General features: G+C 36.7%; 2 protein-coding genes and 1 pseudogene across 4 annotated transcripts; all 3 read left to right on the top strand.

Moving 5' to 3' along the window:
• Nucleotides 1-7,367: 7,367 nt before the first annotated feature.
• LOC149696457 (uncharacterized) lies at nucleotides 7,368-9,610 on the top strand. Its single transcript, XM_089867326.1, has 5 exons — nucleotides 7,368-7,761; nucleotides 8,070-8,338; nucleotides 8,404-8,490; nucleotides 8,569-9,043; nucleotides 9,573-9,610. The coding sequence occupies exons 1-5, from the start codon at nucleotides 7,368-7,370 to the stop codon at nucleotides 9,608-9,610; spliced, it is 1,263 nt and encodes a 420-aa protein (XP_089723452.1).
• A 36,289-nt stretch (nucleotides 9,611-45,899) lies between these two features.
• On the top strand, nucleotides 45,900-47,555 carry LOC149696456 (uncharacterized; annotated as a pseudogene).
• Nucleotides 47,556-48,657: 1,102 nt separating this feature from the next.
• Nucleotides 48,658-55,297, top strand: LOC149696455 (uncharacterized). 3 transcript variants are annotated; one of them, XM_089867364.1, is made up of 12 exons: nucleotides 52,610-52,750; nucleotides 52,836-53,024; nucleotides 53,094-53,243; nucleotides 53,302-53,388; nucleotides 53,447-53,533; nucleotides 53,594-53,770; nucleotides 53,908-54,000; nucleotides 54,055-54,153; nucleotides 54,228-54,326; nucleotides 54,396-54,604; nucleotides 54,722-54,881; nucleotides 55,002-55,297. In XM_089867364.1, the coding sequence occupies exons 2-12, from the start codon at nucleotides 52,892-52,894 to the stop codon at nucleotides 55,151-55,153; spliced, it is 1,446 nt and encodes a 481-aa protein (XP_089723490.1). In that variant the 5' UTR covers nucleotides 52,610-52,750; nucleotides 52,836-52,891; the 3' UTR covers nucleotides 55,154-55,297. The 3 variants fall into 3 exon arrangements, with proteins under 3 accessions (XP_089723488.1, XP_089723490.1, XP_089723489.1); XM_089867363.1 differs by having other exon boundaries at nucleotides 53,908-54,003; XM_089867362.1 differs by lacking the exons at nucleotides 53,094-53,243; nucleotides 53,302-53,388; nucleotides 53,447-53,533; ... (5 more) ...; nucleotides 54,722-54,881; nucleotides 55,002-55,297 and adding exons at nucleotides 48,658-49,517; nucleotides 49,583-49,708 and having other exon boundaries at nucleotides 50,623-52,750; nucleotides 52,836-52,976.
• The last annotated feature ends 16,792 nt before the right edge of the window (nucleotides 55,298-72,089 follow it).

Here is a 72,089-nt window from a genome sequence, read left to right as displayed (position 1 = left end):
ATATCGTCGCTCAGGGGTACTTTATACATCGATATTAGGAGGTACGCGAAATCAAAGAACCCTCGAAAACCGTTTCCCATCCCTACTAAGGACGGTATACAGGGTGTTTCTGAAAAGTCCATCACAAATTAAGGGGCGTGTTTATGGGACCAAACTGAGCGGAAAGTACCAAAGAACATGGGGTGTACAACATTTTGTTACGGAGATATGGCCTTCCAAACATTCGCCCCTAAAGCAAGGAAATATCCAAAAATGAGGAGTAACACTTAAGACCGACTAACCAGCTTGTTTAAAATTACTAGACAATTTCAATAGCCTTTAATCGAACAATTGATTTCTACCTTTACTAATCAGAAGCGTATAAATGAGTAGAAGTATGCCTACGGTGGTAATGTAAAATTAATCCCAAGTGACATGATGTTTCAAGATCTTCCCAGCACCAAGTAAAATGGTTCTGATTGAAGGGACTTTTATTAGCACAGCGTAAACAGCGTTATTTTCAGGAATTAGTCCAAATGTCCACGGGCGGCATTACAAAAACGAGGCAGTCTTTCGAATGATACTTGGACATGTTGGAAGATCCCTGGCTTGTTCCTGTTATCTCAAACCGTAAAAAGCTACGCAAATCTTCATCATCACGGACAACACTCTTGTACGTTAGGTATGACCTTGAGAAAACCTAAAAGGACATCTCGAATGTATTTGAAAAACCCATCTCCAATTAAGGGGCGTGTTGTTTGTTTCCAACAGAGTAAACTCGCCCAGAGAACCATTACAATGCAGAGCCACGTTTCGGCGTTAATGGCCCACAAAGGTGGTCTCAAAAACAAGAACAAACAACTAGTTACAAAAATTGTTCAAAGTGTTCACCACCCGCGTTAAGGCACACATTAGCACGTCTTACAAATGATTCCCTTACACGTTGAAAAATGCCTGGAGTTTCGCGAATTGTTTGACAGCCGTGAATTATTCGTCGACGTAGCTCTTCAACATCGGGCACTTCAGTCTGATAAACTAAGTCTTTCAGGTGGCCCCAAAGAAAGAAATCACAAGGGTTCAGATCGGGTGATCGAGCAGGCCACTCCACAGGTCCACCTCGACCTAACCACCGCAAAGGGAAGGTCGCGTTAAGATAATTTCGGACCGCGATGCTGAAATGTGGTGGTGCACCATCGTGCATGAACCACATTCTGTTTACCAAACCTAAGGGTACGTCTTCGAGTAGTTCCGGTAAATCGTCCCGTAAGAACTGCAAGTAAGCCACACCGTTTAACCTGGGCTCTAGGAAATATGGCCCAATTAAATTGTCACCCACAATACCACACCACACGTTTAAACTGAATTGTACTTGGTGACTTCTAACGCAAGTTGCGTGGGGGTTTAGCTGGGACCATTGATGTTTATTATGTAAGTTAATAATACCATCCCGTGAAAAGTTAGCTTCGTCAGTAACCAACAAATCCCGTGGGAAATCGATATCGTTTACTTTAGCCAGAAACCACTGACAAAACGCCGTGCGTCGTGGGTAGTCCGCTGGATTCAAACCTTGAACTTTTTGAACATGGAAAGGATGAAACCGGTGGCTTCTGAGGATTTTCCACACGAGCGTGTGGTTTACGCCTAATCGGCGACCAACTTGGCGGGTACTTGATTCAGGCTCGTCCTCGAAAATGGTGAGAACTTCGTCTTCTACGGCCTCTGGGATGGCTCTCGCTCTAGGTTGAGGTCCAGCCGGTTGGATTCGTCCATCTTGCCTCAAACGTCTGTCCACAGCCTCGAACGTCAGTCGATTTGGTAGTCGCCTCTGCGGAAATCTTTCCTGATACAAGCGTACAGCTGCAGCGGCATTCCCCTCGGCTAGTCCATACATTAGGTGCATATCCGCATATTCGGCATTTGTGAAGAAAGGCATTGTAACAGACTTCGTTGAATTATGAGTTTAATAAAACAAACACATGTACGTGAAACCTCTTTTATTCCTTTCTTAAAAAACATAGTGCTCTGTTTTAGTGCTCTGTTTTTTAAGAATAGGCGAAGTTCTCACTATTTTCGAGGACGATCCAAAAACAAGCAGCCGCCAATTGGTTTGCTGATTAAGAAAAAACCACACGCAACTTGCGTTAGAATTCACAAAGTACAATTCAGCTTAAACGTGTGGTGTAGTATTGTGGGTGACAATTTAATTGGGCCATATTTCCTAGAGCCCAGGTTAAACGGTGTGGCTTACTTGTAGTTCTTACGGGACGATTTACCAGAACTACTCGAAGACGTACCCTTAGGTTTAATAAACAGAATGTGGTTCATGCACGATGGTGCACCACCACATTTCAGCATCGCGGTCCGAAAACTTGTCAATAACATTTTCTTTGTGCATTAATCATGGCGTTTTATCTATGACACATGAAATACTTACTGAACGAAACAAATTAAAGTTTGTTCTTTTGTTTGGGACCACCTTTGTGGGCCATTAACGCCGAAACGTGGCTCTGCATTGTAATTGTTCTCTGGGCGAGTTTACTCTGTTGGAAACAAACAACACGCCCCTTAATTGGAGATGGGTTTTTCAAATACATTCGAGATGTCCTTTTAGGTTTTCTCAAGGTCATACCTAACGTACAAGAGTGTTGTCCGTGATGATGAAGATTTGCGTAGCTTTTTACGGTTTGAGATAACAGGAACAAGCCAGGGATCTTCCAACATGTCCAAGTATCATTCGAAAGACTGCCTCGTTTTTGTAATGCCGCCCGTGGACATTTGGACTAATTCCTGAAAATAACGTTGTTTACGCTGTGCTAATAAAAGTCCCTTCAATCAGAACCATTTTACTTGGTGCTGGGAAGATCTTGAAACATCATGTCACTTGGGATTAATTTTACATTACCACCGTAGGCATACTTCTACTCATTTATACGCTTCTGATTAGTAAAGGTAGAAATCAATTGTTCGATTAAAGGCTATTGAAATTGTCTAGTAATTTTAAACAAGCTGGTTAGTCGGTCTTAAGTGTTACTCCTCATTTTTGGATATTTCCTTGTTTTAGGGGCGAATGTTTGGAAGGCCATATCTCCGTAACAAAATGTTGTACACCCCATGTTCTTTGGTACTTTCCGCTCAGTTTGGTCCCATAAACACGCCCCTTAATTTGTGATGGACTTTTCAGAAACACCCTGTATGTATTAAATACGAGAGCGCATTTGAACTGAAATCAATTCTAAACAACGCTCAGGGAGATTGGGGCGCAACGGTATATATGTCAGAAGAACCCATTCAAATAGCCGCCACGCCTGACCGAGAAATAGCCATCTTTAAATACAGAGGACAACCCTATGAGAAGCAGTTCGTAATTAGAGATTCAGACGATCTCCATAACATAATAGTTGCCTTGGAGAAAACAATCAATAGATTTGAAGAACTTTCCCATTAAGAAAAAATGTCGGACACTTCGTCATCCTCAGATGATGAACTTTATCCCATCGATTTATCCACAAAATTTAGACCTGAACAATATTTCAAGATAGATAAAATATCTAATCGAAAATCTAGAAAATATAAGTGTATTACAACAGAATATAATGTTAAATTCCGTAACTTAGAAGAACTAAAATTAACCAAAATTCATGATCAACTTTCCCAAATATTAACATCTCTTATAAACCAAATCACGCAAAATAATGAAGAGTATAACTTAATTAGATTCGCCATAAGCTCCGACGCGTTAGAGAACCCTGTAAATTTAAGATTTATGGCGATAAATGAGTTAACTCCTGATCTCTCTAGTATCGAAAAGGTGGCTCAGTCCAAACGTAGTCTTTTATTAGAGGGTTCTCTAAAAATTGATGTTATTCTTTTAAAATGTAATGTTCCAATGACAGGTAGAAAAGCGGTGCATAATCGAACTATAGCTGAACTGGATAAATATATTGACCAAGGTTATGCTTACATACCTATTAGAAATAATGATACTCTATGCGTTTCTAGAGCCTTAGCCGTGGGTAAAAGTCTAGCTGATCGAACTTACTTAAAATCAATAGGAAAGCTAAACGAGTTTAATCAATGGAGGTTCCGATTATTAAGAAGTGTAGACCACCCTTCCCAAAAAACCGCGGCTTTAGAGTTACACGCGTTAGCCGAACTCCCGGAGGGTCCTGTAGATTTATTGGGTGTTCAAAAGTTTCAAAATGCCCTGTCAGATTACCAGATTGTAATTTTTTCCGCGGAAGAGAGGTTTGAGAAAATATTTATAGGTCCTCACAAGGAAAAAAAAAATTTACTCCTCAAAATTGGAAATCATATGCATGTTGTACGGTCTTATACCTCAATGTTCGCGGCTAGGGCTTATTGTCAATACTGTTTAACCCTATTTTACGGTCCGGAAGAAAAATCTAGTCATTCTTGTTCGGAAACGGCTATGTGTTACCGCTGTCAAACAACTGAGGCTTATCACGAAAAAGACGAGTATAAACTCATAAGATGCGAGGAGTGTAATAGATATTTAAAGGGAACCGAATGTTTTAATAACCATAAGGGAAACGGAACATGTGATTCTTTGAAACGATGCGGAAATTGCGCTCGCGAAATAAAACCAAATCATGAGTGTGATCTAACTTGTAAAAATTGTAAAATTACGCATGAAAAAAATCATTGTTGGGTGATGCCCCTAGATATTGATTATCCTCCTGTTCGTGTTCTATACTTCGATTGTGAAACTATCCCTTTAAATAATGAACACACTCCCGTACTCCTGGTTTCAGCTGCGCAAGAATCCGTTGATTCAAAAGAATTTACCATTCGTGTCTTTAGGGGCTTTGATTGTATAAAGGATTTTATAGACTATCTTTTCCAATGTGAGACAAGCTCTATTAAAAAGGGAAATAAGAAAGTAAAGGTTGCGCGAATGTTGTTTTCCGATGTAATCTGCTGCGCTCATAACGGGGTAGGGTTCGATTTTTTCTTTATATTGAAAGAAATACTTAGAAGGAATATAGTTCCTGAGCCTATCTTCAACGGTTCAAAAATCATGGCACTCTTCTTAAATAATCTAAAGATCAAGTTCATTGACAGCTACCGATTTATTAGCGTCCCCTTAAGGAAATTTCCCTCTACATTCGATCTCGGGGAAGAAAAAAAAGACTATTTCCCGCATCTGTTCCATAATGAAAAAACGTTAGACTATATAGGCCCTATACCCGAGATACATCAATTTGAGCCCGATAATTTTAAAGATAAGGAGCACGCGGATTTTATGAAATGGTATTCGGAAAGAAAGGATAAGCCCTATAATCTGAGACAGGAGCTTGAAACATACGCTATTCAAGATGTTAAGGTCCTACAATTAGGAATAGAAAAATTTAGAGAGTTATTTAGGAATGTCTCCGGGGTCGACGTGCTTAACGTAGGTGGTATTACCATAGCGGGAACAGTAACTAATATTTTCCTTCACAAACATCTTGAAAAATACACACTAGGTGTCGTACCTGCAAAGGGTTTTCGTGGAAATTTTAGTATCGGAGCCTTAAAGTGTATAGCCTTGGAAGAAAAATTACGAGGGGTAAAATTTCAAACTGCCTTGTCATTGGAAGGGGAAAAAAGGGTGTCAAACTATTTAATAGACGGATATTGTAAAAATCCTGAAATTGTTTTAAACTATAACGGATGCGTTTATCACGGATGTGTAAAACACACAAAACATTACGAGTACAATCCTATAGTTAAAGATCTAAACAGAAATGTCTACGAAAGAACTCTAGACAGGGAAAATTATCTAAAAAAGATTTTACCGAACGCCGAACACCTCAATATTTGGGAATGCGAGTTCAATGAGAGATTACGAGATGATCCTGACGCTAAACTCTATTGTGACAGTTTAAAATTTAAACAACCAATTGGATCCAGGAGTGACTTGTACGGGGGAAGAAGCGAGTGTATATGTCTGTATTATAAGGTAAAACCGGGCGAGTCTATTCAATACCTAGATATCTGCTCGCTCTATCCTTACGTATGTAAATGGGGCGTATTTCCTAAAGGTCATCCTGAAATTATTACGAAAGACTTCAACTTTGAACCTAATTTTTATTTCGGTCTTATTTCTTGTCGAGTTTTAGCCCCTGAAAATCTATTTTTACCTGTACTTCCTATAAAGACTAAAAAGAAACTTTTCTTTGCTTTGTGTTTAAAATGCGTTGAAACTGAACAATCAGTCTGTACTCATAATTCGGAAGAAAGATCCTTCTGTGGTTGTTGGCCAAGTCCCGAAGTATATCTAGCAGTTAAAAATGGATATAAGATTCTAGAGTTTTTTGAAGTCCAACATTACAAAGACAAGTTTGACAGAAAAGAAAATACCGGTTTATTTGACACTTTCATTGATTGTTACCTTAAAATTAAACAATCTAGTTCAGGTTGGCCTTCGGGAATAGAAAGCGAAGAGCAAAAAGAAGCGTATTTAAAATCAATTTATGACCGAGAAGGAATAGTTATTAATAAAGATGAGATAGTGGACAACCCCACTCTTCGCGCCATTAGTAAGCTATGTCTAAATTCGCTTTGGGGCAAAATGGGTTACAATACGGATAAGAGAAAAAATGTATACATTGACTCTTACGCTGGATTAGTTAAGATAATAACTGATGAAACGAAAGAACTGTTAGACCTGAAACCGGTAAACGATAAAATCTGTTTAGTCAGTTATAAACTAAAAAAGAATACGCTCCTACCTACTACAAGGGAAGTCCCACGATAGCTTCCTTTGTTAGTTCATTAGGACGTATCGAGTTGTATAATACGATAAGTAAAATTGGTAAGAGGTTACTTTATTGTGACACCGATTCATGTATAGTAGTAACAAAGGAAGGGGAATATTTACCCCCCTTATCTAGTAATCTAGGGTGTTGGACGGATGAGTTAAAGGGTGAGACGATTCTCGAATTTGTCTCGACAGGGCCGAAGTCGTACGCTTACCGTACCTCGGACGGTAAATCTGTTATTAAAATGAAAGGTATTACCCTTAACAGAAGAAATGAAGAAATCATTAACTTTGATTCGATTAAAAGTGTTTTATATAGTCCCTCGAAAACTTTGTCGGTCACCGTTCCATTTAATGTTGTAAGACGTAAAGAAACTGCTACACTTTTATTAGGCAATCTAAAGAAAACCTTTGGATATAGTTTCAATAAACGTAGAGTCTTAGAGGATTACACAACACTTCCTTACGGATATTTAAATCATCAAGACCCGTCTGTCACGTCAAATGAGAAAACGGACCACTAAACATCGGGTCACGTTTTCCCACCTTGTGAAAGTGAGAGTGATACCGTACGAAGATCGAGTCAACTACGAGTTCATAGACGATATTAGAGAACGTTTTAAAAATGGAGAACGGGTTAGAGTATCGCCTCCGCTTAGAAACACCGATGACCATTTTACTGGCTGGCCCAAGCAGCTCGGGGAAAACAACGTGGGTAATAAATTTACTCAAATATAAAGACATTATCATGGACAAACCTCCTGATAGAATAGTCTATTGCTATAGTGTTTATCAGGACATTTTTGATGAACTGAAACTCTTTTTACCTATTGAATTCCAAGAAGGACTAATTCCTAATGATCCTGATTTTTTTGATAAGAGAATAAATAATCTTTTAATCCTAGACGATCTAGCTAACACCTGTACCAAACAGGAGTTTATAAGTAATCTTTTTTGTGTCGGGAGTCATCATTTATCTTTAAGCATCGTGCTGCTGTCTCAAAGTGTCTTTAACCCAGGTAAATATTCTAGAAATATATCATTGAACTGTTCTTATATCGTTATGTTTAAAAATCCTAGGGATAATAACCAGGTTCGCTATTTAAGTCGTCAGCTTTTTCCTACAGACACCAAACGCCTAACAGAAGCGTACGAAGAGTGTACCGAAAAAGCGTATTCTTATATCTTAATAGATCTAAAACAAAGTACCGATAATAGTTTAAGACTTAGGTCCAATATATTCCCTAATGAAGGACCGATGGTAATCTACGTTAGAAAATAATAATCCATAAAATATAAATCTCAATTTATTTAACCTCATTTCGAGACATGCCTTTACCCGTGTCGGTTAGGAACCAATTACCCTTTTTAAATCTCTTGCGTAAAAGCGGTGTGAAACAAAGAAAACTTTTAATATCAAAGTGTACGCGACCCCAATTGGATTGTATAAGCGGTATTTGTTATAATTTGAAGAACGGAGGTATTCCATTGAATCGACATAAAAAGAAAAGACTTCAACGTTACAAAAACGTTATAAGGTATTTATCCAAGAGAGGTTTAAGCGACAAAAAGAGGCGACAGGTGTTAATTAAACAGGTAGGAGGATTTTGGCCGGCGTTGCTTTCAATCTTAATACCGACAATAGCTTCGGTCTTTACTAGATAATGAAAAAGTGCGTTTTAGTACCAGCGGCTTTACTGACGGACAATCAAAAGGAAGTTAACAGTTTAGACAACGCCATTAAAGAGGTACTGAGAAAACCTGGTTCTGCCGAGGAAAAATTGAAGGAGTACCTTTTAACTCTTCAGAAATATTTATCTTTAAAGAGTTTAGCGGAGCCACCAAGCGTTACTATCTTGCCACCTACAACGAGTTCGTCTTTTCCAGCACCCGGAGTGTCGAGTAAAATACAGCCTCTAAGTCCTTCATCCTCGTCTTGGATTCCTCCATCGTGGCCAACCCCTATCCAGAATATACCTATTAATATCTCTACCCCCTCCCAAATTGTCCCTACTAATGTCGCTACCCCTCCCCAAAGTATCCCTTTTAATATCTCCTCGAGTCTGACTACCCCACAGCCTATAATGAGTAGTACAGCAATGGGTCAAACACCGGCGATATCGTTTACAACGCCAGCGTCACTCTCTCGAACGACCAGTATGCCTATTTTAACACCCATGGGACCCGCGGTACCGAAACAGTCCGGGACGTCTCAAACGCCTAGTATGCCAGTTTTAACACCCATGGTACCGAATCAGCCCGTGGCGTCTCAACAGGCCTTATCAACGAAGGGCGCTTCTGGTTCAAAGTTCCGGAAACTTAACCCTAACGATGATACTTCGCCGAAAAAAAGACTCGCGAAAATTCCATCTACGAAATCAAAACCGTACCCTACACAAGCCAAAATAAAAAAGATCGCGAAGCTAGCTTGAAAGAGCTTCAAAAGCCCGAATCTAAGATCGAATGGGTAACTTATAGAAAGGCAAAACAATAACCTTAATAATGATTATTACATTTTATATAAAAGCATCTAACTCATTATATTGAAAAACACGTATCTGATTATATAAAAGCATGTATTTGAGTATATAAAAAATCATGTATCTGATTATATATAAAAGCATGATAATTACAATTTATATAAAAAATTATAATCGAATAATAAATATTTTTATTCTCGCATTCAATACAAGTGTATCTGATTATTAAACATTACAACTTTAATATTTTATTGATTACATTTTTCATATCTATGTCTTAACAAGTGCAGGCAGATATTCCATAAAGATATGGCGTCGTTAATCTCCGTTTTATTTTCATACATTTTCAGAACTCTTTGAAACGAATTTCCCAGACATCTTTGAATAAGGAAGAATATACAATGAGGTCCGCAACAAAGGGAGAACATATCTTGAATTAATTTATCGTTATAGATCCATCTGGACGCGTATTTGGCCAGGTTAATTTTATACGTATCCGGGCTCTGCCCGTAGCTGCAGAAAAAATTACCTTCATCGTTTTCAACGTAAATGGCTACCCAATGAAGTCCAGGATCCTCGGCTCTCTCCGTGTTCAGAACAAAACAAAATTTCTTCTTTTTAGGTTTCCTGGGAAGCATGTCTCTAGGAAAAGTACCTAGGTAGTAGGGTTTTGTCCTCTGGTCGCATGATAATATTTGATTTATTTGTAACGTATTCATATCACTTTAGATAGTTCGTATTCGTAAAACGTTCCTTTAATTATCTCGTTATTTTTGTCTTTAACGACGTATACTGGAGGATTACGGTATAAAACCTTATCAATAATAAAGATCTCTTTTGTAAAGTAGCCTTTATATCCCTTTGAAAAGGTTTTTTCAAATTTACTCAACCTTACTAAATCACCTTCTTTTAGCTTTGGTTTTGTCCCAGGTTTAATGGTACCGAAAAGACGGTACCACACCTTATGCTCATTTTGTAGATTAACATTGACTGGCGCGATACCCGTTGAGCGGTGTATCGAGTGATTGTAAGCCTTAACTATTTTTGGTAACGCACTCAGATAGCTACGAGTATCAGCGCTAGTCATGAATTTGTGTATTTTCTCTTGAACCGTTCTGTTAAATCTCTCGCAGATCGCAATTTTTTTATTCCCGTAAGCTACGTAGTGGTGAATACCTTTCTCTTTAAAATATTGCTGAACTGGTTTAGCTAAAAATTCAGAGCCAGCGTCCGTATTTATGTTCGTGGGTACAACATCTTTATGTATTATTTTGAAAGCTCTTATAACTTCCGCGGAAGTCTTGTTTTTAATAGGTATAACGTAGGCGTATTTACTCAAAACATCTACATTACTTAACAAATATTTCATACCCTTGTTGTATCTGGAAAGTTTATCTAAAACTATTAAATCAGCCTGATGAGTCTCATCCATAGATGTCACTGTAATTTTGTTGCGAGGAAACTTTAATCGACGATAACGATGAATAGTATAGGTGGGTTGTTTTAATAGAAAACTCTCAACTTCTTTCCTCGAAGACTGAGGAACTCCTTTCATTAATTTATCCTATCCGGAAAGAGAGGAAAAATTTTCGGTGTCGTAGTACGCGTTTGAGAGAGACATTTTTTCTAAACAAGATCGAAAATGATATCTGATAATATAACGTAGTTGTAGGGTATTATATAAGAGGGACCCTTACCGAAAAAAAACCTCTAAAAAACGTCTTCAGCCCAACCTAAGACGTGTTTTAGAGGTGGTTTTTTCGGTAAGGGGAGAGATACAATTTTCTGGAATATTTTCTAAATAGGGAAAAAAAATTGATATATAACGTAGGTATAGGAAACGCAACAATAAGAGTAATTTATATTTTATTCGGTTACTTAAAAATTAACAATACATTGTTTTTAGACCGACAAAATTTCCAAGAATATATTTTAAATAGATACGTCATTAAACACTGGATCATTTAGGACATTAGCTTCGGTAGTGGTTGTTCTCTGGCGAATATCTCCTGGTCCCTTGGCACCGTTTATCGAGTAATTTCGATATTAAATTCATTTTGCTCTTCTCCGAGGTAACGCATTCCAACGATTTCAAATCCTCTCGGAATATTTTCAGACGCCTTATAGTAATCCATGACCCAATACACGCGAGATAAGAGTGATATCTATTTTTTAACCGTACATTAGTTCAGTTTTTAGACCGACAAAGTTTCCGAGAATATCGTTAAATAAAATTGAGACGTCGTCTTCGTAATCTCCGTATTCCTCGACAAAGGATTCTAGAATTCTTTCGTAGTTAAGCAACGGAATAGCTCTAATTAGGTTTTTCTCCACTCTCTCGCTCCAATTAGTATCCGTGGGTAAACAAGTGATATCGTGGGCGATTTCGTTATGACAGCTAATATTTTCGCACGAATCAGTGAAATTAAATAAAATATTGGTCAAACTGTCCAAGATAATCTTCTTCATTATTTCTCTGGCCTCTTCTTTTCGCTTTAATTCGCTACCAATGACATTTTTCAAGTTCTTTAACCTTAACCAACTGTCCTTATTTAATGAAAATCCTTTCGATGTTGAGAATAGAATATTATATCTATTATTCGACCCTCTAATATATTGACGAATGTCAACTATTTTTCCTCTCTGACAGACGAAGCATTCCAGTTTAACTCTCTGAGTACCGTCAACTAACCAAGTCAGAAATCGTCCCGTTATTCCGTTAAAGAAAGCGTCAATATCCGCTTCAAAAGTAAATATACTATTCCAAATACAACTGTCGAAAGACGCTTCGGCTTTAGTATCGAGTCGTTTGACATTGAAGACGGGAAGAATTCCGCTTCCAACGTAAATGTTTTGTTTCTCCGATAGGTAGTGTACTTGATTCATCTCTAACCGGTTATGAGAGAATGCTTCTTAAATCAGAGGTTATATAGAGCCTTTTTACTCGGGATTAAATAACACCGAGCGATCCCTAGTTATCATGATAGAATTTTCGAATTCGGAATAAATTATGCACGTGACATTGTGTGGTAAATTGTTTTTAAATTTCATATTGATACGTAGATTTCCTTGTCGGGGCAAAGAAAGATGACTAGCCCCCGCATTTTCATCCGGGCTTAAATCTAGGCAATACAAAGCGTAACCTTTTTTGTACTCTTCGTACGTGATAAAATTTCCCTTGTTTTTTCTGTATGTGTTTAGAGAGGTGAATAACGACATATACTCTCGAGTGTATAGATTGTTTTCGTAATCAGGCGTAAAGGCTTCCGAAGGATAGGTATCGGTACCGACGTTGACGGATAGGTAATTAAGATCAAAAGTTTCAAAATTAAAGGGATTTAAAGAATGATTACCATTAAAGGCCGAGGTTCGAACTAGACCTATGATTACTCTTTGAGGTATTTTACCTAAGAAGACGTTTTCTCGATTAACGTCGTTCATTCCAGCTGGAATTGAAAAGGTTTTCACGACTGTTTGATTCAAAGGATAGATGGCGCTGGTTTGCTCTAATACCGTAGCGTGGGCTAACATTATTTCGGGATTTATTTTTAGTCTTTTAACGTACAATGAGGCATTATCGATAACCACTTTATATTTCTTATCAGCGGCTTCTTTCGATATTACGCAAAACTCTGGTTTGGATCGAATAAGCCTAAATCTAACGTCTACATTATTCAATAGGAAACGATTTAAGCGACAAATACAGGGTTGGCAAAAATCCGGATTTTTCTTGAAAAAGCCACTGGTATGGTTTTTTGCTGGTTTAAGCCGGATTTTATTGGATTTATCTGGCTTTTTTTAAACTACTCTCTAGTGCTTAATTTTAGCACTTCTTTTTAGATTTAGCGCGCAAGTTGTCTTCTGCTAGGCCGTCTAATTGAGAATAATTTTTATTGATAAAACTATAGACATTTCCTTAGAGATGAGTAGGGCCTCTGATTTAATCAGGTTTTGTCAATCCAACCCGACCCTTATCGGGTCAGAAAATCCTAGGTCGGGTTGGGTGAGAAAATTACTTAAAATATTTTGCTGGTCGGGTCGGGTAGGGTTATCATTCCGTCTACCCGGGTCGACATTTTTATTATCTTCAATAGGGCAGGGTTGGGCCCGGGTAGGCTTTTTTGTGATCTTCAATAGGGCAGCTAGGGTCGGGCCCGGGTAGGCTTTTTGTGATCTTCAATAGGACAGGGTCTGATAAAGATTTTTCTAAATGCGGGGTCCGACCCAACAATATAGCGTTGCGAAAAATTCAACTCAGTCTTACGAGTTTCGGGTGGGCAGTGGGAGGAGGGCGCGTCAAACTAACCCACAACATATGGGAATCGACCATTTCGATGAAATAAAGAGGTAAAGACATGTGGGTCAAACGTTTCCTTCCATCTCACTTTATGGTGCCTGCGCTGTACTCTTTTATTATATGTTTTGAAAAATCCACTGGATTTTTCATCGTGGTTTAAACCGGTTTAATCCAGGTGGATAAAACCGGACTGGATACCAGCGTGCCAACCCTGGACAAATATGAACGTGTAACGGGGCGTATAAATCTATCGTACTCGATACCTTGGCTTTCTCGGCTCTTCTTAATATCCCATTGGTAGTAAGATTATTATTGGCTGCCACCCAGGCGTATTCGGGATCGATCGGATTATCCTTATAATATAAGCCTAGATTTAGTTGGCTTTCTTTAGCATCTATACCGTAGTTTAATAAATTCTCGAGATAAGCGATATAAGGGGCTCCTTGGTTAGGGGACTGAACGCTCGTGTTTCCTAAAAAGACGTCTATTTGGGAAAAGAGGGCGGCGTGTAAAAGATTAACCGGAGCTACTTTTTTTTCAGCCGCTGGTACGTCGGTGCCGTCCAAATGAAGCACCCTGACCTTCAGCCTTAACCTAGTTTTAGAAAGGTCGATATAATGTTCGCTCGTGACAGGGACAAAAAATTCCAAAGGTCCACTATCCGTTACGGAGCTTAAAGGTTGATAACTTAATTCGCTACTAGTTATAATGTTAGCGTTCAAAGGGGGTGTCGCGAATAGGTCTAATTCCCCCATCATGCCTTCAAATTGAGCCATCTTGTTTTACGATAAAAAATCGGCCTTTGATCTACTTTTCTTCTTTCGTATCTTCTGACGTTTCCGTCGAATACCAGACCCGTACTGAGAATTAGCAAGACTATCACCCGCTTTATGAATTAAATTTGAGCCCGGTATTTTTAGATTCCTTTTGAACGCTCTCTTGGGTTCTTCTCCAGCGCTTAAATCTTGAATAAACCTTCCACCAAGTCCTAAAGCTTCTTTACCCACGCCATTAGCTATCGGTTTCGCTAGAGGAGTTACCATTCTCATCAAAGCTCTAAAAATGCCTCCTAAACCAAATCCTTTCTGCACTAATACACCTGGTGGAGATCCAAGGAACAGTTCCTGATAATAGGAAACGTACCTATTAGGTCGAGACATGTCGTCTAAAGTGAATTTTGATAATGATGCGATCCGATATAAAGGATATAGGAGCGTCGGCTTCGTCTGTAATGTCAATTTTGATAGTTTCAATTTCGTTGGATCTTATAGGATAATAGTCTATAGTATTGTATGTGATAATTTTCTCCGACGTATCGTTTTTAGTGGGAAAGACGCGTAGAAGAGGTTTGAAACCAGAGCCTATAAACTGGGGGTATATCAGATCAGTGTAAACGTATAAATATTGACTGACTAAATCCGGTTTGAAGTTGGCGTTTGCAGACCCTAATAGACGATTAGTTTGGTCACCGAATCCTAACATAGAACCTAATTTGTTACGAACGCCTCTAAAAAGCACGGTGCATTCCTTATCAGTCATTATTCGAACGGTACCGTTATCGTTTAACGAGAAATTAAACCGAGATTGATGAGCTTCGGGTATCGCTCTATTCATAGCTTCCAATAGGGCGTCGACACTATAGGGTCCCTCAGGAATCTTTACCGTTACCATACGATTTTGAAGTTTTAAAGTTTATTTCAATTTTATCTCGATATAATTATTGGTGTAGTTTATCGTAATATTTCTAGCTTGTTGAGACAATGGAATGGGACAAATGTATTCCCCAGTAATGTACTCGTCCGTTTCAAATCCTAAAACCTGAGCCAGAGGGCCAGGAGCTAGCCTGGCCTGGTGACCGGCATCGACTGATAATTTAACTCTCTTGATAGGAGGCCCAGTCGGGACTGACATATCTATAACCTGTATTTTCACGGGAAAATTCTGTTTTTCAAGCTGAACGGTTAAGTCACGCACCAGTTTATTCTGCATTGAAAAAAATACGGCGTTTCCATTTTTATCTTTCGAACCTTCGTACTTTTGCGGTATTAACTCTACTCTTCTAATGTCCCAGCCATCATTCGTTAAATATCGTTCAGGTACCTGTATTTCGAAAGAGTTACAGGTATTGTCTATTACGGTTGAAATTTTCGGTGTTAATATTTCCGATAAACCAATTTCCCATTCGTTTGAAAGAATAATTGGTTTACCTAATTTGACCGTGAAAGACGATTGTGAATTATCGGGATATTCATCAGTTTTATCACTTAACAGAGTAACGAAAAAAAGAATTGACCGACATAATTGATATTTTATTTAAAAATTAATGAGGATTTACACGTTATCCAGTTTTATTTAGAAATAAAAGATTGAACTCGATGTGATGGTTAGAGCGGGGTTCGATCTCGCAATCTATTGATTGGCGAACAAACGCGCTAACCACTACACCGAGAGCAACCTTAATCGCTTCCTACGTTTTAGAGAACATTACATTAACATATACTTGGAAATAAAACGGGTAAATGTTCATGATAAAAACTATCGGGAGTACCGAATTTACTCATGTGTTCCTGTATGTATTTTATAAAGTCATTTCCGTAAAATTCAGCTTTTTCTTCTAAACACAATGGCGCCGGTGAATCCGTTTCCGGGGCTTTGGCTCTTGGTTGATTTATACCGTGACCCAATCGGGTAAATAAAAGTCCATCATCTAATTCCTCCAAAATAATGGTACTTCTAGGTAATATGAATCGTTTCAAAATTTCCACCTGATTCTGATACTCGATATCTTTTTCTTGAGGCTCTCTATCTTTAAACATCGGGCATTTCTTCGTAACACGAGCGATTTTCCCATTTTCAGATACTCGGTGTTCGAAACATATTGTATACATAGCGCATTGATCTAATAGATACGCGACCATATATTGGAAATCCTCGCGCCCTTTGAATCGTTGATACGTCACTATATAACGCATTTTGTAAGATATCCCTCGGAAGTCACTGCTCTCTTCAAGGCGTTCGTCGAATAACCGAGATAAAGAGAGATCGCTCTCTTATCAAACAAACTCTTATTTAAGTCTGGCGATTACGTCACGACTAAAGACAAGTACAGACACGTCCTAAAACCGTTTAACCATATAGAGGGGAACTTTTTAAAATTATTTCCAAATTTTTTTGGATTCATTATCGCAGAATTGAATCAGTACATTGTTTTTAACATTTTATTTCAAAATTTGATTGGTTTTTTACACCATTGACATATCGTTTGTTTATATATATGTCAGGAAATAGTGAATATGGTAAAATCAAAGGATAGAGACCAAAAAGCGCAACTACTGGGTTCATCGTCAACATTCCCAAAATAATTCCTACAGGTACAGTTATAGGAAGTAGAATAATATATGTTCCAGCTATAAAAGAATATTTGATTCCAACCTGTATAACCCGCAATATACAACATCTATTATTACAATATTCTTTAGTCTTGGATTTGTTTGCACTGAAACGTATTTCTCCGTTACTGACACATCTCTCCCAGACTCGTCGTTAGAACAATTTATAGGTATGTTACATGTTGAAAACCCTTTAACAAGCGGACATTCCGGGGAATATTTTCGATGCTCCTCATTCTCCATTAGAAGTCACTGCTCTCTTCAAGGCGAATAACCGAGATAAAGAGAGCACTCTCTTATCAGACAAACTCTATCTGGCGATTACGTCACGACTAAAGAAGTTCACGCCCTTAACCAATTAACAAAGACCTAATCAATTGGCGACCCCCACTCTCGACCAATAAACGAACTCAGAGAAACCCCCCCGGATAAAAAACCAGTGTTCCCCCATTCTAGACTCACGCGAGTATACACGCGCGAGTCTAGCGCGCTAGAAGGCTGGCGACCCAATTAAATGACCTAATTTCAACTCCATATTTTAGGTGGTTCACTACTCCCACCAGCGGATACAGAGTCATCTCGGTTCACCGCGCCAGTTCCGGCTACAGAGTACTCGAGTCCGGTTCTCCTTACGAATACATCGTTCGACGATAAACCCCGATTTTCAATGAACTAAATTCTAATTGAATTTCACCTTCTGTATAAACGCGACTAACTAGAATCGTATCCATCATAAGTTTGAAATAATTGCGTTCATAAGTACGACACTTAACAATGCCTTACCGAGAGCTTCAATTGCGAGATCTCAGTAACCAGTGTTTTGAAACTTATGATCGAATTTAGGACAAACTTGTGGATGGTTGAACTCATTACTGATCTGACTTTACTCTCGGTTGTTGGAACCCAAAGTTAAAGCGCATTTTAGGGTCGATTGACTTTTCTGGACTCTTTTATACGTATTTAAAGTCTAAATTAACAAATTATTCCAATGTTCATGTTTTGATGTATAACAAATACCTCCCGGTGTATTGGACTAAAAAAGTATTTTGAATAAAGAATCTCTTCTCGAATATTAAGTGATTATCTTTTTATCACACACAATGATGAGACTTTTATGCATGGCTTTTCAAAATGATACCGTTTATTATTTTATTATGGTAACACGTCATTGACTTCTAGCTAACACGAGAACATCATTTCTACGGTAACCATAAGATGTCGGCACACAACAAGAACTTTATCATCGACAACCCAACTAATCTATAGACATTATAGCTGTTCTTTTTCCACTGGAACTGAAGTAAAGAACTTTTAAGTTTCGAAAGGGTATAATATTCACTCATGCCACAAATTGAAACTAAGACTCGTAGGCTCGGAAAATAAGGTGAAACACGCAAAGAGTTTCCAAATGTTGCGCTTTTCAATTGTTTGCCTGGGTGCACTCGGTATGACAGAATTGATCCCCACAAGCTAATTTAAACTCACAATCAAAATAATACAGCAGTTTAACATCTACTAGTGAGCGTCCACTTAAGAACGAACCCAAATATTCAAGACTATGATAACGCATTTCAGAAGTTTGTGGATTTATTTTTACAAGATTGCACCGACTGCAGTGTCAAATTGAGTAAGTAAGTCGTGAACAATAAAATTTAAATGACTTTATTTACACGCGTCAAAAACAAATGAGACTAAAAACCGGTTGCTTAGCAACGAACTTCTTGACTTCTCGTCATCGATCCCGAAATAAGTTTTTCCAACGAAGAGAGGTAGAACCATTATTCCTGCTCGGATTCCTTCGCCAATTAGAATCTTGATTACTTTTTGTGGTTCCAACGCGTTACAATATCCACTCACGCCAGAAATTAAAAGTAACATACCAAAGTGAAACCTCGGAACCTTAGGATTTCCTTCAAATTATTCTAGTGGTTATTCGCTTTAAGCGCGAATCGATTCCCACAATCTAAATTCTACACGCAATAAGAATACTGTGCGGTTGCTATGTCTAATTGCGGAGAAACATGTAAAGGAACCAAAATACCTGAATCCATTCTTAAACATTTCATTCTTTTGCAATTGGTTCTCCTAGGACCACATTTAAGAAATTAAGGAGTAATAATGACGCACGACGAAATAGCAAAATACTACAAAGCACCCTTCAACAAAGTAAGTTTAAAGCATTTCATGATTTGCTACTGTTCAAAGATATTTTTACTAGTCCAATCGCAAGGACTTCGTTGAACTAAGATAAGTCCCAAGATTGAGTTCAGCCTTTGACTTTATTCATACAGTTCAGTTGAGTACATAATGTTTTTTACCAGTTTCCGCCATATTTGATTTTAAATGACCGAGGAGAGAAAAATGGCTACATGATTAAATTCTTGCATCTTTTACAAATATTTCACAATATCAAGTAATTAAGCGTAAAGTTAGTTGTCTGCATTTATGTTTTTCGTAATATCCGCAATCATTGGAAATGTTTTTCAGCGTTACTCTTATCCCGAATGCTGACAAGTTTTCGGGAGCGAAAGTTAAAAATTCTTGGAATGGACTTCTAGGAATGCTCCAAAAAAATGTATAATTTAAAATATATTCTGAACCAGGAATTCATTCTCGATACTAAGAATATGTTAACATGGCTTACGCTTCTTTTTAACGAAATTATTTAGTTTGGCGTTAAGGCTGATATAATGAAATTAGCACGCTTTGTCATTTTGCTGTTAAATTTTCGTGAAAATAATTAGGGCATTGTTGATTAACAAATAAATAGCTTTGAGTCATATAGGGAGATTCACTGTAACGTAATATGGAAGGATTAGTTTAGAATCAGAGTCTTGCCATATTCTTACAGTAATGCGACTTAGTTCTTGGTCAATTTCTTTCAATAGTAATTGTGTTAACGTTTTCTTTACACAGGAGGCAGATTTTGCAATAACTCCTTTGGCATTAACCACAGATCGTTTCAATTCCTTTGCATCTTCGCAACCTTTTTTGACATGGAGAACTCAAATATTATTCGGAACAAACCATTCAAATGAAAACGACATTTTCTCTGTTGTCAACAAATGGGTAACTTTAATTATTTCCGTATAATTTTTCTAATCAAAGACATCTACTTTCACATTCCTAAAGTTTATCAGTCTTTATCAGTCAACAGGATGAAGCTTTCTATATACTATAGAAAAATATATTTCGTTTTGGTTTTAAATTCGTGTATATCATGAAGTAGTTGACTTATGTGTTTTCTACGAAATATCTAGATAGTTGTTCTGTTTTTTGGTCTCGCTCTGCTGATTTACATGACGGGGAAATTAAACTCAAAATATGGCAAAGTCAAATCGGAACTGCCCTTCATGTTTTTGTTGCAATGCCTTCTGGGAACGAGTAAGAACTTTTAGAGTCACGCTAAACTCATTTCATAATTGAATTCAATTTCATTCTCAGGTCCCCAAAGTTTGAATTGCAACGGAGTCGCTCGTTTTCTTTCGGTCTCGTGGAGTCTGGCGTCTTTCGTTCTATGGCTTTTCGTATCTTCGGAAATGACGTCACAGTTTTCGAGCAAATCAGAAGCACTTCCCTTTGACACCATCGACGATGTATTTCACTTTCCCAATGCGAAGCCTTTGCTGGTAAAAAACGATGCATGTACCAGTTTCATTCAGGTCAGTTAACAAACGAATTACACGTCACTTTTTCAATCGATAAACATAAGTTCAATTTGTTTTATTTTTTGATGTAGAAAAATGCCTTGATTAACACGGCATATGCGGAAGTAATAAAGCGAGCAGACGCGATCCCAGATTCATGTTACCACACATATGCCTCATTTACGGAAAACGACGACATTCATTCAGCAATTGAAAATCGAGAAAGATTTTTTATTAATACGGATGGTCTACACTGGAATATAATCAAGAGCCGGTACGCAAAGACGGGAAGTTGCAAAATGAAACTAAGCCATTCTTTAATGATAACCTACTCAGTGTTGTATTTCCAGAAAAATATTTCGCAAACTCTGATCAAGACCATCAACAAAAGGTTAATGTCTCCTTCGAAGTTGTATTTTTCTGGTGGAAATAATTTGATTGAATTTATCAGGTTGCGACAACTGACCGAGGGCGATTGCTTCGAGGATCTGAACCCGTCTTTAAAAAACGAAATGCATCCTTGTCAGAAAACTGAAACACTGGATGCGTTCGTCGTCATCAACGTATCGGCTTTCATGGTCATTTTCCGCGTCTGTCTCATCGGATGCTCCGCATCCTTCGTCACTCTCGTTCTCGAAATATACGTTCACATGTTGAAAGTTAACATGGCAGCGCCTTAGCTTATCGGAGTCTGATCATTAGACCGAAATTACTCCTTTAAAAAGTACTTTAAACAAAACAAAAGATGTAGTGCCTACAGAAGCATACGATCAAATACAAAATCACTTTTAGACCATTCTCTGGTATACTGATATTTTTAACTAAGTTTGCACAAGTTAATAGATGAAATTAGGCAGCTTCATCGTCCACCACACAAATTCATACACAAAACAAGAATTTCATAAAAAAGGGGGAAAGCAAGATGAAATGGGCTAAAAATGACACTTCAGTCAAACTGGGGTGTACTGGCGTATCTAGTCTTTCCGGTGTATTGTACTGGACTATTTATATCACTAAAATTATTTTGAATAAAGAATTTCCTCACAAATATTAAGTGATATTTTATCACAAACTATAATGGAACGTTTATGCTAAGCTTTTTATTAAAATGATACCGATTATTATTGTTCTACGTTTTTACCTCTCTGTGTGACGTAGTCCAGGAGAGGTTCTAATTTCGACGTGTCTGTGTGTCTATCTGTCCGTTGTTACACCCACGTGACCGCGTTCGCAGTTTGCGTATCGGAGCAAACGTGTTCCCAATTTGCGGACCGCATTGACAGTTCACAGAAATTTGGAAAATTGTATTTCTCTCCGTTGGCTACTCTATACTTGAATTCTCACACCACCATGTCTGGTCTTCGTCCATCCCACATGGTACTTTTCTGGCTTCTAACACCACCATCTTTGTTCTTTGTCAATCCCACATTGACACCAGGCTGCACTTACACTGCCTTCTAACACCACCATCCACTGGTCTTCCGTCTATTCCACATAGAGACCAATCTGTATCATTGGCTTCTACTCCATTATCATCGTTTGGTTTTACGATATACGCGGCCACCAAAGGTTTTCGCAATTGCGCTTTTTCCTTACTATTGTAAGGGAAACGATTTCCATATATATACCAAAATTTTAAAAGAATAGGGTAAGAGGGGTACGCTTCAATTTAAACGTCAATATTAGCAAAGTTTGAGAAGATAATAGGTACCCGTACAAAACTTTTAAGCTGTAATTCATCTGCATACGCGCTTTTTTATCGCTACCACGCTGTAATAGGTATAAATTAAGGCTACATTTTCTGCAGCTCGAAAAACGCGAAAATTTCACAGAAATTCCAGAACTGCAAATTGTCTGCCGTTTCTCCATTTTCTGTTTATTATCTGTTAATTGTATGTATTGGCAGAAATATGCAGCGCGATTCTGCAAACGCGATGCAAAAGTAGAAATAACAGCTGCTAGTTTAAAACTGTAATTTGACCACAGTTATAGACATGTTACAGTTCTGCAAAAGTGATGGAAAAGTAGAAATCCAGCTGCCAATTTAAAACTGTAATTTGACCATATTTATAGACATGTTCCAAGTCTGAAAAAGCGATGGAAAAGTAGAAATCCAGCTGCCTATTTAAAACTGTAATTTGACCATATTTATAGACATGTTACAAGTCTGAAAAAGCGATGGAAAAGTAGAAATCCAGCTGCCTATTTAAAACTCTAATTTGACCATTTATATAGACATGTTACAGGTCTGCAAAAGTGATGGAAAAGTAGATATTCAGCTGCCAATTTAAAACTGTAATTTGACCATTTTTATAGACATGTTACAGGTGTGCAAAAGCGATAGAAAAGTAGAAATACCAGATGCTAGTTTAAAACTGTAATTTGACCACAGTTATAGACATGTTACAGTTCTGCAAAAGTGATGGAAAAGTAGAAATCCAGCTGCCAATTTAAAACTGCAATTTCACCATATTTATAGACATGTTACAAGTCTGAAAAAGTGATGGAAAAGTAGAAATCCAGCTGCCAATTTAAAACTGTAATTTGACCATATTTATAGACATGTTACAAGTCTGAAAAAGCGATGGAAAAGTAGAAATCCAGCTGCCTATTTAAAACTGTAATTTGACCATTTATATAGACATGTTACAGGTCTGCAAAAGTGATGGAAAAGTAGATATCCAGCTGCCAATTTAAAACTGCAATTTGACCACATTTATACACATGTTACAGGTCTGCAAAAGTTATGGGAAAGTTGAAATCTAGCTTCCAATTTAAAACTGTAACTATTCAACATTTATAGACATATTGCAGGTATTCAAAAGTAGAATTTCCTACTTTTGAATACCTGCAATATCTCTCTAAATGTGGTTAAATTACAGTTTTAAATTGGCAGCTGAATTTCTACTTTTCCATCACTTTTGCAGACCTGTAACATGTCTATAAAAATGGTCAATTTAGGTCAAATTAAAGTTTTAAATTGGCAGCTTTATTTCCACTGTTCCATCACTTTTGCAGACCTGTAACACAGGGTTGGCAACTACCTATCCGGTCCGGTTTAAACCATCTGGTTTAATCCGGATTAATCCACTTAAAAAATCCACCTAAAATATCCGGCTTAATTATGAATGGGGAAAAATATATTTTGTGCCATAAAAATAATTAAAATACAACCAGAAACAAGGCAAAAGTATAGGAAGCGACAACTAAAGATTATTTATTATAAATGATAAAACAATTAGTTATGTTACCAGTTACTGTCCAGTTACAGCTTACAATATTTTTCCAGTATTACTCGAACTTAAAACAGAGCGTGGTTCCTGTAGATCCCCTACAAGTTGACTTTCCTTACGAACTCCAGCAGTCCAGTTTTGGCTTGGGAAAGCTAGAGGCATTTGTGGGCGAGATTTATACGTGCATGTATAAATCCCGCCCACTAGCCTTTACCAAGCCAAACCCGGAGTTTAGAAGGAAAGTCCCCTTTTAAGGGATCCAATGGAGCCGCGCTAATGTTAGGCTCGTGCACTCAGGAAAGAAATAGATTTCATGAAAACATTTTAGCAGTTAAACTTGCAGACGATTTTATATTGGACCCAGGGCTAGCGGTTGGGGACTCAGTGCCCCAAAGCTTAAATAAGAGCTAAACAGAAGTACTTTGCCTTCAAAAAAACCTAAAATGTCTCGTCTTTTTAAAAAATCCGGATAAATCCAATAAAATCCGGTTTAATCCAATAAAAACCACTGGTCTGGATTTTATTCAAATTATCCGGATTTTTGCCAACCCTGCTGTAACATGTCTTTAAATGTAGTCAAATTGCAGTTTTAAATTAGCAGCTAGATTTCTACTTTTCAATCACTCTTTCAGACCTGTAACATGCCTATAAATGTGGCCAAATTGCAGTTTTAAATTAGCAGCTGGATTTCTACTTTTCTATCACTTTTGCAGACCTGTAACATGTCTATAAAAAAGGTCCAATTACAGTTCTAAATTGGCAGCTGCATTTCTGCTTTTCCATCACTTTTGCAGATCTGTAACATGTCTATAAATGTGGTAGAATTGCAGTTTTAAATTAGCAGCTGGATTTCTACTTTTCTATCACTTTGGCAGACCTGTAACATGTCTATTAAAACGGTCAAATTGCAGTTCTAAATTAGCAGCTGGATTTCTACTTTTCCATCACTTTTGCAGACCTGTATCATATCTATAAAAACGGTCAAATTACAGTTTTAAACTAACAGCTGGTATTTCTACTTTTGCTTAGCGTTTGCAGAATTGCGCTGCATATTTCTGCCAGGCTAGACAGTTAACAGTTAACAAACAGAAAATGAAGAAACGGCAGTCAATTTGCAGTTCTAGAATTGCTGTGAAATTTTCCCGTTTTTTGAGCTGCAGAAATGTAGCCTTAATGTATACCTATTACAGCGTGGTAGCGATAAAAAAGCGCGTATGCAGGTGAATTACAGCTTAAAATTTTTGTACGGGAAGTCAACTTCGAGCGCACCCTAAATTTTTATCTGCTTCTGTTAGGCATTAATATTACGGCTTTTATTTTTCTAAAATTTGAATAAAGAATTGGTAAGGCCTAAAAAGGCATCTTAAAAAAGCTTTACTCATTCATCTTAATAAAATCTTTTGATCTAATACTGTCACGTCTCGATCCTAAAAATATTTAAACCACCATAAAAGATAGAAAATTGAAACATTTTTTGGTCATAAATGGGCCAGTATTGTATATACAGTTATCATAAGTTTATCAGATATGTTTCAATAAGTATGACACTGCCTATACTTCGTAATGCTAGAGACTTACTGAGAGCTAGTTCGAGAATGACGCGAGAATTGAATACACTCGGTTTTGCAGTCCAACTTCCTATTTAGCCTTATTAAGCCTTTGACAATGGCTCAACGGGCGTCGCTTTACGAGAATTTGACGTTTCACCTACACCACTTCATGAAGTAACCAGTGACAAACTTATGGAACACATCTTACGAACTTATGCAGTTATGTTTAAGGTGTATCCAATACTAACAACATAAGGATTCCAAGCTTTCAAAGGTGTTGGCAGTCAAGTTCTATAGATTCAAAACCTAATAAAATAAGAGTTACTTCTATTTGAGGTAAAAAGTCGTAGAAAAACAATTTTTCATCCAAAAAAAGTAAATAAAATTAATTTCAGTTTATTTTAGTGATTTTATTCCAGTTTTTGAGACCAGACCTAGCTTTCTGTGTGTGTGTGCATGTGTGTGTTTGTGGCCCCGGGTACACGAAAAACAAGCGTGGATAGAAACCGATTAAGACAAGATCTACTATCACCATGGCGCTCGAAATGTGAAGGAAATTGCGAACCAAAGTACTTTAGCGCTATCATATAAGTTTACAGCAGTTTTCCTGGTTGCGGATAGACGTAAAACAAGCCTGTCGGGACCCTTCCCTTCAGTTGTAATCGGTTTTTAGCTTTAAGTTTGAAAGAATTTTTCGATTACGTTCTGTGAGTGTGTATGTTGTGGATGTTAGATAGACGAAAAGACCTTCTTATCTAGATGTGGTGAGAACTTAATGTACATGTACCTAAAAAGTTGGATCATCTTAGATATTACTTTAGCAAGTCAGAAATGCGTGTATTCAGATGAATTACAGCTTAATATTTTTTTAAGAGATGAGTACAAGTTGGGAATCCAAAATAAACCTCTCCAAGTCGAGACGCAATTTAGAGGCTATTTTTAAATATTTAAATAAATATAAATGATATTTTTTAATTTAATCGTCATTAATTTACCTTAATTCTAGTTAAATCGTTTTAAGAAACTTTATTCCTAAAATAATTTTAAACATAGCTATTGTTGACGTTTGAACTCAAGCGTAAGCCTCTTTAATTTTTTTTGGAAATTTAGGGTAAATAAGGCTACTGATTCACAATAATTGATAGGAAAACCCGCAATGACTCTGCAAAGCATATGAAACGCGCCTGCAATGATCCTGCAAAGAATCTGAAATGCACCTGCAATTATCCTACAAAGTATCTGAAACGCACCTGCAATGACCCTACAAAGAATCTGAAATCCACCTGCAATGATCCTGCGATGTATCTGAAATGCACCTGCAATGATCCTGCGAAGTATCTGAAACGCGTCTGCAATTCTTCCACAAAGTATCTATATCGCGCCTGCAATTATCCTTCAAAGTATCTGAAACGCGCCTGCAATGATCCTACAAAGAATCTGAAACGCGGCTGCAATGACCCTGCAAAGTATCTGAAACGCACCTGCAATTATCCTACAGAGTATCTGAAATGCTCCTGCGAAGTGTCTGAAACGCGGCTGCAATGATCCTACAAAGTATCTGAAACGCACCTGCAATTATCCTACAAAATATATGAAAAGAGCTTTCAATTAATCTAAAAAGTATCTGAAACGCGCCTGCAATTATCCTACAAAGTATCCAAAATACGCCTGCAATGATCCTAAAAAGTATCTGAAACGCGCCTGCAATGATCCAAAAAAGTATATGAAAAGCGCCTGCAATATTCCTACAAAATATATGAAAAGCGCCTGCAATTATCCTACAAAGTATATGAAAAAAGCCTGCAATTATCCTACGAAGTATCTGAAATGCTCCTGCAATTATCCTAAAAATTTCTGAAAAGTACCTGCAATTATCCTACAAAGTATCTGAAACGCGCCTGTAATTATCCTACAAAGTATATGAAAAGCAACTGCAATTATCCTACAAAGTATATGAAAAGAGCCTGCAATTATCCTAAAAAGTATCTGAAACGCGCCTGCAATTATCCTAAAAAGCATCTGAAAAGCACCTGCAATTATCGTACAAATTAAAGTATCTGAAACGCGCCTGTAATGGTCCGTAAAAGTATCTGAAACGCGCCAGTAATGATCCTGAAAAGTATCTGAAACGCGCCTGCTATTTTCCTACAAAGTATATGAAAAGCGCCTGCATTTATCCTGCAAAGTATCTGACATGCGCCTGCAACTATCCTAAAAATTATCTGACATGCGCCTGCAACTATCCTAAAAATTATCTGAAACACGGCTGCAATGATCCTGCAAAGTATTTGAAACGCGGCTGCAATTATCCTACAAAGTATCTGAAACGCGGCTGCAATGACCCTGCAAAGTATCTGAAATGTGACTGCAATTATCCTACAAAGTATCTGAAACGCGCCTGTAATTATCCTACAAAGTATATGAAAAGCGCCTGCAATTATCCTACAAAGTATATGAAAAGAGCCTGTAATTATCCTAAAAAGTATCTGAAACGCGCCTACAATTATCCTAAAAATTATCTGAAAAGCACCTGCCATTATCCTAAAAAGTATCTGAAAAGCACCTGTAATTATCGTATCTGAAACGCGCCTGTAATGGTCCTTAAAAGTATCTGAAACGCGCCTGTAATGGTCCTTAAACGTATCTGAAACGCGCCTGTAATGGTCCTTAAAAGTATCTGAAACGCGCCAGTAATGATCCTGAAAAGTATCTGAAACGCGCCTGCAATTTTCCTACGAAGTATATGAAAAGCGCCTGCATTTATCCTGCAAAGTATCTGACATGCGCCTGAAACTATCCTAAACATTATCTGACATGCGCCTGCAACTATCCTAAAAATTATCTGAAACGCGGCTGCAATGATCCTGCAAATCATCTGAAACGCGGCTGCAATTATCCTACAAAGTATCTGAAACGCGCCTGCAATGATCCAAAAAGTATCTAAAACGCGCCTGCAATTTTCCTACAAAGTATATGAAACGCGCCGGCAATGATCCTGAAAAGTATATGAAACGCGCCTGTAATGGTCCTGAAAATTATATGAAACGCGCCTGTAATGGTCCTGAAAATTATATGAAACGCTCCTGCAATTTTCCTACGAAGTATCTGAAACGCGCCTGTAATGATCCTGAAAAGTATCTGAAACGCGTCTGTGATGATCCTGAAAAGTATCTGAAACGCGCCTGTGATGATCCTGAAAAGTATCTGAAACGCGTCTGCAATTATCGTAAAAAGTATCCGAAACACGCCTGCAATTATCCTACAAACTTAGCAATTTCTGACTGTAACATGCATACAATATATTTGGAAGGTACAGTACTTGTAATGAGCCTACAAACATCCTGATTTCTTATGGGAGTTACTATTTCCCCTCTGTTTTCTAGCTGTAAGGTAACTATTTTATGACTCTAGAGTTGCTAAATTTTGTATACTGTTGTACTGAGTTTTCCAACGGAAGATATTTTTTCTGCAAAACGTCTAAAATGTTCTGCATTGCTCTCTGGAATCACCTTAATTTTGTCTGAAATTGAAAATTTTTCAGGTTTATTCCAGTATTTTTCCAGAATATTCCAGTGTATTTGCAATATATTGCAGATTCTAAAAAATCTAATTAACAGCAAAAATGCAGCCGTAAATTTTTGTACGGGTATCTTTATTTTAAACGATTTAACTATTATTAATGTTAATTATTGAAGATTAAAATAATAAAAAATAATTATATTTATTTAAATATTAAAGATAAACCTCTCGTGCAATTATCATTGCCTCCTATATCTACCAAGGCCCGTGCATGCGATATATTTCCTTCATTGCCTCCTATATCTATATTGTATATATTGTGATATATTTCATTAATTGCCTCCTATATCTATCAAGGCCCGTGCGTTGCGATATATTTTTCAAAACAACAACAAAAAAAGGAAGCTCCTCTCAGAAACATAATAATTTCTTTTCTCTGTATATGAAGTGAAAATATGGAAAATATTGTGCTCCTTCTTTAATGGTATAAATCCTTGCCTGTCTATTAATATTTTACATAGGAGTAATACGTTTTTAGCGAAGTCTAGAGAGGATAAACATAAGCGAGATTGTTTCGGAAAAAAATACTGCTTCCACTAATGGGTATATACTCCTTGTTACTGTTGTATAGAGTAATCATGATAAAAGCTTAAAAAATTACCAGAGGACAGACCTTTTTTATTAGAGGACTGCAAAGGCTTTGGGAAAACTCCAACTCCATAGAAAGCCAAGGGACTCCCTCATTTTTGGTCGGAGTTGGAGTTGGGTAAAATAAATAATTTGGCTTTGGGTGGCTTTGGGAATATTATCTCTGAAAAGGAACGGAGTCGGAAGGGAGTGGAAATATTTCGAAAAATTATACGGGAGTCGGTCGGGACTGGATTATTGTTGGATGCAGGTGGCTTTGGCTGGCGTTGCCATTTATAGTATCCAAATGGAGTTGGTGGCATTGAGAGCCAGCCTTATTTTATTCAACCGGAGTTGGGTGGCATTAGTGATATAAGTCAATTTTTCCTCTTTCAATTTCCCACGCGGTTGTTTTGGCGCAAGCGCGATGCATGAAGTTCAGCCCCACACAGACGGCACATGACGGTCGCGGCTGGTACAGCCGTCCCTCCGCAAAAAAAATCAAATTCATTGCTGTGCGAGAGAAAACGAAACTAAAACTATTTGTTCTTTTTAAGTTAGAGACTAGAGAGTCATAAATTTTTCCGTCGCCTTAGATTAAACGTAAAAAGGAAAACTACAATTATAAACAATGTTCGAGTTTATAATAAAAATAATTGAAAAATGCAGTGGTATAACGTTGGAAAACCTTCATAATATATAATTTCATAATATACCACACGGCCGGCTGGGAAACGTTGGGGTAAATATAAATGAAAATTGGTTAGGTTAAATGCTTTTGTGTTTGGAGTAAGAAAGTTTGTTTTAGCTCTCATTGGCTTTGGCAGAGATGGGAAAACTTGTCGGATATCTCATTAGTTTGGTCAAGGATTAGAAAACTTGTCGCATATCTCATTGGCTTTGGCAGGGATTGGAAAAATTGTCAAATTTCACATTGGCTTCGGCAGGGATTGGAAATATTATTGAATTTATCAATTGGCTTTGGTAGGGATTGGAAAGATTTTTAAATCTGTCAATCGGCTTTGGCAGGGATTGGAATTCGTGTGAAACTTCACAATTGGCTTTGGCAGGGATTCAAAAATGAAATGAATTTTAGTGTGGCGTTAGGGAGGAGTTGAAAATATAACAATGGCGTTAGGGTGGCAGTGGCGTTTGTGAAAATTTTACCATTGGAGTTGGCAGGCTTTGGGAATGACTTTTTTCAGTTTGCAGCTCTCTATTTTTTATCCTCTTGTTTTATTCTTAGTAAGAATATAAAACATTTATTTTGTATCAAAAAATATTTTTTGGTGCTGAGATTGCTTTAGAAAAATCCAAACGGTTAGGCATTGGTAAAAAAGACATGTGTAAGCTATTTGCAGAGATGATAATTGTTTTACATGTTTTAAATAAAACTGAAGCTTCCACTATTGTGTTTATGCTCCTTGTTTGTTTGACTGAAAACCATCTAGGTGTAGATAACAGTCAGACCAAAAATTTCAAAAATATATATTTTAAATCTAATCAGATACGCCCACCTAGTTGAAAATAGACCTTTTAAATTTGCGGGAGCCATTCTCGATAATTTTTCTTGGCTTGTAGGTTGTCAATTTATCTACCACTAAATATTTGTGTTTGGAAGTTGGATATTAAGTCAAATTAAGTGGTTGTAAAGAGCCAGCAGGTTTTTGCCGCTTCTTTTTTGTGAGTATTTGATTTTTGTATGTAAAATGGAGGAAGATAATGTTGAGAGTAAGGATGAAATGCGGAAGAGCAAAGCGCCGGAAAGGATGAGGGCAAAAAGGTCGACGTTTTCATTGGATGCTTAAGTTTATATAATCTTCTCGACACGGAGAGGTAAAATTTTGGTTTTCCCAACTTGTTTAAAGATATTTTTGCACTTCTAGCTAACACGAGAACATACTTTCTACGGTAACCATAAGATGTCGCCAAACAACAAGAACTTTATCATCGACAACCCAACTAATCAATAGCAGAAGTCCATTAAAGGGAGGGTGAAGTATAAAATCAAGTCCTTTTTTATCGATTATTCTACTAAATATAAGACCAGTCTGCATAGTGAAACATTCAGGAAATACTTCCGAATGATTTTAAAATTCAAATTAAGATCAGATTTTAAGGATAATTTTAAAGAAGGTCCTCCGGCCAATCGCGTAACGCCCTGCCTTTTTGTTAACAAAATTCTCGTGGCACGTTCCGTGTTGAATGAAATTTATCACGAGATTTGATAAAATTCGTGCGCGACGTGATAATCGTGGCGCGAGACATGGAGCGTGCCACGAGAATTTTGTTAATAAAAAGGCAAGGCGTTACGCGATTGGTCGGAGGACCTTCTTTAAAATTATCCTTAAAATCTGAACCAAATTTGAATTTAAAAATCATTCGGAAGTATTTCCCGAATATTTCACTATGCAAACTGGTCTTATAATTAGTTGAAGAATTGATAAAAAATCACTTGATTTTCTACTTCACCCTCCCTATAAATTAGCCAAGGAAGTAAACAATTAAAATAGCTGGTATAGCGTACGTCTCTGCTGAGGTAAGAACTCCTTCCAACTCCATGGATAGGGGGTTAAATGTTTCCCCCTTTCTGTTAAAACTCTCGAGCTCCCGGGATACACGGATTAGCCATAAAACAGTAATGGTGGTTAATATTCTACAGCACTTGTTTTTGATTAATTTTCGGGATAGTGACCAGTCTTGGAAATAGCACAGATCCAAAACCAGTTTATTAATTGCTCGAACCATTTTTTTATTCGAAATCCGGGGTTATTGGTCCTTGGGACCAGTTTATTAATTGAGAACTTTAATGAAAATTCAGGAGGGACCAGTTTAAAAATTCTACTCCATATAGACTCCTAGCCTTGACTGGTACTTATTCTTGCCTTCCTTACTACAACCACAACCCACATGCTATGGAAGCCAGGGTGGGAAATAAGGATATTTTTAAAACTGGACACTGGGCCAGCAACCCTCCTGGCCTGGAATAAATAAACTGGTCCATGACCATTGACCACGGCGCGTCGTCTGCTAAACTAAAGATGTTGGCAATTAAAATAGTTGAGATAATGTCTGGACTCTGGTTACCCTTGAATTTTCTTAGTGGTCCCGTGGACCACTGACGCCCCTCCAATTTAATTTTTAAACTGGTCCAGGCAATTTTATGATAGATTAATACAAATAAAGACTGAAGGAACAGATATTATATAAAAAGGACTTGGTTTGCCCAAGTCTAAAAAACAAAACGATAAGAGTTTTTCCAGTTGACTGAAGCGTGGATATTTTTTTTTGTATATAATTTTAAAGACAATCCGTATTTTACTACTCCTTAGAATTTAATTCAATCTCCTGATTTTACTGGTAATGAATTTATTTCCAATAAATTAGTTGAAATAAAGAATTACTTATGTCTGATTTTTCAACAACAATTCCCTTATAATATGTTTTTAATGATAGAATTATTTGAAAGATAAAGCACGTTCTCCCTTAAAAAAAATAAATTTCATGATAAAATGTTTTCACCTCTCCGAGTGACGTATGTCACGGAGAGGCTCTAAAATCGACGTGTCTGTGTGTCTGTCTGTCCGTTGTTACACCCACGTGACCGCGTTCGCAGTTTGCAAATCGGAGCAAACGTGTATTCAATTTCCAGACCGCATTTACAGTCCCGGAAATTGTATTCCACTTACAGGCTATTACTCCATTGCCTGTCTAACAACTCTGTTCATTTGTCCACCCCACATGGACACCAGTCTGAACTTACTAGCTTCTAAACACCACCATCTTGTAGTCTTTCGCCCATTCCACATGGACACCAGTCTGTACTTACTGGCTTCTAAACACCACTACCCTCTCGTCTTTGTCCATTCCACATGGACACCAGTCTGTACTTACTGGCTTTTTAACACCACCATCTTCTATTCTTTGTCCATCCCACATGGACACCAGTCTGTACACCTGGCTTCTAACACCACCATCATCCTTAAGGTTAAGACATACGCGGCGATCGGCTAGGGTTACGAGAAACGTCTAGCCTTCCATTGACGGGGTCTTCCGCCAAGGTTCACGCAATTGCGATGTTCTTATCCATAGCTACGATTCGAAACCCTTATATACTACCTATTTGAGTAGGGCGAAGCAACCGGCGTATGCTTCATTTCAAACGCCAATATTAGTCAAGTCTCTCAAGAATGTTTAATGCAAAAATATTCTATGCAAAAATATGTTTAATTTAGCTTTTCAATGCGTATCCATCATGAAGCAGTTGACCTTATGTTCAATATTCTAAAAGTGTTGAAACGAATTGTATCTAGATAATTGTGTGGTCCGTTGGTGTCATTCTGCTGATTTACATGACGGGGAAACTAAACTTTAAATATGGCAAAGTGAAATCGGAACTGCCCTCCATGTATTTGTTGCAATGCATTCTGGGAACGAGTAAGAACTTCTAGAGCAACGATACATCCATTTCCCATAACTGAATTGAATTTCATTCTCAGGTCCGCAAAGTTTGAATTGCAACGGAGTCTCTCGTTTTCTTTCGGTCTTGTGGAGTCGGGCGTCTTTCGTTCTATTGGTTTTCGTATCTTCGGAAATGACGTCACAGTATTCAAGCACATCGGAAGTACTTCCCTTCGATACCATCGACGACGTATTTCACTTTACCAATGCGAAGCCTTTGCTGACGAAAAACACGGCAGAATTCAGTTTCATTCAGGTCAGATCAATATAAGAATTGAACGTCACTTCTTCATTCGGCAAATAGAAGTCGTTTGCGGGTCTCTTATTGGGTTTAAAGAAATGTTCTTAAATTTCCTTTATTTTCAATGTAGAAAAATGCCTTGATTAACACGGCATATGCGGAAGTAATAAAGCGAGCGGATGCGAACCCGAATTCGTGTTACCAGACATCCCTAGTAGCACAAAAAGGTTGGCCCAACTGAAGGGGGTTTGCTGTTAGCGAACTAGGTTGGCGCGACTCTGATTTTTCGGACTCAATGATCTACCTGGCCAGATTCTGATTAAACAGTCGTTTTACTACCGGCAACAGCCCTGGGCCAAATGATCATTAATTCTTGGCCAACTGCTTTTTCTAGTCGTTTTATTGTTGGAAGCATCTGTAGGCCGACTGTTGGGCAACAATCGGCCTTTTTTTACGCGGTTGCTTAAGGCTCGGGTATAATTCATCCACCACTAAAATCAAGGGTTACCCAACGCCCAAAATCCTAACAAATAAAATCAGTACTGGGCCATAACCATAATCGGTACTCAACCATCTTTAATACGTGCTGTCCAAAAATCAGAACCAACCCAACTCCTTAATCAGAACCAACCCAACACCTTAATCAGAACCAACCCAACACCTTAATCAGAACCAACCCAACTCCTTAATCAGAACCAACCCAACTCCTTAATCAGAACCAACCCAACTCCATAATCAGAACCAATTGCTAGAAGCCCAAAAATAATGACACAATTAAGGCGATATAGGATTTAAAGTTTAAATTCGTTTTATTGCAATATTTTATGATCAATTTATACCAAATCAATAAAAAGATAACAATTTTTGGTCCTACTGATAAGTTTATAAATTTTCATATTTCGTTATCAGAGTCCTTTCTTTCCGCATTTCTTCTGCTTCTACCTCCTTCACGGTCGGGTGCATATTTCACCCAATTTTGAATTATACTTTCAACTTCAAATTCTTTGCTACCTTTCAGGTTTAGTTGAACAGCGGCTAAAAGTTTGAATGATTAATATTTATTTCCAATTTTTAAAATTAATTAGATTTACCAATTATAACATTTTTGAGCCTGAGTTCTTTAAAGGCGTATTTCTCATTTACTCCTATCCAATTGAATTTGAGCACAAGTTCGTGACTCATTACATTTTTTAATATCCTTCTGGTGCAGTCTTTTATCTTTTTCCCTCCAAAGGACGCAAACTTCTTTGCCTAAGAAAGGGAGGTGTTTAAATATTTTTAAATAAATTATTGTCTTGAACATACAATCTTATTTCTTGAGTCCTCATTTTCCAAAAGCTCTTCTAGTATCGATAAATCATGCAAAGATTTCAATGGTATCTGTGGAAAACCATTAACCTCCAAATCTTCAGAATCAGCAGCAGAAGATTTTCCTTGTAACTATTTTGAAGGAACTTGTCCATTTTAGCGTTCGAATCGGTTAACATTAAGATCATAGTTCTTTGAAATTGTTCTGAACTCAAGCTCGATAATGTATCCTGTCTTTCATCGGATCTAGATTTTTGATTAGCCGGATTACGGAATGCTAAAATATGAAAATTTTATAATTAAGGTTAATTAAATTATTTTTAAATAAGAGAGAAAGTATAAAAAGTAGGTAAATACTGTACGCACAATTACGGGGTTCACTGTAAGATTTGTTGGGCGGGGTACTTGCAGTTTCATAATTGACAAAATGACTTCCGTTGCGGCTAAATTCTCGGCTTCTATCTATGAAACAAAAAATCATTACCAATATTGAGCTTTTAGTAAATGCGTAACATTAATTACTATTGTGTCCTATGTTACGGAAATCTCGCCTTTCATCATTTCGGTAATTATCTTGACGATACGAAGATTCTGTAAGGCATATGATTTTGTTTACATTGTTAAAGCGCGAAAAAAAGAAAAAATCATTTCTTTGAAATACCTTCGATGCTTTTTCTGTGATGTACATCTTCATCCCACATAGGCGGTTCATCTGATAATAGAACACTAGGACTTCTAGAGCTGCACTCATTTTAGAAATGTACAGAACGTTTTGAGTTGTCTGGATATGCGCGTGCTTAATTATGTCAAAGGGATAGCGCATATATATTTGTGTGCATACTTACTTTTAGTTTGGCATTGACTTTTTCCACTAAAGGAATGGTTTTGTGGCCTGTCACTATTCATAAAGCATGACGCTGACGCATCAGCATAAACCGCTGATAACACAGGGTTTGATATCACTTTGTTAGATTTTTCTTTATGCGAAACAAAACTTAAAGGTTTCTCTGAAATGCTATGCGACTCTGTGTCAGTGATTCGTCTAGGAACTGAAGGCTTAAGATAATTATTTATTGAAGCCGCTGCGTTAGAACACACTGTGTTTATTGAGGAATTCGAAGCATCATTTTCGATGATTTTTTCAAAAACACTTCCGGTATTTATATTTGGTAGAAAAGTTTGACTGTCTAATTGTTGGTTATTAGTTGTGCTAGTTTCAATACAAACGTCATTGGTAATAGGTAATTCTAAATTTTTTTCTACCAATGAAACAGTTTTATCGGCTTTTCCTTTACTCGATGGATTTAATTTTCCTTTATTTGTCGAATTTATTTTGCCTTTACTTGACGAATTTATTTTGCATTTAGAAGCAGTTTTATTTACGTTTCTCCGAACTAATGTGGAACTTTTATATCTGACTAGTTTAGATGAACCAGCTTTAAATGAGGTGCAGTCCAACGTATCTAAATTAGTCGTTGCTTCCTTTGAACCACTAACACATTTTTCCACTAACGAGCTTTTTGGACATTCATTATTCTCAACGACTGAAACCAAAAATATAAAAATACACGCCACTGATTAATTCTCGTCAAGAGTTAAATGGGTCTGTTCTAAAAAAGTTCAGATTCAAATCATGTTTACTTACATTGTTGAGCCGTTGTATCTGGAATAGCTCTAGATTCAAGAACACTCATACTAGGAAGTGAATCACTAGTTTGTTCTGAAAATAATTTTATTGAGACTAAGATTTCTTTTTTTTTCACTTTTTTATACTTTCACTTTTAAGGTCTTACCATTATTTGAGGGAAATTCTGGCGCTTTTGGGAGAGTTATTTGTTTTCTTCCGGCGTTTTTTTGGCAATTTTTGGAGAAACTTCCTGGCTTTCATCTATAAGAGTTAAAAAATATGTACATACACTCTATGCAACAAAAATTTAAAGCCTGTTTTATCAGGGTTCGGTTCAAATGGGCCGATTAAACAATTAAAAAGCTCATATTTAAAGTAAAAACGATTCTTCCTCTCCCAAAATAGATATTCACTAATTATGTGGCATCAATATAAAAGGCACGAAATTTATAAAATAGAAAACTATTACTCACACTTATCAGATTCTGGGTCCTATTCTGAGACGTTCGTTAGCGCTACCGAAAATTTCCTAACGATCGGGCTAACGAAAAGCCCGTAACGAATATTTTCTGCCACCCGAAAAAGGAGCAATTCTAAACACATTTTTTATCGCTTTCGTTACCTCGTCCTTCGGTGATAGAAGCAACGCGGTTTTCGGTATAGGATGATAGAAGGTTTTTTTTCCTCCTACACAAGTACCAATCATATTAAAGAAACTTTGTAGTAGACGACGTTTCCTCTTTATCTACGCAGTAGCGGCAGTACGCAGTGATCTACGAGACTACGCTGCAGCGCCGCGGCTGAATTCGTAAGAGAACGTAAGAAAAGAGCTGCGTTTAATAACAATCAACATTTTTAGATTTTGAAATTGAGCTATTTTGCTAAATCTTTCGATACGAAACATTTAGTTAACAAAAATGAAAATTAGGAAACACTATTTTTATTAGTCTTAATTTTATCATCAGAGACTGGAAATCTTATATTCTCCGGGGCTAAAATATCAACAATAGCCTTGCTGAAAAACCTAATGGCCGTTAAAATCTAAATGACATTAAAATGGTTAAACAGTATTTGTTAGACTAAATAAGAGAAATCTTTACCTTAACCTTAATATTTGGAGGAATGGCCAAAACGTTTTGCCCCGTAAGTATCTCGCCAAGAATATCACAAATATGAAAACTATCTCTTTCCTAATTCTAAATAACCTTCGAAACCTATAATCATTTAGTTCAAAAGCTTGAAGCCTATCTCTAAATATTCTTTGACGTCTTAAATCACGTCGAGGCAATTATTGCTAACCTTAAAACTTCACGTCGCAAAATATCCGCCATTTTAAAATTGTCTTTTCCAAGAAAACATCTTCGGTACAAGCCCTAACGAAAGGAAATCCCTATCGTTATCGTACCGATCATTTCACGCGATTCCTACCGAACAAAATCTCTACCGAACGCCTCAGAATCGCTTTTTTGCCCTCTAACGAAATTTTCGGCCGCTAACGACAAATTTCGTTCGGTAGACGTCCTACCGAACGTCTCAGAATAGGACCCCTGATCCACTATCAAATGTTTCGTTTGTGATTCGTTTCCTTACGACTTTTCGCTTTTTTTCCACGGCCGAGTTCAGCCTCACTTGCGAGGTCGGATGTTAGCTCTGACCTTGCTAAATGCTCACGTGCTTTTGTGTAAAGTTCTATTATAAATAATATATTTAATTGACATTATGAAATATCGTTTTAATATAAAATTGACCTTACGTGTTTTATAAATAATTTTCCCGTTATATACATCCCAATCTTTTCCTGGCGAAGTGCCACTCTTAATTAATTTTACAGTTTCATTTTGCAAACGTGGCGGTGGCCAATAACATGTTGTTTCAGTTTGACACCATGAGTAGGGAATGGCTTCAACAGCGTCCTCGGCGTTAAAGTGAAATATGACGTACATCTAGAAAAACATTTATCCAAACCTAACAATATTCTCAAAAAAATAAAATAAATAAATAAATTGCCCAGTAAATTCTAAAACGGTTATATTTGGGCTACATATTTAGCTTCCATATTTTAAATTAGGAGGAAATCATGTGTAGTGCAATAGAGGAATTATAGAAACCAGTGAGTTGTTTTTGTTTGGGTATTGAAAGCACTTTTGTTCAAATAAATCTATGGAATAAGTCTTCACTTGCTTGGAAGTTTTGGCTAAGAAAATCCCTAGACAAGATGATCGTACTGGGTAGTTGAAACAGTCATCGTGAAATTTATTTAAATTCCCAACGATCATTACTTCTTTATTTTTAGTTGGGTATAGGCCTTTTATTGTAATTACGTCTCCAGTGGATAACTTGAAGCAGTTATCTGGCGGCCGTGTACTTAATGTGTAAGTTTGGCAGACAAATTTTTTGTAAGATTTCGCATCGTTTGGTATATTTGAAAGTTTGTTTCTAAACTCTTTCATTAGTCCATACCTTTTAGCTTTTCTCTTGTTTTCTAGACTTACTCGGCCTTCACTGAGTCTTTTAACTAGTTGCTGAAGTGGATTATTGGGAGATCTAATTTTCTTTTTAAGCAACTGCAGAAAATTTTCAAATGAAAAATCGCTATAAAAGTCCAATGGACCAAATTTTTTAACGTCTGCTGCTAAGTGTGTTAGTGAATGTATATTCCAACTGGCAAATTCCTTTCCATAGAAGTCAGGGGAGGAAGATACAAACATCTCTAATAGCTCGCCGGCATAATTAACAAGATTTTTACTGAGAGTGGGAGAAGCTAAAATGTAAATAGCACAATGTAAGAGCCTAAAATGATTAAGGACATCGTTAGACAGAATTCCTTTGGCCAAAACTGGTCCAGTATATAATGAAAATTGTCTTAGCTCCGTAGGCTTCCAACGATCTATGTATTTAAGCGCACGAGGTTTTCGGGCAAATTCACATGGTATGTATTCCCTGCTTTTCTTCAGTTTTGCTGAAAACTCTCTAACCCTTTGACAATTGAGCCGAACGAATAATCTGCCTTTTTTACCCAACTATGGGCCACCCTTGTCATACAACCAAGGCATACTAAGTGCATGTAATCGAGGGGAAAATTAGCTACCATGTCGATATCTAGCTGATCTAAAGGAGAAGGATCACCAGCTAAATGGTGCTCTTCATTCAATTTGTTACGAAACGACTCGTTTGTCCTAAGTGTTGTTATTTCATCTGAATTTTCCAATTCCAAAAATACTGTGTTCTTATTAATTCGAAAACCACTTATTGTGCACTTGTCACATGAATAGTACCCTGTATGGCCCTTGGTATTTTTCATGAAAGACCTAGCTGGCGTGTCCATTATAAAAGGCCCCTTTAGGTTGCAACTGAATATTTTACCCCCAAAATTAAAACCATGTTGATTAAGGTTTTCTAATTCATTAATGAAAGGTCGCATATACTCATCAAGAATACCAGGTTTAGATTCGCCACAAAATACACCTACAGGAAAAATATTGCCTAATATGCCTTCAGAGAAACTAAAAACTGCTACCAAAATTGGCCAAAAATCTGTATTAGAGCTTTTGTATAAAGGTAAACCGTCAATATTAATAGCAAAGGAAATGTCTTCGGAATAATTAGGATGGTAATTTAAAAATTCGGCTAGGCCTCTTTGGAAACCAATATGCCAATACTCCGCATTTGCTACTGGCATTATTGCAGTGCACTCTCTCTGGGTTCGTAAAAGCGTCCTCGAGCCTTTTGGTATCTCGTCATGCCCATGAGCCCGAAGAATTTGTAATAAACTATTAAGCCTAACAGAATCTAAATTGTGATTAATTGCCCAATTTCGAAGGTCATCCCTTAAATTTAACGCATCATCTTCCGTTGTACTTGTATCACTAGACTGAATTTCAGAACTATCACATGAGCTTTTTAACTCGTCAGGTTCATTAACTACATCTTCTTTATAATCCTTTTCTAAATTATGCTCTCTATTATAGTCTAGTTCAAGAGATTCATTACTATCCGAATCTTCAAAATATTCTAAATCTTGCTGATAGTTTAGCTCATTTCTAGATGTATGCCCATTTCTAGTTGTATCCTCATTAAGGACACGTTCTAAAACACTTTTAGCGTAAGCAGCTCTGTTTCTGCGCATTTGCCGCCGACTAGAACCTCTAGGAGTACTGATCTGCGCATTCTCATTACAGGAATTCATTTCAAAAAGGAGTGCAGAAGAGATAAAATCAATACATAACTGAAGGCACTATTACATAGCTGATTGAAAATTCAATTAAATTATCATTTTTTCAAAGGCTTAATATTTAGAAAATTAAAATCCATTGACCCTTAACGTTAATATTAATTCCGATAAATAGACTGTCATTTATACAAACAGAAGTAAAAGTAAGCCTAATTCTAATACAATTTAAAAAATTAATTACCTTTTATCAAAGGCTTAACGTTTCTAAAACTGAAAAAATTTTAAATTATTAAAGTTCCTAGTTTCCTTCCATAGATATCATGATTAATTAAAATAATGCAAATCAGTTAACAGAATTTTCATTCCAATTATAAATGAATATTAATTGAAAGTGAATTACATTAAAGAACTTGAAATTCCGCCAAAAACGTTTAGAGAAAATCAAAACAGTAAAATGGCGACTCTTCTCCCACGCGTAAGAAACGAGAATGAATGGAGCAAAACTTCGAGAAAACCCAAAAAAAAGTTCCTCTTTACAATAAATTTTCTTTGTGTGCTTCACACGCTCTCTCTCTTTCAACCCCCTTCAGGCATAGATCAACAAGTTTATAAAACGCTTCCTTAGCCAATCACACTGATCAATTTACTTTGGCTTTATGAGACAGCAGCGCCGTCTTTAATTTATTTCAGATTTTATCTAAATATTATTGAAATAAAATTGAATAATATTTAAAAAACTTTCCAAAATAATTAAATTTATTGAAATTAAAATAGAAAAACTTACTTTAAATTTTTTATTTTATAATTTTTTCGTGGTGTCGCTCTATGGTGATTCTTATAACCGAACCTACTTTGAGCATGGACTAATTATATATGCAGAATTTAGTTTGTCCATGTTCTGGGAAATATGCAAGTTAATTCTTAAACTATGTTAAATATAGTCACGCGCGCCCACGATCTAAATAGGTAAACCGCGGCTACAATCAAGTTGAATGTGAGTTTAAACTTAACGATTAACTTGTAAATAATATCATTAATTTAAATTTTAAAATTAAATAAAATTATTACCATAAATTAGTCATTCAATTCGAATATCAGTTAAATAGAAAAATTAAATTTAGTCATTATTAGTTAGTAAATTAGAATTATTTAATACTGGAGTAATTTTTACTTTTTAATATCGCAAGTGAGTTTTACAGTCGAATTGCAGTCATTTTGTATGTGTAAAAAACGCAACTCAAAATCTGCTGTCGGCGCGCAATCGGAAACTGACCCTTTGCCAACCACGACCACTAAACCAGATATACGACCCTACCCCAACTCGATAACGGAAGTGCTGTGCTACTAAGGATCCCCAGTAGCACAAATGCTCCAGAATGAAGTCGGTAAAAGGTCCAGGTGTCGGATAAGTGTTCCAAGTTTTCGGACATTAAAAGGACTTGTTGGCCGACCATTGTAATCAAAGTCAGCAGGGACTTGGTTCGGGCTCTTAATCGGGCAGTCGGGTTAGTTAACTATTTAAAGTCGTCATAGTAGGCAAAAGGTCCGACACAAGGACTTGTTGGCCGACCATTGTAATAAAAGTCAGCAGGTACTTGGTTCGGGCTCTTAATCGGGCAGTCGGGTTAGTTTACTATTTAAAGTCGTCGTAGTAGGTAAAAGGTCCAGGTGTCGTATAAGTGTTCCGAGTTTTCGGACATTAAAAGGACTTGTTGGCCGACCATTGTAATCAAAGTCAGCAGGGACTTGGTTCGGGCTCTTAATCGGGCAGTCGGGTTAGTTAACTATTTAAAGTCGTCATAGTAGGCAAAAGGTCCGACACAAGGACTTGTTGGCCGACCATTGTAATAAAAGTCAGCAGGTACTTGGTTCGGGCTCTTAATCGGGCAGTCGGATTAGTTAACTATTTAAAGTCGTCGTAGTAGGTAAAAGGTCCAGGTGTCGTATAAGTGTTCCGAGTTTTCGGACATTAAAAGGACTTGTTGGCCGACCATTGTAATCAAAGTCAGCAGGGACTTGGTTCGGGCTCTTAATCGGGCAGTCGGGTTGGTTAACTATTTAAAGTCGTCATAGTAGGCAAAAGGTCCGACACAAGGACTTGTTGGCCGACCATTGTAATAAAAGTCAGCAGGTACTTGGTTCGGGCTCTTAATCGGGCAGTCGGGTTAGTTTACTATTTAAAGTCGTCGTAGTAGGTAAAAGGTCCAGGTGTCGTATAAGTGTTCCGAGTTTTCGGACATTAAAAGGACTTGTTGGCCGACCATTGTAATCAAAGTCAGCAGGGACTTGGTTCGGGCTCTTAATCGGGCAGTCGGGTTGGTTAACTATTTAAAGTCGTCATAGTAGGCAAAAGGTCCGACACAAGGACTTGTTGGCCGACCATTGTAATAAAAGTCAGCAGGTACTTGGTTCGGGCTCTTAATCGGGCAGTCGGGTTAGTTAACTATTTAAAGTCGTCGTAGTAGGTAAAAGGTCCAGGTGTCGTATAAGTGTTCCGAGTTTTCGGACATTAAAAAGACTTGTTGGCCGACCATTGTAATCAAAGTCAGCAGGGACTTGGTTCGGGCTCTTAATCGGGCAGTCGGGTTGGTTAACTATTTAAAGTCGTCATAGTAGGCAAAAGGTCCGACACAAGGACTTGTTGGCCGACCTTTGTAATAAAAGTCAGCAGGTACTTGGTTCGGGCTCTTAATCGGGCAGTCGGGTTAGTTAACTATTTAAAGTCGTCGTAGTAGGTAAAAGGTCCAGGTGTCGTATAAGTGTTCCGAGTTTTCGGACATTAAAAGGACTTGTTGGCCGACCATTGTAATCAAAGTCACCAGGTACTTGGTTCGGGCTCTTAATCGGGCAGTCGGGTTAATTAACTATTTAAAGTCGTCGTATTAGATAAAAGGTCCAGGTGTCGGATAAGTGTTCCGAGTTTTCGGACATTAAAAGGATTTGTTGGCCGACCATTGTAATCAAAGTCAGCAGGGACTTGGCTCGGGCTCTTAATCGGGCAGTCGGGTTAGTTTACTATTTAAAGTCGTCGTAGTAGGTAAAAGGTCCAGGTGTTGGATAAGTGTTCCGAGTTTTCGGACATTGAAAGGACTTGTTGGCCGACCATTGTAATCAAAGTCAGCAGGGACTTGGTTCGGGCTCTTAATCGGGCAGTCGGGTTAGTTAACTATTTAAAGTCGTCATAGTAGGCAAAAGGTCTGACACAAGGACTTGTTGGCCGACCATTGTAATAAAAGTCAGCAGGTACTTGGTTCGGGCTCTTAATCGGGCAGTCGGGTTAGTTTACTATTTAAAGTCGTCGTAGTGGGTAAAAGGTCCAGGTGTTGGATAAGTGTTCCGAGTTTTCGGACATTAAAAGGACTTTTTGGCCGACAATTGTAATCAAAGTCAGCAGGGACTTGGTTCGGGCTCTTAATCGGGCAGTCGGGTTAGTTAACTATTTAAAGTGGTCGATATCCGGATATAGTGTTGTTATCCGACCGTACTCTAACTACACTTTTAAGGGGTTTGGCACTCTTCAATGAAGAGTTGTTATCCGACAATGACCCGACTCTACTGTAAAGAGTTTCAATTTTGTTCAATGAAGAGAACTTCGTAACCCGATCTCGTATCCTATCCCAATATATAGGCTAGAAGTGAGGCAGTCGGCGAAGTGCACTATTTAATATCGCCCATATCCTGATTTTAAGTGTTTCAATACGACCCTACTCCGACTAGATTGAGTTTCGACACTCCTCAATTACGAATTGATATGCGACAGTACTCCGTCTACACTTTTTAAGATATTCGGCAACAGTTGGTCGACAGGTTCTCTAGAAGTCTTCAACGTCTTGAAATAGTTCTGTTTTCGGACGGTAAAGCGACTTCATCCTTTTTGAATTTTCGAGATTTTTTCAAAAATCAGTGAGCCTTCATATTTGTCATATATTTGCTCTAACGTATGCTTATTACTCCTTGAATAAATGACGTTATTACAATGATTAGACTTGAGAATATTGTTCCAAAATTTGTTGCAATTCTTCATAAAAACAATTTGATTTATTTCACTAAAAACCCTTATGAATTAAGGGGAAGAATATGGTTAACCAATCTGACTGCCTCCACTCAATTTTTCCTAAGGGGTCAAAACAAAATATCCATGCCGTTTCCATTTCATCACCTCAGTAAGTCAGTTTTTAACTCCTCTTTATCGTCAAAAGAGAAAGGACACTAAAACTTATCGTTTTCATATAATTTAAAGAAATCAACAGTTAAAATTCTCTGGTTTTATCCATAATCAAACCTTAAGCTATAACTAAAGCTTTGCTGACCCCATATTTAATCTGAGTTTAGCTTAATTCAATATTTAAAACATTTTTCTAAATTATTGTCCGACATCTTTACTTTTTGTTTGTCCAACAATATTAATGGAGAGTGAAGCCTGTAGAGATGCTCGCCTTTCCAGCCTTCCCTACCGCTGTCAACTTGAACGCAATACATATAGGAAATATTGACGAATGCGCAATTTAGCATGATATCGTAGCGCCTCTCTTCAAACTGGCAGGGAGCCCAGTTTGCTTCATGCTATACCGGAGAACGTTTAACGGGTAGGAGGTTGTTGATTCTACATGGAAGCAGCAAATTTTGTCTCTAGTAGGCATAAGCGTAGGAAAAGAGATTCTTATATGCGCAGGGTATTAGAAAGTGTTAATGCAAATAATGATGAAAATGAAAGCATCTCTAATGGTGAAAATGAAGAAATAAATATTGAAGAGCCTAGTGGCAAAACAGAAGATTTTTCACATGAAACTTTCGCGTTACCTCTTCCTCAGCCCAATCCAATTGACAATAATATTAGCATAAGTGATAGTGATTCAGATAGATCAAGAACTATTGATTTTGAGAACTCTCCTTTTCCAACTGAAAGTGATAGCTCGTCTGACAATGAGGATGAAAAGGAACTTGACATAAATTCTGATATAAGAGACTGGGCCCTCAATCATAAAATTAATAATTTTGCAACTAATGATTTGCTCGATATTCTGAGAAAGCATGGCCATGCAATGCCAAAAGATTCTAGAACTCTACTCAAAACTCCCAGAGAAACTAAAACTATACCAATAAGAAATGGCGAGTATTGGCACATAGGTTTTAAGGAAGGCTTAAATTATTTTTTAACGAACACGGAGGATTATGATCATGAGCTTTCATTTGCTATAAATATTGATGGGCTTCCCATTGATAAAAGCTCTGGAATTGATTTTTGGCCAATCTTAGCTTCGGTTTTCAATTTTTCTCAGGGAATGATTGGAACACCTTTCCCTGTGGGAGTTTTTTGCGGAAATTCTAAACCTGGAATTTTAGAGGAATATTTAGGACCGCTAATAAAAGACCTCAAAGAGCTAGAAGCAAATGGTTTCTCTTATAATAACAAAGTATTTAAATGCAATTTAAAAGGCCCATTTATTCTCGATACGCCAGCACGAGCATTTGTGAAAAACACAAAAGTACACACAGGTTATCATTCATGTGACAAATGTTCAATTGAGGGTATTAGGCAAGATAATCGCACTTTGTTTTGGCAAGAAGATGTACACGTGACTCTTCGAACTAATCAAAGTTTCAGAAACCAAGATGATGAGAGTCACCATTAAGTGGGAGGTTTATCACCTTTAACAGAACTTAATATAGACATGGTGCGTCAATTTCCGCTAGATTATATGCATCTAATGTGTCTGGGAGTGACGAAAAAGATTTTGCACGCCTTTCTGAGTGGCGATTTAACCGCAAGACTTGGCACTTACTTAGTATCGGTGCTTAATGAAAAATTAGATAGCTGTCGTCACTATATTCCCAAGGAGTTCGCTCGAAAACCTAGAACACTCAAATACTTGGATCGCTGGAAAGCGACTGAACTACGTCAATTTATGATATACACTGGACCAGTTCTTTTAAAGGATATTTTAAGAGAAGACGTAATGAACCACTTTCGGTTGTTTCATTGTGCTGTCTACATTTTAGCTCACCCTGTTTTGCATAAAACCCACTGCGATTACGCCAATGAAATTTTACAGATGTTTGTCACTTCCTGTCCTGATTTTTATGGAACTAACTTTATGGTGATGAATGTTCATTCGCTTAAACACGTAGTAAATGATGTTAAAATGTTTGGAAATCTCGATGCGTATAGCGCCTTTCCCTTTGAGAACTTTTTGCATTTTATGAAGAAATCATTAAGAACCCCAAACAGGCCCCTGCAACAAGTTATAAAAAGAATGGGCGAATCAGCCATTTTCCATCGCAAAAGGGTTGTAACCAAAATTTGTTTAAAATTGCCCTTCAACTGCAACGAATTCTTTCTGCCAGACAATGTTACTACTTACAAAAAGTTAGAAACACCTAGATTCACAATCTCAATACACAAAGGTGACAATTGCTTCAAGTTAACGTCTGAAGAAGTTATTATAGTGAAAGTTATTTTTCAAGATTCAACTAAGGAGATTTATGTTTGTGGAAATATCTGCAAGTTTGAGGAGAATCTATTTGAATATCCCCTTCAATCATCCGATCTTGGAATATTTATAGGGAAAGTTCAAAACCAAACGAAAACATATCCTTACTTTTCCCTGCGTCAAAAATGCTTGCTTCTGCCCCAAAAAAGAGACACTGTAGCTATTATACCATTGCTGCACAATTCATAAAATTAGATATATTTGACTATATGGAGAGGGCGTGGAAAGGAAATTAATTGGTTCAAATCACCATAAAGATAATGTAACATTTTTCTGCATAAATTTAAGAACTCGAAACCGATAGAAATGATATCGATAAATTAGTGGTGGTCAGATTGATCAATTCGCATAACCAAATATTATTTACTTGTCGTATGTGGCGCATAACTCGAATTTCTTTCATTGATAAAACCTTACGCTAGTTCAATTTTCAAAATCATTCGAAGATAATTCCTTAAATCAGTAGCTATTAATTACTTCATTTTCCACTACACTCTCACTTTTAACGGAAACTAAAATGTATCTGGAATATCAAGGATTGTTCTATTTGTTCGTTTAAATTAACGTACCCATTAATCTTTTCATTAATATGGAAGACAAAATATTTGCCAACAAGATAGATGATATATTTGACAATGGAAAAAGCGATCAAATGTTAAATTTCTCTCAATTGCGTTAGATGTTTGCGGTTGTTAATTTTGTCAATGATGACACCGTTGAAGTTGTTCCTGATGCTTGGTGCAAAAGCGATAAAATTTGTAAATGGCCACCAAAGAACACACAAGGGCTAGCAAAAATGTAGAAAAATTGCGATCCGCCAAAGCCAGAATGGGAAGATTATGATATTAAAACCTACCGGAAAGGATCCCCAGTAGCATTGACTGAACCGTTTTTAGTCGGCTCATTGACGGTATAGTCGGGCAGAAGTCGAAGTCGGCACAACGTTGTAAACCGACTTAGAAAGGGTATACAGTCAGATTTGCGCCTCCTAGCCGAAATCCCAAACACGTACGCTAGCCGACAGCCCAAACACGTACGCTAGCCGACAGCCCAAACACGTACGCTAGCCGACAGCCCAAACACGCACGCTAGCCGACAGCCCAAACACGCAGCTATTGCATGGCTGGCCTGAATATTTCAAAATTTTAAATACTTTTAAGTTAGATATTTTACTATATTTTCGTTTGATGAAATTTTCAATTGAATTATATAAAATTATGCGCTTTTAGAAATTAATGTAGAACCGACAAAACATTTTACACCCCCATTGTCAAAACGAGCACCAGAGCGCGTCATTCTCGTTATCTTTACGAGAAAAACAAGCGTCAAGCAACACGTGATAACGTGTCACGGGATTTTCCCAAGACGAGACTCAGCGTTTTCCTTTGGGTCCTCGCGGAGCGCTCCCAAGGAGCAATAAAAATGGTAGTAGTAGTTTCCAGTTTCGTTAAAGACTGTTTTTGAAGAATAGGATCTCCTAGTTTTATTCCTCCATGGGAGCGCTCCGCGAGGACATAAAGGAAAACGCTATCAGCGGAGGGGATTATCAGAGGCGCGAAAGCGTGGCCAGGCCCATTTTATACACGGTAACGCGAAAGATAGTTTATTCTTTATGTGCGGCCATTTTAGTTTGGTGAACTAGCCAAAGCGGTTTTTAAGATTAGTAATATTTTAAGTGCAATTCTACACTCTCCAGGAAGCAACTTCTAGAAGGGAATTTGAAAATAAATAAAGGTAAGATAAATTTGAATGCTTATTTATAACCATTTCATTTAAGTATTTATATTTATCTTTAACAGCCCACGGGCCTTGGCGTAACTATAAAAGGATTAAATTGCTAGCTGTTTTTCTGTTGGATTATCTAAAACTTGTGGCATTGTTAAGACGTTTTTATCTCAATTGGAATGGCTGAAAATCAAACAAAAGTAAGAGTGATTAAGATACTTTATTAAATGTGTTAATTATGGGGGAATCATATGCTTTAAATAATAATTGGAAAATTTTGAATATCCTGTGGGAGTTTTTAGGCCATTTTTTTATTGTCCAGTGAATTAACCCTTAGAAACCAAGGCATGTTTTAAACATTTAAAAGCTCCTAGCGTGATCAGAAATCCATATATGTTTAGAAGCAGGAATACCGAACGCTTAGCCATTACTTCAGTCCGACTCATAGCCCAGTGAAGAGTCCCTCATCCCTTCAATACGTAGAAATTTTTAAATTATCTTATTGGCTCACTTAAACTACGTCATTTTGCTGACGCTGCTGACGGGGACGGCGAAAAATACGTGGTTGGTAGCTGATCCTTTTTACCCCTCTGTATAGGCATGAAAGAATCGCACCTTGCACCTTACCAATGCCTATGTTTGTTACTTTCATAGTATAGATGGCGCTTTATGTCATCTTCATGTAAACAATTAAACCGTGGTATATTTAGGCTTAAGAAGGTAAATTAAGATTGTGATGGAATCTATAGTTATAAAACTGTTTTAGTCTAGCGATAATCCGATACGTATCGTTATCGGTTCATTGGATCATAATGAGTAATTATCGGTATCAAACGGTATCGGTGTGTGTTAGCATCGGTATCGGGTTAAGCCAGGTATCAGTCACCCCTACTCTCTCGCTACGACTCGCCTCTTCTTTCATCCCCCAGTCCCGGGAAAGGGGGTCGTGAACTAGGACGCGCGGCCGAATAGCCCTGTTTGTCATTCCTGCTTCTATATATATGGATTTCTGTCGTGATTAAATATTTCTTCCGTTCTCGGTTAGATGTGGCAGAGCGCATGTTCATGTTGGAGAGATTAACTAATTTGATAACTGGTTTGGTTGTTGAAATAGATTTGAGTATGGATCATTTGGCAACGCCGGCTGTTGGTAGCAAATCATTTCTAAAGCCATTATCCGCAAGGCAAAGGAATAGAAACAATAAAAAATTTTATGAGGAATTGTTTCATAATGACAGCAGCAATGATGTTATATCTGAAACTGTCAGTGAGAGCACTTTAGGCGATGTAAATTGTGTCCGTTATGAGAATGAGCTCGATAGAGAAGCTGAAAGTTCAGAATCCCCTCATCGATCACCAACACCTAGCTTATTAGAAACTTACGAGGGTCAGTCTGAACTAGAAAGTGACCTTTTTCATGAATCAGAATTAGATGGTAACGAAATAAATGAAATCAATGAGGCCCCCAATAAACCACTTGACAATGACTTAGCTATTTGGGCCCTAAGAAATAGAATTACTCATACAGCATTGGATAATTTACTACTATTGTTAGGCAATCATGGCCATGACCTACCAAAAGACAGCAGAACGCTCTTAAAAACTGGAAAAAATGTTTCACTAGTTAAATCAATAGGAACCGGAGAATTTGTTTACTTTGGACTCAAAAAGGGTCTGACAAATTTTTTGTTACAAAATTATCCGTACAAACACGAAATTTCTTTCGCTGTTAAAATCGATGGTGTTCCCATTTCTAAAAGTGGAACGCTAGAATTTTGGCCAATTTTGGTTTCGGTATTCAATTTCGATATCGGGCTGGTGGGAAAGCCTTTTATTGTTGCAATCTTTTGTGGTGATAAAAAACCCATGCCTTTAGAAGATTATCTTAAAGAGTTTATCGGTGAGCTTCTAGATCTAGCGAAAAATGGTTTTAATCTTGGTGAGAATCGTTACCATGTAAATTTGAAAGGCCCGTTTATATTAGACACTCCAGCGAAATCTTTTGTAAAACGAACCAAAGGCCATACTGGTTACAGCTCTTGTGATAAATGCACTGTTGAGGGAGAACACATTGACCGTAGGATGACCTTTATAACCAACGGTTCAGAGACGATGCGGACCGATCAATCATTTTTAAATAAGTTAGACGAAGATCATCATTCAGCTGGGTTAAATTCCCCTCTTACAGCGCTAAAAATTGGAATGGTATCGCAGTTTCCATTTGACTATCTACATCTAGTATGTTTAGGTATTATGCGCAGACTGCTATATTTATGGATGCGTTCTGGACCGTTTTCTGTGCGATTAGGGCAAAAAAATATAGATTTAACATCTGAAAAACTGATTAATGCGCGAAAATTTATTCCAAATGAGTTTGCGCGTAAACCAAAAGCACTAAAGCACATAGATAAATGGAAAGGGACAGAATTGAGACAATTTCTTTTGTATACATCACCTATTTTATTAATTGGTATACTTAGTGAAAATTGTCTCAAGCACTTTAGGCTATTTCATTGCGCCATTTATATTCTGTCTAGCATGGAACTATGTAGGACTCTTAACGGATATGCGTCAAAACTAATAGAAATGTTTGTCAGCGAAAGTCCAAAGCTTTACGGTGATAAGTTTGTAGTTATGAACGTGCATAGCGTAACTCATTTACATCTGGATGTATTGCGATATGGGCCGCTTGATGGTTTTAGTGCTTTTCGTTTCGAAAATGAACTACATTTCATAAAGAAGGAACTTAGGACACCTAATAAGCCTTTGCAGCAAATATGCAAAAGATTTAGTGAGAAAGAAAATTTTAATTTGACTGCTACTCTCAGAAATGGAGAAAATCACTTCATTAGACCTTACAATTTCAACTATGAGAAACTTGGTGGTAATGAACTCCCCAAGAAAGGTCAATCATATAGAAAGGTTAAAACTGATAAGTTTGTAATATCAATTAATCTCGCTGATTCGTGCTTTCTATTGGAAAATGGTCATTATGTAGTTGTAGTTAATATTTTTAAAAATGACAAGGGCGTGTTTATATTTGGGCGTATTTATAAAGTGATCAGAGACCTTTTCGTATATCCGATGAAGTCATCCAAGCTGGGAATAGTTATAGTTTCAAATTTATCAAAAACAGTTCATGTTTACAACATCACTTGCATAAGCAAAAAGTGTGTTTCAATTCCTCATAAAGGAGGCGAAGTTGCTATTGTGCCAATGCTACATTATTAAAACGAAATTGGGTGAATAAAATAATTTTGTTCACGTCTTTCTTTAAAAATCGCTTATTTTTACAAATAACTATTGATTGTTTTCGCTTCCTACTAGAAATACGCTGTGGGTCATTTTAAAGAAGATGATACGGTTGAAGTGGTGTTATCAATATGGTTAACAGAAGATGGCCAAAAATGTTATTATCCACCAAAGGGTCCATCATTTTTTTTCGAGCATTAAAAAGCTCACTGACTCCAGACAGCACTTGGGCTCTGTATAACGTTACTGTTGTATTGAGAACAAGTAAGAAAATTAATTTAAACTTCTACAGATTAGGAGGTTTGAGTTTTCTTTAATGACGTGTTATTTTAGACGATTATAAAAAGGCTATGGACAAAGTCAACCGAAGTAGGGACGAAGAAGACATTTCTAAGAGCACTGATAATGATGAAATCAAAAAGAGGCGAAACAAAAAGATAAATGACACAGATTTCGTGGATCCTTCCATGTATTGTGAAGAAGGTAATTTAAGATAGTTTTTCTTTATTTATTTGCTCGGTTAAATTTCTTTACATCTTAGATTTTGAGCAAATAAAAAGGGTTAGTAAAAAGACTGAAAAATATCAAGTACCAACTCCACCAATTTTTCCCAATCTGATAGTGAATGGTGAGTATTTTTTGTTTCATAAATGTATGGGAAAGCCTCAAAAACATACTCTGTTTAGGAGATAATTCATTGGAAGTGCCTCAGGAAGATGTTGAACTACTGGAAAAACAACATGCGGAACATATACTAAACGCCGAAAAGAATGGTATAAACTCCTAGAAAAAAAACAATAAGTATATATTTCTAAATTTTGATATAATTTCAGACGATTCTGGCAATGAAAATCCAAATGAATGTCTAACTGATAAATTCGATAACAGTGGAAAAAGCCCATTGATTAAAAATTCAGGTCTAGGAAACGATCTACCTAGGAAGAAACGGTCACCTACTCTAAGCAGCGATTCAGAACCAGAGCCTTTAGCGAAGAACACTGAAAAATCTGGTAGTTATTTTTGCTATTAAATTCATTGCATTATTAAAAACTTGGCGTTTTTCGGGGGAAAATATGGTTACTTTGGTTAAACAACTGTATTTAAAATACTTCTCAATTTTGCCAATTTTGTTTTTTTGTTATTTTAGGTGGAAAATCAAGCAAGAAGAAATTGTATAATTCTGAAACTCTAAGCAGCGATTCAGAACCAGAGCCTTTAGCGAAGAACACCAAAAAATCTGGTAGTTATTTTTGCTATAAATTTATTGCATAATTAAATACTTGACGTTTTTCAGGGAAAAAAACTAACATCCCACCTAAAAGGTCGTCGTTCTTCGAAGAGGAAATTTTATCAGAAAACAGTGATTCAGAACCACAGAAATCAAAAGAATTTGGTACATTTTTAATGTTTATAAGCTTAGACTTTCAGTCTTTTACTTCTTTAACTTAATTAATTCTTAAAAATTAGCTTTGAAAGTCCGTAGTAAACACAGCAGGCCATCAGGGTCGTCGAAAAATCATACTGGTAGAAATTTGGAGCCTGCCTTAAAAAAGCAAACGAATGATGGTAACTACTCAAAAAGCATTGCATGAAAATTAAAAAGTAATACCAAAAACGTTTAATTACAATTTTTAGCATTTGAAAAACGTGTTTTATATCATCTGAGTGATTTGAAACAACAAGTTCAACACTTGACAACTGTGGTGGGACATATTTCATCGCTTATATCTGATAATCCAATTGAAACAGAAGATATTCCGTTGGTGACACTACCGTTAAAGACCGCTAAAGATTTAATGGATTTAGAGGAGAAAATGGGTGATCCAGAGTTTGCAAAGAAAATCGTAAGTATAGTAATGCAAAGTTTGGCAATTTACGTTCATGCTGATGAGAAGAACAATAATTTAAATACTGTACTTTCGTATATTTACATTGACGTAACTTTAAATGATTAATTTCAGGTCAGAAAGTTATCATCATTTGGAGGAACTAATGTAAGGAATACCTCTAGAAGGATTTTAAAAGAAGCAATATCGCAATATCTTTCTGAAAATATAAACTGGACTGGGGCAAATGGAAAAACCGCTTTAAAAAAATTGAAATTAATTCAGGCGATAAAAGGTATTCTTTCTTATTTTTTCAAATTTCAATAACCTTGATTTAGAGCTCCAAGAATTCATACTTTGCTTATGTATATTATATTTCAAACTGAATGTGTAATTGTTTTATTGCTTTCATTAGATGCTGTTCGATCGAACCCAAAATGTATAAGAGCGACTGACCATGAAATGGAAGAAATAATTCGGCACTGGGTTAGGCATTGTAAAGACCGTGATGGTGGTCGAAAGGAAAGGGCCCTTAAACAAGTCCAAAAGTTGAAAAACACTTTATAACAACACTTATCATTAAGTAGAAGACGATCATCATCATCATTATTTATGTATATTTTTTGGGTTGGTGGAGGTTTTTATAATCGTACATGTATGACGCATTTATGCAAAATAAAACTGGTTTGAATTAAAAAGTGTAATTATAAACCTATATTATATGATCGGCAAACTGCCAAAAAAGGCCGTAAACCGACCCTTAAAAGTAATTGAAAACGCTGACCTGTTTGATGTCGGCAAACTGCCTAAAGGGCCATTAACCGACCATTAAAAGTAATGAACAAAACTGAGCAGTTTACAGTCGGTATAAAGATTCCTTGAACTTGTTAGCCAACTATTTTTGACTACGCTAGATATAGTCGCACCGACTCGCAGCCAACTAAATAAAGAAGGCAAATTCAATAAGCGAAATTGTTGACATAAACGAGTTGGGGCACAGTCGACTAATGTCTAAAGCGTAGTTCAGCCGACCCCCAATTCGAAGGTTAATTTTAGTCGGCTAACATTCCAATTGTCACTTTACCGACCGTCCATAGGCTAGTCATTGCCTTGGACATGGAGTTTGATGGGCCGACAATAAAACCCGGCAGCCCAGCCAACAGTTTTTTTATTAGTCGGCCCGACTGGTTTTTGCTACTGGGGATGTAAGTATCTATTTTAAAGATAAACATAAAGCAATTTCTTTGTAAATATGAATTCAGTGAATAAATTACGCCTTTAAACTGATCCCTCAGTAAAATATAATTGTTTTACTTTAAGTGACATTTTCTCGTGCACGAGAACTATGCAGCAAAGCTGAAGTAACATCAGATCTAGGAAATGAAACAGATTTAGGAAGAGGAAAGCGATCCAGGAACAAGAAACGACACCATTCTAGCAGCAGCAATGACGAAAACAGTGATAACTCTAAGAAGAGAAAGCTATCTAAAAATAGAGATGAGAAATCAAATACAAGTAGTTCTTATCATTTTAAATAAATTATTAATAGTTTTAATCATGAAATTAAATATTAGATATGGACAAACCAAATGAAAAATCCAAGCATAAAACAAAAACATTACCTCAACCACCCCGGTTCAAACCAAATAAGGAAATGGAGTGTAAGACGTCTAAAAAATTTTAATAATGCATCTTAATTGTAGTTTTTTCGAAAACTTATTTTAAAATATAGCTTCCGGCGCTAAGCCAAATGAGACTGCTGCTTTGCCCGGAATTAGCGGCGAAAAAGAAAGTAGTTCTGACCCAAAGGAACAAGACATATACAATAATGACTCATGCCACAAATTAAAAGAAATACTCCCAAAGAGAAATCTCGGAAATCAAGCTCAAACAAGCAAAGGATTTTCTCCGGATTTCCGTCAAATATTTCGCGTTGTGTGAGGATCGATCCCCACAAGCTAATTCTACGTGCAATAAGAATACTGAGAGATGGCCATGTCGAAGTACGGCACAACTTGAGAAGGGAGCAAAATACCTGAATAAATTCCGTTACATTTTATTTTTTCCCAATTGGTTCTTCAACGAGACTGCGTCGACTACAATTGAGAAATTAACAAGACGGCCCAAGGGCTCGTAATAGTAGCCATATCGTACGAGTGAATAGCCCCTCTATACCCTACCCTAATGAGTGGATAATAGAGCTCGGCATTTTCGATCAATTATCCACTTTATTTTATCTTTATCCATACCCGAAAATTATCCACAGAACTTACATGTTAAATCGTATTGTAATCCACAAATTTGTTTATAAATAATCGGTTATCCACCAATTTGTGGATAATTGATCGAAAATGCCGAGCTCTAGTGGATAACTCCTCTATACCCTACCCTAATGAGTGGATAACTCCTCTATACCCTACCCTAATGAGTGGATAACTCCTCTATACCCTACCCTAATGAGTGGATAACTCCTCTATACCCTACCCTAATGAGTGGATAACTCTTCTATACCCTACCCTAATGAGTGGATAACTCCTCTATACCTTACCCTAATGAGTGAATAGCGCTATCTTTTTCTATGCTTAATTGATTTACCGTGCATAAAATCAGAGTTAATAACCCCTCGATTCCCTACTCTAAACAGTGATTAAATTATAACCGTATAAATCTACTTATGCTGTAATTCTAATATTCCGGCGAATCGAAGAACAGATAGTTTTTAGTGATAATCCCTTCGATGAGTTTACAACATAGACTTATGCCGATGCACACTTATCGCATCTTATAAATTTCTAACAAGGGCTTATGCCCAGAAACTTTTGAAAGAGAAAGTTTAGTTATAGTGATTACGCATTTTAGTGATTATCCCCTCGAATTACCTTTAGCAATGCTAAAATGATCAAACGCATAACGCTCATTTAACACTATGTTAGCTCTATCTAAACCCACATTTGGATTCACCGCTAAAACGTTCCAGTCAAACATAACATAGATGACGATAGCTACCGAACGAGAACGAAACACATGAGGAGCGCGGTAGAAAACGGGGAAAATCGTTATGTATTTAATTGGCACATAAATAAAATGAAAATAAATATAAAAACCCCAAACATACAAATTCATAAGTATCCGACCCCACAGATAAAAATTCAAAAGTATCCGACCCCACAGATAAAAATTCAAAAGTATCCGACCCCACAGATAAAAATTCAAAAGTATCCGACCCCACAGATAAAAATTCAAAAGTATCCGACCCCACAGATAAAAATTCAAAAGTATCCGACCCCACAGATAAAAATTCAAAAGTATCCGACCCCACAGATAAAAATTCAAAAGTATCCGACCCCACAGATAAAAATTCAAAAGTATCCGACCCCACAGATAAAAATTCAAAAGTATCCGACCCCACAGATAAAAATTCAAAAGTATCCGACCCCACAGATAAAAATTCAAAAGTATCCGACCCCACAGATAAAAATTCAAAAGTATCCGACCCCACAGATAAAAATTCAAAAGTATCCGACCCCACAGATAAAAATTCAAAAGTATCCGACCCCACAGATTAAGAGGTACCCCACCCCACATCACCCCGACATTTTAGAGATAAAAATAAATAATAAAAAACTCGGGGTTTCTATTAAGTCTCTATGGCTCGATGGTAGAATGTTTGTCTGCTACGCCAACGACCCGGGTTCGATTCCCGGCTGCGATCCGAAAAAAATTTTAATTAAAATTAAATCTCTAACCGAGCCCAGTTACCCCTATGGGTGGGTTGTGGTAATATAAAGTTCCTTTTAAGCTAAAATCTGACGATAACGAAAGCGAAAACTCCGGCCACATGTACTACTACTAGTACTACTACTACTACTACGGCTCGGGTCAAACTAAGAGCCTATCGTATACTACGATATGGCTAAAAAGAAATAATAATGCACGAGGAAACAGCAAAATACTATAGAGCACCCTTCATTGAAGTAAGTTTAAAGCATTTCAGATTTACTACTGTTCAAAGATACTGGTCCAATCTCAAGGACTGACTTGAGCAAAGATAATTCGCTGATTAGTTTCTTCTTTTGACTTTCATACACTTCAGCTGAGTACTTTTATATTTTTTACCAGATATCGCCCTATGTTTTTTCGAATGAACAAGGGGAGATAACTGGCTACATGATTAAATTCCTGCATGTTCTACAAACACTCGACAACATCAAGTAATAAAGCTTAACGTTATTGGTCTGCTATTATGTTTTTCGTAGTAACCGCAAGCATTGAAAACTTTCTCAGCGTTACAGTTTTCCCTAATGTAGATCAGTTTGTGGGAGAAAAAGTTAATAATACGTGGAATGGTCTTCTAGGAATTCTCAAAGAGAAATGTACAATTAAACATTTATTTCTAACCAAAGATTCATCCTCGATACTAAGAATATGTTCACATGACTGTCGCTTTTTACCTCTCCGAGTGACGTATGTCACGGAGAGGTATTACACCGGCCGGGTCTGTGTGTCTGTCTGTGTGTCTGTCAGACCCCACGTGACCGCGTTCGCAGTTTGCGTATCGGAGCAAACAAATACCCGATTTCCGGAACGCGTTCGCGGTTCACGGAAATTTGGCCATTCATCTACCAACACCAGTCTTTACTAACTGGCTTCTAAGGACCAGAATCTGCTAGTCTTTGTCCATCCCACATGAACACTAGTCTTTACTTGCAAGCTTCCAAGCACAACCATCTTCTGTTCTTCGTCAATTTCACCTTGACACCAGCTTCTATGCACCACCATCTTCTGTTCTTCGTCAATTTCACATTGACACCAGCTTCTATGCACCACCATCTTCAGGTCTTTGTCCATTCCACATGGACGCCAGTCAGTCCATTCTGGCTTCTTTTCCTTCGTCATCGTTTGGTTTCAAGATGTACGCGGCGATCGGCTAGGGTTACGAGAAACGTCTAGCCTCCCTATGGCAGGGCTTCCACCATCGGTTCACGCGAATGCGTTTTTATCTATTATTTTAATGGAAACGAATCGTATGTATACCCCAAAATTTGAAGAAAGCGGGCAAGAGGGGTACCCTTCACTTTAAACGTCAATATTAGCAAAGTTTCGAAAGATAATAGGTACAACTTCATTTTAAACGATTTAACTATTTTTAAAGTTATTTACTGGCGATTAAAATAAATAATATCATTTATATTTAATTAATTATTTAAGATAAACTTATTTCTATGTACTGACACAAGTGAGATTTAATATAGAACGGTAATGAAGATTGCATCTGAATCGAAACACTACACGTATATCAAAGTTAATATAAAGCGATTAGGATGAAAAGATCTCTTACAAAACGATAACATTTTCTTTTTGCAGAATATTAAATGGAAATACTTAAATATTTTTCGGCATTACGATTCTTTTAGTAGTTGTGTAGCTATAAAGCTCTGTTTCATCTCAATATTCCAAAAACATCTTGTGATACTAACATTTAAAATTTGGTGTTTACTTTTTAATTCATCTTTACTACATTTATATATAGTGTAAACGTAACTTCATTAAATAATAAGGATGTTAATACTTCATCTCTCCATACGTGTTAAAACGACTGGATCCATGAGATAAGATAACCTAGATCTTAACCATAATTAACCTTGTTTCATGTCCTCTTATAGGAGGTCTTAACGGTTCAGAGGGAGCCGAAAGTTAAATACGCATTTAAGTGATAGATATTAGGTCCTCATTAGAATTATTGAAGATACGCAGGAAATTATTAAACGCTTTAAATCAAATGATCATGGCAATATCTCGCCGATTAGAACTTTGTATTTCCGGTTTGTCTCATTGGCTTGCGGACCTGTGTTTGGAAAGTAAATTCGTCTCGGCTCGGAGAGGTTTATTTTGGTTTCCCAACTTGTTTATTTATAATTCATGCGTAACGAAATTTCGTGTTCTGGTTGATATAATGTAAATAGCATGTTTTGTCATTTTAATGTTAAATTGTCGTAGAAATACTTAGGGCAAAGTTTATTGGAAACTTGAGGCCTTTTCGGACGATGCAATTAAATTTTGACTCAAGTAGATGGGTCAAAAGGTTTAAGCGTCTGAATAGGCCCAAAGTAGCTTGAGTCTTATATGGAGATGAGTTATCACTTAAAATGGGAGGATTAATTGATAATGCGAGTCTTGCCATATTCTTAGAGTAATAAGAGTTAGTTCTTGGTCAACTTCTTTCAATAATAATTGAGTTCAACGTTTAAACAGGAGGGAGATTTTGCGATAAATCCATTAATATTAAACCCTGATCGTTTCAATACTTTTCCATCTTCGCACCCATTTTGGTTGGTATCGTTCCTTTCAACCGAATTCCCAATGGACCGAAATCCCATTCGACCGAATATCCCGCAATGATTTTAGATTTCCAGCCCAATGGCTTTATTCCCGATGGACCGAAATCCCAATCGTCCGAATATGCCCCTAAAAAATACATGAATATAACTTGAAACTCTGTAGCCGTCAGCGATTCGGTGGTGTAGTGGATACGATGTTGGACTGCGAAGCGATAGGTTGTTGGTTCGAATCTCCGAAAGGTATGTTAATAATATTAAAGGTAAATGTTTCGTGATACTAATTAAAACGCTCACTTTCATTCCTTTCAAGGCAAGAGATATATAGTATTAATAAACAAATTGTGCTTAAAATGAAGTACAGTCTTAATGGTAGTTCCATCAATGTCTTTAAATTTTAAATTAAAATTTTAATATTTTGGTTTCGGGTGGGTTAGGTTAGGTTAGGTTAGGTTATGTTAGGTTAGCTTAGGTTAAGTTAGGTTAGCTTAGGTTTGGTTTGGTTAGGTTAGGTTAGCTTAGCTTAGCTTAAGTTAGGTTAGGTTAGGTTAGCTTAGGTTAGGTTAGCTTAGGTAAGGTTAGGTTAGGTTAGGTTAGCTTAGGTTAGCTTAGGTTAGCTTAGGTTAGGTTAGGTTAGGTTAGGTTAGGTTAGGTTAGCTTAGGTTAGCTTAGGTTAGCTTAGGTTAGCTTAGGTTAGGTTAGGTTAGGTTAGGTTAGCTTAGGTTAGCTTAGGTTAGCTTAGGTTAGCTTAGGTTAGTTTAGGTTTGGTTTGGTTTGGTTTGGTTCCAATAATTCGTTGACACCTTTTCCAAAATATGCTCCTTTTAATTAGCTACCACCTTTTCCAAAACATTCTCCTACTTATTAGCTGCCACATTTTCCAAAATATTCTCCTTTTAATTAGCTACCACCTTTTCTAAAACATTCTCCTATTAATTAGCTGCCACCTATTCCAAAATATTCTCCTATTAATTAGCTGCCACCTTCTCCAAAATATTCTCCTATTAATTAGCTGCCACCTTTTCCAAAATATTCTCCTATTAATTAGCTGCCACCTTTTCCAAAATATTTCTACTATTGCTAATAAATTGTTCGTGGTAGGAGGCGGGCTTTTAATACTCATATAAATAATCTTTTTACCTCCAAACAAGTTTGGGCTGGGTTAGGTTAGGTTACGTTTGGTTAGGTTAGGTTAGGCTAGGGTAGGTGAGGTTCGCCGTAATTAAAACGTAGTTAAAATAAGTGCAGTAATACATTTTCAACACACATTTATTTTAACAATAATAATTTGTGAAATTAAAAATATATTTAATGCAAAACCACACAGTATGTCTTCTTCCAGTTCATTGGAATTTCGGTCCAATGGGACTATAACAAAATCGCACCTTTGGCTACGTTCGGTCGAATGGGACCCCAAAAAAAACCTCCTTCTGTCGAATGGGAATTCGGTTCAATGGGACCAAAGCTTTTGGTTTATTAGAGCGCAAATACTATTTGGAACAAACCAAGAAAATGAAAACGATATTTTCTCTGTGGTCAATAAATGGGTAACTTAGCCTTTCATAATTTCCATATAGCATTGTTACCAAAGACGTAAAGTTTCACATTCTTAAAGTTTATCAGTCTTCATAACTACGGGAAATGAGATTTCTGTTGTAGATTGAACTGCATATTTTAGGCAAAATAATGTTGAATTTTGCTTTTTAATTCCTTCGCATCTTGAAGCGGTTGACATGTTTATCTAAAAGTTCACATCAAATGTATCTAGGTAATTGTGTGGTCCGTTGGTGTCATTCTGCTGATTTACATGACTGGAAAACTAAACTCTAAATACGTGAATGGGAAATCGGAACTGCCCTTCATGTTTTTGTTGCAATGTCTTCTGGGAACGAGAAGGAGTAATAAAGTAATACTACGCTTGTAACTAACATAAATTTCAATTTCAGGTCCCCAAAGTTTGAATTGCAACGGAGTCTCTCGTTTCCTTTCGGTTTCGTGGAGTCTGGCGTCTTTCGTTCTATTGGTTTTCGTATCCTCGGAAATGACGTCACAGTTTTCGAGCAAATCGGAAGCACTTCCCTTCGACACCATCGACGATGTGTTTCACTTTCCCAATGCGAAACCTTTGTTGGTACAAAACTCGGCATATACCAGTTTCGGTCAGGTCAGGTTGATATGAGAATTACACTTCACTTTCTCATTCCCTTTAAATTAGTGTTTTTTTAATTTCTTTAGAAAAACGCGTTGATTGACACGGCATATGCGGAAGTAATAAAGCGAGCAGATGCAAACCCAAATTCGTTTCATCAGACATTTGCCTCTTTAACAATTAACGACGACATTCATTCAGAAATTGAAAATCGGCAAAAATTTATAATTTCTGGGGGTGACTTTCACTGGAAAATTATCAAGGCCCGGTATGGAAAGACAGGAAGTTGCAAAATGAAACTAAGCCAGACTTTAATGATAGCCCCCGGGCGTGTGGTTTTTCAAGAAAAACATTTCGCAAACTCTGATAGAGACCATCAACAAAAGGTTAGAGCCTCCTTCAAAGTTTTGGATGTTTATGGTGGAACTAATTTCACCGTATTTTCCAGGTTGCGCCAACTGACCGAGGGCGATTGCTTTGAGGATCTGAACCCGTCTTGGAAGAATGAATTGCATCCCTGTCAGAAAACGGAAACCCCTGATGCGTTCGTCGCCATCAGCGTCTCCGCTTTCGTGGTCATTTTCCGCGTCTGTCTCTTCGGGTTCTCCGCATCCCTCATCAGTCTCGTTCTCGAAATATATGTTGACATGTTGAAAAGTTAACACGGTAGCGTCTCACCTTTCCAGAGTCTGACCATCGGACTGACATTTCTTCTACAAATAGAATAGTGTCTAGAAAAGCATATCCATCACCTACAAAATCGCTTTTTGACCATTCTCGGGTCTACTGAATATTTAAAGTACTGCAATAGTTAAGAGATGTAATTAAGCCGCTACACGGTTCCCCACTGAAATTCATGTAAGGTCCTTCAACCGTGGTCCAAAAGGACCCAATGTATTTTTACTTTGTAAATAAACTTATTTGATTAATTGCATAAAGTATCAGTTTCTTATTAAAACAAACCAAAAGTAACAATTAAAACACCTTGGATCCAAAATTTGACATTTAGGGACTTTATCATAACAACCCGGCAATGAAAAACCCTTATTTATGCTCTGTTTCCTTCAGAACTGAAGTAAACAAGATTAATGGTTCAAAAGGGTATTATAATATTCATTCATGCCACAAATTGAAAGTAAGCCTCGTAGACTCGGAAAATAAGGTGAAACACGCAAAGAGTTTCCTAAGACTGCGCTTTTTAATTTTTTGCCTGGGCGCACTCGGTATGCGAGAATTGATCCACAAAAGCTAATTTAAACTCGCCATCAAAATAATACTGCAGTTTAACATCCACAAGTGAGCGCCAACTTGAGAACGAGTTTCATTGGAAAAATACTTCATACGTTTGCAATTTCTGGGTTTTTTTCTTTTTTTTGCATAACTGCACCAAGAACAATGAATAGTAATCAGTTCAAAACCAACTATTCGGCCCCTTTAATTCTGAGAGAGCGGTAGCTCTCTTAGATAAGACTTCATAATACCCTTAATGTATAAGGGTGGTTTTTTGATTGGATGTAACTTTTTTTGTATTAAGTTTACTGTTTTGAAAAATTTCCACAGAACTACAATTTGGGCCCTAAATATGTGGTTAAAATTTCAAAAAGATCCATCCATTAGTTTTTCTTATAAAAAATAAAGTTGCTAAGGGTGGTTTTCGTTTCCATAAAATTCATCACACCTTTTGTTGAAAAACAGGAATTTTTCCCATAGAAATAACATGGGAAATTTTCAGAAAAAAACGATCCGGTTACTCCGAGGTTAGAAAAACTATACGTTTGTTAGTTTTGGGAACGGTCTTAAATGAAAGGTACAACATTTTTCATTCCGCTAAGCGATTTTCATGGAAAATAATTAAGTTTAAGTATTAATTTTGATAACATTTAGAACATAACTCGATTTGCGATTTTATATCATGGATACACTAATTTACTAGAAAATATCAGCGCGATTAAAATTGGCCTTTTTTAACGCTTAGTTGCCTCATAATAATTTGAGAGTTTCTTCATAATGCTTTTTGGATGAAATGGCCTATAGAGAGCGCGATAAGACGGCTTTAATAATGCCGCGCAGCCGCCGTGACGTTGAAACGGCGATAGTTTAAGTTGGCGACGCCATCAAAATACTGGAGTCTAAATCGTCGCCTTAAATAGCATTTATGAACTTTGTGAAGCTTTAGGAAAGTAATTTGGTCTAATTTTAGTATTTTTAGTTGCTAAAACTTAATATTATTTAAATATAAAACGCTTAAGGTAAAAATTATCATTAAATTTGTAAATTATTGTAAATTAGTCTATTTCATTTCACTAAGCCTTGGTCAAAACAATTTCCGTACCACCGTGCTAGGATATCCTCTGTTCCTAATTTCGAAGTCGTAATTATGCTATGATTTTATGCTTTGTTTATTTCGTCAACATAGGTAACAGTAGCGCTAGTTAAATCAGGATACCGTTATCTAATTTGCTCAAATCAGGGTAGAAAAAACCATGTAGTCGTGTTCTTTAGTACACATCTGCTTTTATCCGTTACGGCTATTTTCATATCTCCATTGTATTAATTATAAAATGGCATTTCTACCCAAAAAATTGAAATATTTAATTAGGTAATACTTTATGGAAGACCACGCTTACTACAGAACAACCAACGTAACATCTTTGTTTACATTGTAAACTATTAAACACAAGAAATAGCACTGCCTTTAACGGTAATTTTCCAATGAAATAAGTAATGACTGTACACCTTATTTTGTTAGCTAATAGTCCTCATTTATTATAATTTTAGCTCAAAATGCTATAATTGACACGCTTTTAACAAGTTTTATTAATTGTGGTAATATAAATGTTCGTTTGATGGATGAAGCTCAGTTTGTTACGATGCCACTTTACGTGAGCCAACCAACAAACAATGGCTTCTAACTAAATAGACTATTGTGAGTAAATCAATTAAAGTAAATAATTTCCTAGAATGCTAAAAGTATTTTTCTTTTATTTCAACATAAAATACTTGCATCAGTTTGGGGGAGAAAATTGACCGTTAGCGTTAACATAGTTTTCTGAACATCGAATAATGGGATGTTGAAATCAGAATTTAATGCTTAACATTTGTTATTAGGTAAAAATTGAATTATAATGAAATTTTTGCGTGTCCAGTCACTATTTATAACTCAGTTTTAAAAAAACCAATTATCCTACTGTTGTAAAACTATTGATTTCCAGAAAAACTGTTTATTTTGCCAAGGTTAGCGGGGAAATAAACTACTCCATTACAGGACCATCTAGTGCCGTCGGGTTAAATTAACCCTAACAGATATTTTGCTTTGATATGTGTGGAAATTAATTATGTGGACAAAATTTTTAACGCAAATTTATAAATAATTTATTAATTTATTCTGAAATTATTGGGAAAAAATGTTTTTTAGATGCAAATGTACGTTACCTGACCTTACCAAAAATCTCATTTCAACACAACTGTAACCGTATAGATTGAATAATTTAATAATATTCTCATTTCGAATTAATTAAATTTAAAGGGCTGTATTAACTTTTATGGGAAAAACCATTGTGGTTTATTGGACTTCTAACATGCTTTCCAAATTTTCGATATACGAACATAGCATTGCTTGTTTGAGGTTGCGTTTTTTAAAGACGTTTATAACACTATTTTGCTTAATTAAATGGTATTAATTTTGGTTTATGTCAAATAAGTACCACAGCTAAGTCGCATAGAAGTAATAATTATTAAGTCAGCAATCAACCGTAGAGTTCTACTCTACAAGGGTTTGTTGCAAGTTTGATGAACTCAGTGCAACCACCCGGGATCAAACCAAATAAATTAATTTTATTTTAAATTGAATTTTAACATATTAAATAGAATTTTTACGGCACTTAAAAAACACATTAAATCTTGAAAAATCCCCCCCTTTGTATGAATTAAAAAATGGCATGCAGATAGACAAGATTTAAATGATAAATGAAAAGTGATATATGGATTTTAATGATTTTCGCAAAATGTTTTATTTATTATTTTTAGGGAATGAAATAATTGATTTTTACAAAATGAAATTATGATTTTTAAAAAATGAAATATTTATTATTTTTAGGTAATGAAGTTATGATTTTAAAAAAAGAAAATAATGATTTTTACCAAAAAAATATTTATGTTAGTTACATAAAAAAAGAAAAAATCTACATAAAAAAACGAGAAAAGATAATTGTGATGATGCTATATATGAAACAAGATGACAAAATTATACTCTAATAAGAATGTTATTGGAACACAGAAAATTAATTTAACTATACAATACCGGCAGAAAAGCAAGTAACAAATACATAATAAGGCTACTAATCTATAACCCACCAATTTAACTTGGGAACTACAAGCATGGAGGCTTCCTACCATTAACACAGGGAGACCAAGCCACCTAGAGTGTCAAATCGTCTGTTATTTTACACTCTTAGTTGCGTGGTTTCCTTGTGCAAATGGTATGAATCCTCCTTGCGTGTAAACTATGTATACTTTGCTCATATTTATAGGGCGCCAATGTAAGTTCCTTATGCTTAAGGAACTATAGATAGTTTTCACACATGGAGGATTCATACCATTTACACCAGGAAGCCAGGCTACCTGGAGGACAAAAGCAGACAGGTTTTTGTCCTCCAGGTAGCCCGGCCTCCTGTAGTAAATGGTTTGAATTCTCCATGTTTGAAAACTATCTATATTTCGTCATTAATAATATTTGTTCCCAAATTTTACCATGTTATATGGTATTCATGTCTAACACATTAAAACTGTTAACATTTTTTCCTGTGCCCCGGGTTTAATATAATTCATCACATTTTTGTAATAACTTTAATTATTTATCTTACTTACAAAATAAAAATTAAACTGTCACTGGCGCATCCTTTTTATCGTCATCGATTTCGATATCGATGACGACATCTTGTGGGGGCTTTGGTTGCGCCCCCTCACCGACCTCCATGCCCTCAGGCGTTTTCTCCTCCTTTTTTTCTTTTCCAATAATAGAAATAGGCTATTAACTATCTTTAATGAATTTAGACTATCTGCTTGTTTGTTAAGCCATTCATTTGGTTTAACAATTATTACACACATGGAGGATTCATACCATTACACCAGAAGGCAAAGAGCTATGTGAAGGAAAAAAGCGAAAGGGGTTTTTGTCTTCCAAGTAGCCAGGCCTCCTGGCGAAAATGGTGTGAATCCTCCATTTGTGAAAACTAAATATAGTTTAGGGACTAGACTTTGGATAGAAAAAGGCCGGGTGTTTAGAATTAACTAGTCATGAGAGAGTAGAGGACGGGATAAAAAGTGTTATGCTGCCAGTCTTGCAACCACGGAGTTGTATCATTTCTTAAAATACATCTCCGTGGAAGTATCAAGAGTGAATTGTTCATATTGATTAGTTGGCTCTAACTTGTTATAATATTTAAACGACACATATAGGGCAAATAATTAACTCCATGCCTCGGACGACAGCCTATTCTGTATATACTCTGTTACAACATCGGTTGTCAGCAACCGCAAAGCTTGGTCTCTATGTAACGTAGCTTTGTACGTGCTGTCAAGAGACGAAAACCTTCAGGATCTTCAGGATTTAAAATATCCGCGAGAATCTTTAGCTCGAGTGCACGGACCTCTAGGTCTTAGTTTCAAATACGTGCAGTAGGCTGTGGCAATGTTACACGTCATAGACATTAGAATACTATTAATAACCTAGACACACTTATCGGAAGAGAAACACGCGCTTTTTGGATGCCGATTTTACGCTATTTACCCATTTCATATGCTATGGGGAAAAACAAGACGTTGGCCACTTAGCGGCGGACGGAGAAACTAAAAATCGAAATAATTCAAAAAGGCGGGAAATTTAAGTTGCGTTTTCAGCATTTTCAAACTTTTAACGCTTTTCGCATCGTAAAAATAGATGATTTACTGGATTTACTTTGAAATTTTTTTCTTGTTTTAAAGATTAATGATTTATTTTGTACATTTCAATTAAATAAAAACCTGAATTTTGGCACATATGTAAAAGTTAGTTTATAAATTTAAAAATGATTAAAATTTGCTTGGTTCCCGAATGTAGAAGCATTTCAACATCAAATAAAACATCATTTCACAGGCATGTTTTTTTATTTTTGTGTGTTTTATTTCATAATTAATACTAGGTGTTTTACTGTTATTAAGATTCCCACTTTCAAACAAATTGCTATGCCGTAAATGGCTTGCTGCCATCAAACGGTCAGACTTAGCCCCCGGTAGTAATAATTTCGTTTGCGGTGATCACTTTCGGGAAAGTGACTTTCGCGTACGTGGAGACAGTAACAAACGGAAATTTCTAAAGGAAGACGCAATACCTTCATTTTTTACTTAAGATTTAATGAATCTGGTTCAAAAGTATACATAATGATTGTATAAAGTGTAATTCGGAATTCCAATACATTATACGTGATCTAATAGCGCACCTATAGCAAACATGACAAGAGAGGTTTAGCACAGAGCCATGCATTGCCTAGTTCAGTCGTGACCCAACATCTCCCACCACCAAATACATCAATCCCTGATATCTGTTTCTATAGCAATGAAGTAGTCATTAGTCAAGCTAGCAATCACCCAGAAGTAAATATTTTCACAATATTTAATGTCAGTTTTGTTAATGTTATTTGAAATAAAAAGCGTGCGGGAATTGCGGAGAACACTTCAAATGAGGTCGCGATAAATGAAGCTTCTCATATAAGCATAGATATAATTGAGAATATCGATGATGCAATGTATGCACAAGAAGATAGTGAAAATCAGGAGATGCCAAGAATTACAGACAATGACGATCATGTAGGTGGCTGAGCTTCGAATAATTACTCTATTAGTTCATTTAGTAAGTCTCTTTTATGGGTTTTTGAAGACATATTTCAGGAACCGCAGTAGTGTTCAATCTTCATCGGGTCATCAAATAGTAAAAACAGATGTTAGAAATCTCAATTATATTAAACTTGTGGTTAAATAATAACATTAAATTCACTTAAAATTAAATATTACTTAATAGAAATCTAGTCAAACATCCATGCACTCAATGGCCCTCGAATATGCACTACAAAAAGAGAAAAAAAGAATCTATCACTTCGCAAAAAACTCAAGATGGCTTATCAGACAAGGCGGCGAAAGGAGTTGAAGCTTTCTTCACTTAAAGATGTGCTCCGAGAATTGAAAAAGCAAAATCTTCTTTTAGAAGAAAATGCACTGGACATTCAAGAGCGATTCGGACCTACTGCAAAAGAAATGTTTAAAATTTTAAGACATTCAGGATTGAAAAACAAAACCAAGCAAAAATATACTCAAGAAATTCGAAGCTTTGCCATGACGGTCCACTTCTATTCGCCTAAAGTGTATGAATTTTTAAGGAAAACGTTTTGTTTGCCCCATCCAAACACCTTACGTGAATGGACAAATAAAATTGATGGCCAACCCGGGTTCACTGCCGAAAGCTTCGGGTTTATCAAATCTGAGGTGGAAAAATCAAAACATCCAATATTAATAGCGCTCTCCTTGGATGAAATGTCTATTAAAAAACATACGGAATGGACAGGAAAAGAGTTTTCCGGCTATGTTAACTTGGGGTTAGGCCATTGCGCTCAAGATTCCGATGAAATTGCAACATCAGCCCTAGTTTTCATGGCCGTTGCTATAAATGCACATTGGAAATTGCCAGTAGGCTATTTCCTGGTTCATGGAACCCCCAGCTCCATGTTGAAAACTCTGGTAACAGAGTGTATTTTCAATATACACAAAACCGGGGCTAAATGTGTCGCTCTTGTCTGTGATGGGCTAAAAAGCAACCTCACAATGGCTCAATTACTTGGAGTTATAATCTCGAAAGATTTTATACAGAGCAGTTTCCCGAACCCTGGTACTATATCGTTTTTGGCCTTGTTCTTTAGACTTTACTTGAGGTGTACACTGTTTCTGACTCAGTTATTTTACACCATTCAGCAGATACTAGTGAGAAGGTATATTTTATTCTCGACGCATGCCACATGCTGAAACTTATGAGAAATTTATGGGAGCACTATGGTGTTTTGTTTGACCAACGCACTGGCGAAGTACAAAAAAATCAACTCTTTTCTAAAGTTATATAATGTTAACAATGCGTATTTATTTAGCGAATTGACTGGGGATATGTAGCCATCTTACATAGCTACCAAGATTACGAGGGTTTAACCTTGGCAAACAAGCTTACTAAATTTCACATAAATTTTAAAAGCCAAAAAATGAAAGTAAACTTGGCAGCGCAAACCATTAGCAGCTCTGTATCGAAGAGTATAGAGTTTTTGAAGGAGGCTGGGGATCCAGTATTCCAAGAAAGTGGCCCAACATCAAAATTTATATCATGTATTGATAGGTAGATAGAATTTTTTACCTTTATTATGTCTTGAGACCTTCGACATATCTTTCCTCTCTTGGACTTCCACAGATTGTTTGATGTTCTAAATTCGAGAAACCCTATGAGTAAAGGTTTTAAGGCAGCAATTAGACCTTCAAATTTCAAAATTACAAAAAGGAATCTTTTAAAGACAAAGGAACTTCTTCTAAATTTGACTGACACCGAAGGCAACTTAATTCTAGAAAGTGCCAGGAAAACCGCCATTTTGGGATTTTCAGTTACAATTCACAGTGTCTTAGAAATTGCGGAGAAATATATTACACCGAATGATGCACCACTAAAGTATTTGTTAAAAACACTAGATCTCTTTTGATCAATATCAAAACCACTCATTCCTTTTGAAGGTACCTTTTAACTTACAAACTGTCCCAATACCATCTTGAATTGTATTTCAATACAATTCGACAAAGAGGAAGCTGGAACAATAATACAAGCTGTCGTCAATTCACTGCAGCATACAAAAACACCCTTGTGACAAAAATTGAATCATCAAAAAGTGGAAATGTTGTTGCTTTAGACAACACTCACGTTCCAAATCTGTGTGAGAGTTTAACTCCGAACAGAGAAACT

Source organism: Phalangium opilio, unplaced genomic scaffold, assembly GCF_054372755.1.
Source record: "Phalangium opilio isolate 3A_F unplaced genomic scaffold, DU_Popi_V2 ptg000021l_1, whole genome shotgun sequence".
NCBI lineage: Eukaryota > Metazoa > Arthropoda > Arachnida > Opiliones > Phalangiidae > Phalangium > Phalangium opilio.
Note: the sequence above shows the minus strand (reverse complement) of the source record. Positions and strands in the feature narration are given on the sequence as shown.

Bases quoted from the DNA above. Each gene is read 5' to 3' on its own strand.
- LOC149696457 (XM_089867326.1), top strand. From the start codon at position 7,368: ATGGAGAACGGGTTAGAGTATCGCCTCCGCTTAGAAACACCGATGACC. The intron at 7,762-8,069 runs GTAAATATTCTA...CCTCATTTCGAG, and splicing joins TCAAAGTGTCTTTAACCCAG to ACATGCCTTTACCCGTGTCG. The intron at 8,339-8,403 runs GTAGGAGGATTT...GGTCTTTACTAG, and splicing joins GACAGGTGTTAATTAAACAG to ATAATGAAAAAGTGCGTTTT.
- LOC149696455 (XM_089867362.1), top strand. From the start codon at position 50,631: ATGGATCATTTGGCAACGCCGGCTGTTGGTAGCAAATCATTTCTAAAG.